The sequence below is a fragment of the Puma concolor genome, chromosome A2 (assembly GCF_028749965.1).
Source record: "Puma concolor isolate L17-30 chromosome A2, mPumCon1.1.hap2, whole genome shotgun sequence".
Classification (NCBI taxonomy): domain Eukaryota; kingdom Metazoa; phylum Chordata; class Mammalia; order Carnivora; family Felidae; genus Puma; species Puma concolor.
Window position 1 is genome coordinate 111,500,399 of NC_141668.1, and position 70,378 is coordinate 111,570,776.

At 51.1% G+C, this 70,378-nt stretch overlaps 2 protein-coding genes across 3 annotated transcripts in view; one reads left to right on the forward strand and one right to left on the reverse strand.

Moving 5' to 3' along the window:
* Positions 1–253: 253 nt before the first annotated feature.
* Positions 254–40,561, reverse strand: UROC1 (urocanate hydratase 1). Its single transcript, XM_025921887.2, has 20 exons — positions 40,372–40,561; positions 30,438–30,568; positions 29,263–29,356; positions 28,212–28,271; positions 27,760–27,888; positions 27,541–27,602; positions 23,934–24,000; positions 23,703–23,846; positions 21,727–21,815; positions 20,493–20,555; positions 20,020–20,199; positions 19,640–19,737; positions 18,807–18,879; positions 17,823–17,944; positions 15,853–15,923; positions 12,644–12,742; positions 9,920–10,019; positions 6,561–6,642; positions 2,114–2,213; positions 254–977 (listed from the first exon to the last, which is right to left on the reverse strand). The coding sequence occupies exons 1-20, from the start codon at positions 40,495–40,497 to the stop codon at positions 837–839; spliced, it is 2,031 nt and encodes a 676-aa protein (XP_025777672.1). The 5' UTR covers positions 40,498–40,561; the 3' UTR covers positions 254–836.
* Positions 40,562–47,716: 7,155 nt separating this feature from the next.
* Positions 47,717–70,378, forward strand: part of CHST13 (carbohydrate sulfotransferase 13) — a 27,112-nt gene continuing 4,450 nt past the window's right edge. Inside the window, exons 1-3 of one of the 2 annotated variants that reach the window (XM_086697266.1) lie at positions 47,934–48,054; positions 52,413–52,586; positions 67,804–67,883. In XM_086697266.1, coding sequence (XP_086553392.1) covers positions 67,863–67,883 — 21 coding nt within the window. In that variant the 5' untranslated portion in view covers positions 47,934–48,054; positions 52,413–52,586; positions 67,804–67,862. Of the gene's footprint in view, positions 48,055–52,412; positions 52,587–67,803; positions 67,884–70,378 lie in introns of both variants that reach the window. The other variant, XM_086697265.1, reaches the window with a different exon arrangement.

Genomic DNA, 70,378 nt, shown 5'->3' on the forward strand with positions numbered 1-70,378 from the left:
TAAGAACACAGCTTCAGGCCCAACAGGGCTCCTGCAGGACACATGGCCCCAAACGTGGCTCTCTGGAGCCACCAATTCCCCTCAGCAGTGACTGTGCTGCATTTTCCTGTGCCCCATGCTGTGTGAGACATCAGAAACACCCTCCTCTTTCCTTTTTTCCCCCCACAAAGTACCACTTACCTTTTAGGGCCAAGTCTTGCCTGCCCCTATCCCACTAACCCGTGTCCTCCTTGCCCATGACACCTTACACGGCTTCTAGTTAATCCTTTATTTCCCTGCTTTCCTTCCCGGACCCTCCAAGCCCCGGGCCTGGCCGTGCTCCTTGGGTCCCACAGCTGGGGGCACTGAGGTGCAGAACATACATCACAGACACCTGGATGGGCCAGCAGATGGAAGGACAGCTGTGTGGATGGGTGGACAGGAGGCAGCATGATTTGCAAAACAGGACAAAGGAAACGCTGCCCCCTTTGCAGGAGAAGGACCGGCAGGGGCTTTGAAGGGACTTGTTGGTGCCCAGTATCCATGGCATGCACGCCCTCCAAAAGCTCCTGGAGTCCAGGCTCCTCTGTGGTAGGCTAGGGGATTTGGCCCTGGACAAGGGTGATTGCCCCCCACCCAGGGTTCCCAGCAGTCAGGGACAAGTGGCCCCACCTCTCCTGGCTTGGCTGGCTCATCCGTAAAATGGGGGTGGTAGTGGCACATCCCCAGATGAGGGCTTGTGTGTGAAACTCCCACCCCAGGAGACAAAGGGGTGTGCTGAAAGGTGCAGTGTGGCTGTGAGGGTGAGGACAGGGACTAAGCGTGCGAGGGGACCGCAGCCGGCTCCTGGGCTCCCCTCACAGCCTCAGGGCCTGCTGGAGCAGGCGCTCATCTGCCACCTCCTGTGGGAGCGTCACCACCAAGCCCTTGTTGTCCTGCATCGTCTGGCAGATGATCTCGTGGGCCTTTCGGTTCCCAGACCAGCAGCGCCGAGCCACCTGCAGGGTGGGGACGGGGGGGGGGGGCTACTGGTGCCAGCACCGGGTCCCCGGCAAAGCATTCCGGACACACCGAGGCCGGGCTGCAGATCCTGACCGTCTCCCATTTGAGGGACCCTCTGTGCTATGTGTGATGCACCTGCCCTATCCGTACCTCTGGCTCAGCCACCTTCTCTCTTGGCTGGATGACTCACTTAGCTGCCTCTCCGATCTGAAACTGGCCATCCTTTGACCCAGCCTACTCCATGTCCAAAAAAGAGCTTGCCTCCACGCAGGGGCAGCAGGCCAGGTATCGGGGAATCACCCTCCACACCCTCCTCCCTCCACCCCATCCTCAGAGAATCTGCATACATCTCAGCTCTGCCTTAAAATCTCTCTCCAGTCTTCTTCCTTCTCTCCCCCCTCAGTCCTCAGGGCTCCCCCCGCCTCCCTGCTGTCATATTTGCCACCCCCCATCTTCATGCCCCCCTCACCTCCTCCGTCCCTCCCCTCACTGCCTCACGGCCCTCAGGAGAAGTCCGCCCCCTCCTCTGGGGGCTCCCTGGGAGTCAGCCCCTCCAGGGATCCCCCCACTCCCCCACTCTTACACTCACTCTCTCACCCGACATCCACCCACTCACTCAGCACCCCTCCCCATCATTGCCTGACCTCCCATTTGGGCCCATCACCCCTTCTCGCCACCTGTGACGTGGTCACAGAGAGGGAGGGAGTCCCCGCAGGGTCACACACACATGCACACACAGAGAAGACTGCATCTCCGCACACAGGTGATAGCAGGTGATCTCTGCCTTCAGAGATGTGGAAAGAAAACGCTTTGAAAGGAGGCCCTCAGCCCCAGAAGTTGGGGGTGCTCTCACTGGGAGGGAAGGGCCGGGGCCCCCTGTGCACACAGACGCTGAAGCTGGACTGGAGGAGTAAGGCCAGAGGCAGGGAGACACAAAGGGGACTCAGAAACAGCCCAGAAGGATGCACAGAGGGACCCCGGTCGCTGGAGAGGAGAGATGCTAATGTGCAGGTGTGGTGTGACTGTTTTCTGGGGAGGAAGGGAGCAGAACTCTCTCTCAGGTCTGCAGTCTGGGGAGGCAGAGCCCCCCATTGGAGACAAGGCCAGCGGAAAGGCCTGGGGTGTGACTTACCCCATTGGACACATCCCAGCTGAGCATCATCCTGGCCTTCTGCTCAGCCTCCTGGGTCCCGTCCAGCACGAGGCCAAATCCTCCATTGATCACTTCACCCCTGCAAGAGGCAAAGGGGTTTCCAGGTCACTCTCCAGGCCTGCCCCTGCTTGGAGCCAACAGAAGAACACGCACATTTGGGGACACTTTGGAAGCCTCGGCTCACGGAGGTAGTGTGACGAGCACCTACAGCCTGGAGCCTACGCCCTCTCCACAGCCTAGGGGACGCTGGGGTCGCTGGGCTCTGCGCTGCCCACCTGCACCTCCGGGCTTTACCCATCCACCACACCCCCCTTCAGGATCCTCTCCCGTGTCACCTCCTGGAGGTGACCTCTTCCTCTGCGGTTCTGAGTGTATCTTATAAAGACACGCTTCCTTGGGGGTCTCTTGTGTTGCTCAATTCAACTGTCATTCTTCCCGATTTCCCTTTATGCTCTTTATTTTCGTTGCCTCTTCTTTCTGCTTGCTTATGGTGTATTTTGGGGTCCTGATAACTTGATCTGAAGGCTGAGTTCCTTTATTTCCCATATATCTTGTTTTCCAACGAACAGATTTCTCTGAGCACTGTTTGGACCCCCTCCTGTCACAGATCTGATACGTTCATGTGCTCATTCGTGTCTTCCCAATGACGCGTGCCTCTTCTTGAAGTACGTTAATACTATCCAACTTTCCGCATGCTTGCCCTGAGGTTTTGTGCCATCGGCTGTGAGCACCCTCTCCTTCCTGGCACCCTGGATCTTCATCCTCACCCTCAGTGTCATTATCAAGGGCTGTGGCCTGTGCCGGACCTGACTGCCACTCCCGCTCAGCGAACATCACTACACCCCGCATTCCCCCATGAGTTACACACACAGGAAACGCCCTCCATCTCATCAGCACTTGCCAGGACTTTACTGCCAAACACGAACCCCTGGGACCACGGCATCCAGCCTTTCAGTCTCCACTTCCAGCCAATTCGCTCTTGCTCTTTCCTGCACCCAAAAGGTGCATCTAGCTTCTCTAGTCTCAGATCCTTCAGGCCTTACCTGCTTCTCTGCCCAGTTTGGGCTCTCCGGACAATCGCTGCCAGTTCCCACCAGGAAGGCGAGATGCCCTCTACCCCAGGAGCCAGCCGTGCTCCCCTCCCCAGGAGTGGGAGCTAAGCACCCCCACCAGCGGGCAGCCACCCCTGCCCTGCCCTCAGCCTGTGTCCCCGCAGCTAGACAGCCCCATGCCTGCTGGCGGGCTCCCTGCACATCTCCCACCAGCTCCTGCGCAGATTCAAGGTCATCATCATTCACCTGCTGATGTTGGGTAACAGGGGAAAGCCAGTGCCAGCCAGAGTCACCAAGCAAGGACCTCAGTGTGTCCTTCGACCAGAGAAGTCTTTGGACGATCAGAAGTACGTCTGTCCAGTGCACGTTTAAGTATGAGATGTGCTCTAAGACATTGTTTAGTGAGGAAAAGTGTTGGTATTAGGCTAAAGATGGTGGGTCAAAGGTATGCGTTTATTCCTCAAAGACGTGGACCCTCAGGGCTGAATCTTGCTGTGAGATCACAAGGTACATCTGAGGGTGACATGAAAACACGGATTGAGAAGTCTCAACACCCAACCGCGAAGCCCTGTCCCTTCCGCTCAGCTCCCAGAACTGGCCGCACCCTCCCTACAAGGACAGGTGACAAGAGCTGTGTTTACTGAGTAGACCAACCAGTCTAAAACCAGAGACTGAGCACTGACCTCTTCTGCTCTGCAGCCCATGGTCCAAAGGTCCATGAGCACACCCGGCCACGGGCGCCATCTCTAAACACAAGCAGACAGCAAGGACCACTGCACAGACAGCACAAGGACAGACTCCAAAGAAGCAACCAGAAAGAGGGGCTCTGAGGAGACAGAGGGAAAGAAAGACGACACACAGCTGATGTGGATGAGGCTTGTCTTGGAAACGTAAGAGATCCAAAGCAGGGAGCAAATAGAAAACATAAAAACTGAAAGCAAATAAAGAAATGGGGGGGGGGGGGGCGGCGGGGGGGGGGGGGCTTATCACTTAAAAATGGATTTGTGTAGAAAAAGAAAAAAATTAGCTGACAAGTTGGAAGTGATTTCCTCCTGGAGCAGGAAAGGTTGAGGTTCAAATTTTTTTCCCTGCTGATTTTTGCAGTAAGCCTTGAAGGAGTATCCGACAGATTAAATTATGTGCATGTGTGAGTATGATGAGAGTCCAAAGTGAATCTGAGGCACCTTCCCAAAAGAGCCCTCGAGGACTGCCAGGATGGGGGGGGGGGAGGTGTTGATGCCGGCCTCTGGCTAGCCTGCAGCCCTGTCTGCACAGCCTGGGGGCACAGCCAGAGGGTGGGAGCAACTTGGGAATTGGCAGGGAGCCTTTCCTCTCTTGGGAGCTCCCCACGAAGGGGGTCCTGCTCCGAGGCCCTCAAGTCATGGATGCTTTCTCCAGCCAGCTCTGCTCCGCCCCTTCTTGCCCTCTGTGGTTCAGTTGGCAAACAGCAGGTGGATTCTGGGAGGTGAAAGATCTGGGTTCGATCCTGGCTCCACCCCCAGCTCTGTGGCCTTGGGCACATTACTCAACTTCGTTCTCTTCACCTCCAGCACCGAGTCAGCAAACCCAGTGCCAAGACGCCAGGCACCCCACAACCAGGCACTCTTCGTCCTGGTTTTCTCTAGCTTGTGTATCGGAAAGAACACCTACTCCGGTCACATTTTCCATTAATTAGAGCCACCTGACGGCTCCGGCTCGGAATTCTGGCCTCGAAGCCAGCCCACCGGAATGCTCTGGGAAGCTCCAGTGCTGAAGGACTTGGCTCGGGAGGGCAAGGCCAAGCTTAATCCAGCCAGCACGGGCTCAGAGATCAGTTCAGAGATTGCCCTCCCGGGAGCCATCCTCTCCGAAGCAGCAGCGCCCCCTGCTGCCCGGGGGAGCCAGGAATCCAACTTGGCCTGATATCCCAGACCCAGCCAGGTGAGGCCAGGTGAGCTGGGACAGGTCCAGCTCATTAACCTCCTGGTGCCTCAGTTTCCTCATCTGTAAAATGTATTTTCCTTCTAAGATTAGGTAAGAGACTAGATTCAAAGAGTTTATTTAGCAAATGCTTGCCACATCATCCATGTGTAATAAATTTTAGTTATTCATTATTGTTTGTGAATGATTATTCCTTGTGATATTGTGATTCATAATAAGAAATATACATTTATTTGGTCTTCGCTCCATTTCTGGCACAAAGTTCCTAAAAACACTTGGAATTTTGTAAGAGACAGAGCAGTAAATGTGTCTTTTGCTATGTTAATGAGGTGACTTTTGGACCACCTCTAAGGATGGAGGGGGCAGGGAGTGCTAGTTTCCAGGGGAACCAACCATATCTTTAGGGGAATCAGAACTTTCAGTCCCACCTCCCCAGACCTCCAGTGAAGGGAGAGGGGCTGGAATTTGAATGCTCATCAGGGATCAATGATCTTGTCAATCATGCTTAAATAACGAAGCCTCCATTAATACCTGAAAGGATGGGTTTGGAGAGGTTCTAGGTTGGGGAACCAGACTTCCACGTGCCACCATATCAGGCCCCAAATTCCGCAAGGACAGACATTCCTTTATTCGGGACCTCTCCCTATGGCTCTTGATTTGCACCCTTTGATATCCTTTGTAATACATAGATAATCTAGTGAGTATACCGGTTTCCTGAGTTCTGTGAGCTGCTCTAGCAAATTAGTGGAATCCAGGGAGGCTACTGTGGGAACCTCGGCTTGGTGGCCAGTTAGTCAGAAGCACAGGCAACAACCTAGACCTGCACTTGGCAGTCTTGTGGGACTGAGCCCTAACCTGTGGGGTCTGCTGCTATCTCTGAGTAGATAATGTCAGAACTGAGTTGAATTGTGGGTGTTGGAGAATTGCCTGGTAGTGTGGGAAAAACCCCACATGTTGGAGTTGGGGGTGCAGAATTAGAGCATACCTACTCATGACGGAGCTACAACTGTCAGCCGTTATAGGACCCTCCCATGGACCCCAGTCAGACTGCAAACAGGCCTGGCAGGGCAGAGCCATGAGCTGGGGACCAAGGAGAGCTCAGGACCCAGGTCTTCAGCCTCCCAGCCCAGCTGCCCTGAGAATGTCAGTGGAGGAGGCCCGGGACCAGACAGCGCTGAACATTCCTGAGAAAAACTGTGAAAGCGAAGGGAAAACTGACATGAAAGGGGCAGGTGTGGTTCCTACGGCCTTTGTGTCCCGTGTGACAGGTGAGACCCCAAAAGGTAGAGTGGCTGGGGCATGCCCTCTGATTTCCAGCTCACGTGAAGAACAGCTCACAGCCAAACCGTTAGCAGAGAGAGCTCAGGGGAGGCAGGGCCCAGGACCCTCGAGGGAATTCCCAAGACCTCTATACCAGCCGGCACCAACAGCACCCAGTTCTCCAAGAACCTTACCAGCCAACACCCCCGCCGTTATGAAGAGCGACCCAGGTGGCACCTCGAAAGGCATCTCCCACGAAGTTCTGCACAGCCATGTCTGTGGAAACAGAGGCCACCACCCGTCATTCCCTGAATGAGCCGGGCCGGGAGAAGGCCAGGCCGGGCCAGGCTCTGGCCAGGGGGACAATGGGCTGAGTAGGGCCTGAAGGACAGACAGGAAAAGGGAACTAGAGACAGACTGTAGAAACAGCAATAATTTATGTTTGCAGAGCCGAGCAAAGCTGGAGTATTAACAAGTGCCCAAGTACCCACTGTTAGCCTTCTGGATAGTTATGCGTTCTAGCACTGAATGCCACATAAAGTGCCCCAGAAGCAGAAAGAACACAAAGATTAAAGGCATGGTGGTACTGATTTTAGCTCAGGCACACAGAGACCCAAAGAGAGTCACTTCCGTCCTTAAAACAACAACAGAAAAATAAGGGTAGGGGAGAAACTACAAATTAATGACTGTCTTTGACCGCATCAGAGAACTGAGGTCCCAGGGCAGCTAGCTCATTACAATCTGAGACAGGCCCTTGCACAGAGAAACAGCACCCAGACTGGTCACCTTACATGTGTGTCTAACAAACTGCTAAATGACAAGCATGAGCTTGCCCCAAACCTTGAGGCCCCTGGGACACAGACATAAGGGGGTGTGTGTGTCCTAGCAGGTCCTTCCTCCAAAAGTCCTGACTGGGCGCTCAAAGAGAAGATAAGGGAGGATCCCGAGAATGCTCTTCTCCTTGTGCCAGGCTGTGAGATGTGAGAAATGCAGCTCTAGAAGCTGGTAACGGCCCGGGAAACATTCTCCCCCAGGGCCTCCTGGGATGTCATGGCCCTGCCACGTCTTGGCTCTAGCCCACTGAATCTGATTTCAGACTTCTGACCTTCAGCACCGTGAGAGAACGCATCTGTGTTGTTTTAAGCCATTAAAGTTTGTGGTACTTTGTTACCGTGGCCATAAGATACTAACATCAACGATATTAATATCAGAGAATTGCAGAGCAAGGACTATTATTAGAGACACAGAGGAACATTACATGATGATAAAGAGGTCTGTTCTCCAAGAAGACATCATAAGCTGAAGTGAGTGTGCACCTAACAATGTAGGTTTACAATGCTTGAAGCAAAAATGGGTAAGACCTGAAAGGAGAAGTAGACAAATCCACAAACTCACTGCTTCCCTCTCAGTGATTTACAGAATAATTAGGAAGAATATCAGTAAGGATCCAGATGACCAGAACGGCATTAGCGACCAACTGAACCTAGCTGGCATCTGTAGAACCCACCAAATAACAGCAGAACACATGTTCTTCTCAAGTGCACTAAAATAGACCATGTTCTGGGCCACAAAACAGCACTTAACACATTTAAAAGAACAGAATGAATACAAACTAAGTTCTCAGACCATAATGGAATTAAACTAGTAACAGAGGCACCTGGGTGGCTCAGTGGGTTAAGCGTCTGACTCTTGACTTCAGCTTGGGTCGTAATCTCATAGTGGTTCATAAGATTGAGCCCTGCGTTGGGCTCCATGCTGAGAGCACGGAGCCTGCTTGGGATTCTCTCTCTCCCTCTCTCTCTCTCTACCCCTATTCTGTATGTGCACGTTCTCTCTCAAAAATAAATAAAATAAACTTAAAAAAAAAAAAGACGTCAGTAACAGAAAGGTATCTGAAAAATCTCCTAAAACTTGGGAACTTAAAAGCATACTTCTAGGTAACCCATGGATCCAAGAGGAAGTCTTATAGGAAATTAACAAATATTATGAACTGAATGAAAGTGAAAATATTTAAAAATTTGTAGGATGCAGTGGCTATTTATAGCATTAAATACTAGAATTTGAAAAGAAAAAAGGTTTTAAATCAGTAACCTCCTCATCTGCCTTATGAAGCTAGGGAACGAAGAGTGAGTTAAATCCAAAGCAAGCAGAAACAAGGACACACTAAAGATTGGAGCAGAAATCAGGAGTGCCTGGGTGGGTCAGTCAGTTGAGCATTGAACTCCTGATTTTGGCTCAGGTCACGATCACACTGTTGGGAGATCAGGTCATGAGATAGAGTCCTGCATCGGGCTCCACACTGTGGAGTCTGCTTGGGTTTCTCTCTCTCCCTCTTCCCCTGCTTGCACTCTCTCTCAAAATAAATAATAAATAAACATTAGCACAGAAATTAATGAATTGGGAATTAATTAATGAATTTGGAAGCAGAAAAACAATAGAAATGGGTGCCTGGGTAGCTCAATCAGTTGAGCATCCAACTTCGGCTCAGGTCATGATCCTGCGGTCTGTGAGTTTGAGTTCCATGTCAGGCTCTGTGCTGATAGCTCAGAGCCTGGAGCCTGCTTCAGATTCTGTCAGAGCCTGGAGCCTGCTTCAGATTCTGTGTCTCCCTCTCTCTCTGCCCCTTCCCTGCTTGTGCTCTGTCTCTCTGTCTCTCAAAAATAAACATGAAAGAAAAAATGAAAGAAAGAAAGAAAGAAAGAAAGAAAGAAAGAAAAGCAATAGAAAAAAATGAATGAAACTTAAAGCTTTTTATTGAGAAGATCAATAAAGTTGATAAATATCTTAATAGACTGATCAAGAAGAAAGAAAGAAAACACAGATCACCAACATCAGGAATGACAGAGGAGACATCACAACTGACCCCACAGACATTAAAAAGATAAGTAAAGGAATACAATTCTATACCTACAAATTTGATAACTTATATGAAACGTATCAATTCCTTGAAAAAAGTGATACAGATTGGGTTCCTGAATGTCCACCTCCTTTCCTTGGGATCCCATCCATAATGGAGGGAGCACTCCAGTGCTGGGAATGAGCAAGCTATACCAGGCCTAGAACCCACCAGCCTCTGTGATGATTATAATTGTAGTGGGTACGGAAGCAGAATGGTAACAGCAGCTGCGGCAGATAACCAGTGAACACTGGCTGTGGGACACCTACTTAATGCTGCACAAGTATTAATTCATTTCCTTCTTCATAACAACCCTCTGAAGTAGGCACAATTGTTATTTCCATTTTACAGATGAGAATATTGAGGTTCAGAGACTTTAAGTCTTACTGAAGTTTGCCCAGCAAGTGACAGGGTCGGGTGCACACCCAAGTCTAGGGCATCCAACTGTCCCGTTTTGCCTGGCACTTGCCCAATTTAAAAATGAAAAATCCCAGGTCCTAGAAACCTCGCTGTGCTGGGCTGGTGACCCTATGCCAATTCTCTCAGATGCCAGAACATTTTTTGCAACATTATAACTCGCTGAATGAATCAATTGATTTCTAAACAAAGTCAAATCCAACATTAAAAAATTTAAAAAAATTTTTTTGTCTTCCTCACCTGCACAGAAGGCAGAACCATCGTAAATATTGGAGGTCTCCCTAAAGGGACTGTCTGTGCCACTCACGTCATGGTGGTCCCGGCTCAGGACCACCGGTGCCTGCAGCAGGGAAAGATATGAGGTATCAGCTGACAGTGTTTACCACAGCTGCCTGGCAGAGGGCAGAAGTCAAAGGTCAGGCCACACCAGACACCCTTCAGATCCCTCCCCCTGGAAATAGACCTTCTTCAAGAAGAGGAAGCATAGGAGGCATTGTCTGTCTCCTACCTAACGTTCAGATTTCCTGGTCACTTCTTTGAGACATCCAGATGGCTAACAGACACATGAAAAGATGCTCAACATCACTCATCATCAGGGAAATACAAATAAAATCCATGATGAGATACCACCTCACACATGTCAGAATGGCTAAAATTAACAACTCAGGAAACAACAGATGTTGGCAAGGATGTGAAGATAGGGGAGCCCTCTTGCACTGTTGGTGGGAACGCAAACTGGTGCAGCCACTCTGGTGACAGTATGGAGGTTCCTCAAAAAATCAAAAATAGAACTACCCTACAATCCAGCAACTGCACTAGTAGGCATTTACCCAAAAGATACAAAAATACAGATTCAAAGAGGTCCATAGACCCTGATGTTCATAGCATTATCAACAATAGCCAAACTACAGAGAGCCTAAAGTCCATCAACTGATGAATGATGTACATACATACAAAGGAATATTGCTCAGCCATCAAAAAGAATGAAATCTTGCCATTTGCAATGAGGAGGATGGAGCTGGAATGTATTATGCTAAGAGAAATAAGTCAGTCAGGGGCGCCTGGGTGGCTCAGTTGATTGGGCAACCAACTTTGGCTCAGGCTATGATCTCACAGCTCGTGAATTCCAGCCCCGCATCAGGCTCTGTGCTGACAGCTCAGAGCCTGGAGCATGCTTCAGATTCTGTGTCTCCCTCTCTCTGTCCCTCCCCTGCTCACAAACTGTCTATCTCTGTCTCTCTCAAAAATAAACATTAAAAAAAATTTTTAAAAAGTCCGTGAAAGACAAATATCATATGATTTCACTCATATGTGGAATTTAAGAAACAAAGATGAATATATGGGAAAGTGGGGGGAAAGAAGAGAGGGAAACAAACCATAAGAGACTCTTAATGACAGACAACAAACTGAGGGTTGATGGAGGGAGGTGGGTGGGGGATGGGCTAGATGAGTGATGGGTACTAAGGAGGGCATTTGTGTTGAGCACTGCGTGTTGTATGCAAGTGATGAACTACTGAATTCTACTCCTGCAATCAATATTGCACTGTATGTTAACTAAAATTTAAATTTAAAATAAGTTAAAAAAAAAAGAAAAAGAGGAAAAGCATAGATGTTTCAGATGTACCTTGCTAAAAGGGGAGCTCCCATTTCTCTGAATTAAGAGGCCCTCTTCTTCCCTTGAACCAGCTAGGCTTGCTGTCGCCTCTTTGTATGTGCCCTGAACTGCCAACCCCCCGGTATTCTAGCACCTCCCAGATATCCAGGTTGCAGTTCTACATCAGCAACTCAGAAGGCCTGTTCTGACCACCCATCAGACAGACCACTGCCCCCGACCCCCTCACCCCTACCTCATGTAGAGTCACCACTCTCCCTACTCCGTAACCCCTACCCCATCTAGAGGCATCACACACACACACCCCCCATCACCCCCACCCCATCTAGAGTCACCACTCTCCCACCCCATCACCCCACCCCATCTAGAGTCACCACTCCCCCCCCACCCCATCACTCATAACCCATCACCCCCACCCCGTCACCCCCATTCATTTTCTTCTCATGTTCATCACCATCTGAAGTTCCCTCTGAATTTATGCTTTTATCCTGCGTTGTCAGTTTCCCTTCCCCAGTGAGTGGAGGAGGCCGGGACCTGTCTACTTTGTTCTCTGCCACATGGTCCCCAGTGCTTTAGAATAAGCCTGGGGTAGAGGAGGCCCTCAATCGAGCATGTGGAATGAATGAACGATTAAGACCTGGCTCTCTAGGCCAACCAGCCAACTGCAGCCTGGATGTGAGCGTTCCTGTGGAGCCCTCCTGGGACAGCTGCCACAGCCGTCCTCATCTCCGTAAGCACACTGAGCAGTGGCGCTGTGGCAGTGCTCCCAAGGTGGTCTGGGAGCTGTCCTTGCTGCCACGGGAGCCACCCACCGGGACAGCCTTCACATTCATCCAACTTGATTTCCCTTTCACATCTGATCATTAGCACTGGCACTCCCAAACACAGGGATGCCAGCAAGAACCCTGCGGCACGCGCTTAGAAAATGAGCCCCCCAGAGGAGTGTGCCCAGAGCTCCATGTCCCCCAGAGTAGGCTGGCTGATGGGGAGGAAAATGAGGGAACACCAGGGAAATCTGTCATGGTTTATAAAAGGAGAATTCAAGGAAGATGTGGGAAGTGCTTGCATGGAAACTGACTCGCCTAATCCTCCCACCCAGGCCTTGAGATTGACATAATTCTCCCCTCACAGAAGATGGCACCTGTGGCTCAGAGAGGGCATCTGACTCGCCAAGGTCACACAGCAGGGAACATGTCAGAGGCTGGGTTGCAGGACAGGCCTCATCACTGCAGGTCCCCAGTTATCTGCCTCCCACCTGACATAAACACAGAGCCGAGGGCCTCAGGGCAGTGCCAGCACCCAAGGGCAGGAGCCCAAGGGAAGCTTCCTGCCTGCAGCACAGAACGTGTCACCTTGATCTTCCCACGGGCGATGGCTTGGTTGAAGGCCACAGCAATGGCCACACGGCCTTTCTGGTCTGAGTACAGGATCCTCGCCTGGGAGCCCACCACCTGCAGAGAAAAGGGAGGGAAGAGGCACCTCAGGGACCTAGGGATATGCAGGGGATAGATGTGGGTGACAGGTCCCACCAGCAGCCAGATGGTCCCCTCTAGGGAGGTCACGGAGGACCCTGAGGTGTGTGGTACAAGGTAGACCCTCATGTCCAGCCCACCAGGCAGTCACGCCAAACCCCTGCCTGTCCACGTGCAGTCTGGGACCCCAGCTGTCCCTCCGTGATCCACTGCCTCGAGGGTCAACCCCAGGAGTGGGCTCTGAGACCCTGACCTGCCCATCTCAGGGATGCCACCTCTTATGAACATACCCTTGCTTGAGTCCTTCCAATGACAATAATACCACCACCCAATGCAATTGTGGCCTGTGCCCGGCACAACTACAAGCACTTTGCACACAGTCACTCATCGGTGAGTTTATGAGGAAGTTGCTATTGTTCTCACCCTAGGCTCCACGTTTCAGATGAGAAAACTGGGGCACAGGGGCCAAGAACCCTCCCATGACCACCCCGGGCAGTCAGTGACATGGCTGAGAGCCCGCGGACTCATCCATCAGGATGCCGCACCTCTGGAGGGTAAGACAGGTTACTCCCATGAAACGGAAACTTCAGCAAGTGAAAAGGAGTCACTGGCACAGTGGTCCTCAACCAGAATGACATTAGGGAATGACTGGAGACACGGTTGAGTGCTGTCGGCACGGACAGGGGTCCTGCTAAGCATCCTGAGATGGCCCCCCCATGACAAAGAGTTATCCAAGTCCCCAGGCACACAAGCAGATATTTGCACCCCCAAGTTCACAGCACTCACAATAGCTACAATGTGGAAGCAATCCAGGTGCCCACTGACAGACGAAGGGACAAGCAAGGTATATACATTCTAAGCAGACGATGGAATATCATCCAGCCTTGAAAAGGAAGGAAACTCTGACACAGGCTACAACATGGATGAACCCAGAGGACATCACGTTCAGCGAAAGAGGCCGGTCACGAAAGGACAAATACTGTAGGATCCCACTTATACGAGGCCCATAGAGTGGCCAAACACACAGAGACAGAAGTAGGTGGGGTCAGGGGCTGGGGGAGGGTGTTGGGGGAGCCGTTTTATTTGATGGGGACAGAGTTTCAGTTTGGGGAGATGGAAAAGGTCTGGAGAGAGATGGTGGTGATGGTTACACTCAATGGAAGTGTACTTGAAGCCACCGAGTTGTACCTTCAAAATGGTTAATACAGTAACCACATGGAACTAGCCACACAAAAGTCTGAGGGAACAGTATTCTAGGCAGAGGGAACAGCAAGTGCAAAGGCCCAGAGGTAGAAAGAAGCTGGGCCTATCCCAGTAAAACAGGCCAGTCAGCTAAAGTGTAGGGGGCATTTTATGTCAAGGTGTAGTTCGCCACAATTGAAAAAAATGATTTGGCCCCAAACATCAGTAGTTCTGAGGCTGAGAAGCCCCGGATTCTCCAGGTGTTTCCCTTGCAGCCTGGCCACGCATCCTGGAATGGGCTGGAACGTTCTGGAGCCAGTGATGGAGCTATGCCACCCCTGACCGCGAGCCTGAAGCCAGCGCTCCGTCTGGACGGCCCCGCCAGCAAACGTGGTCAGGTGAGCGGCCCTTCCTTCCTCGTGACTTGCTAACCAAGGCCATACTGCCCTCATGCCGGCTGCCTCAAAGCCTTGTGGGAAAGACTATAGTATAAACCAGCACTGGAGAGATTTTCGGATGGCTTGGATCCAGAAAAAGGAAATTGGAGACAAACCGACATAGGACTGCCAGGTCCGTCAAGAGTGAACCTTACGCGAAACTCAATTAAAATGTTTAAAAAGGATGGCCTTCTGCAATCATCATCTTTCATGAGACAAAGAGCAACGTGAACTAAGTAGGGAGAACACAACCTCCAAAAACTCCAACTCAAACACAGAAGAGACAGTCCCGGTTATTCACGGCCCTTGTAGTGGCCTCCAGAGGGCCACTCCCCATGCCCCTGACCTCCCAACCTCCCGCCAGCCCCTTCCCACTCTGTCGGTGCCCCTCCCTCAAGGCTGGGGTCCTCCTCTTCTCCAGGCCCGCCTCTGGACTGGCCCTGCACAATTCCACTCCCGCCCATCCTCCCCGAGGCCCCGACCCTCGAGTTCAACAACCGTCCGGTGGGTGTCTCAGACCCTGTGTGGTCACAGAGACCGCTGTTGGCACGGGGGTCTCTGTGGCTGAAACACGTGTGCAAGCCACTGGGCAAGGAGGAGGTGGCGCTTTGGGTGGGGGGTGTTGGGCCACAGAAGCCCAGGACATGGGGGCGGTGCTCAAGGGAGTCCCCCTTCTGGCCTGGGGACCCCCAGGCCAAGGACACGCCAGTGCGGATGCGGCAGCTGCGTCTGGCTATCGGGGTCTGTGGACAAAGCCATGTGAGTCAAAGGCTCGTTTCTTGCTCGTCTTCCGTACACCAAGGCCACTGCTGCCTCAGGGCCTGTGCATTGGCTGGTCCTCTGCCTCCCCCCACTGTCATATGGCTGCTCCCCTGCCCCCTAGTCCTCCAGCATTTAGAGCTGAACTCACAACTCAGCTCCTCAGAGACACCTCTCTGACCCATCAGTATAAAGTGATGTCCCCACCGGGCATCACCTTGAGTCACGTTCGCATGCCCGGGAGCATGCGCATACACCCTCTGCCCAACCCGGGCCGGAAGTGCCTCCTGCAGACTGCCACCAGAGGCCCCCGTGTGCAGACAGTCAGCAGCGGCTCCACTGCCCAGCCCAGCCGGGACAGGAAGCTCAGAGAGGCTGAGCCACTCGTCCCAGGTCACACAGCTGAGAAGCCAGGAGGCCTGACCTGAGAGAGCGGTTTGGGAATCAGCTGGGTGAGCAACGACCCGACCGGCCCTGGCCATTGCCCCCAGGCCCCAGGCCACCCTTTCAAGGTCCTGCAGCCCGCCGGGTGAGGTGGCTGCTGCTGCCTCCTCTGAGGCCAAGGAGGCTGCCACCTAGGGAGTCCCACGGGGTGTGTTTGGCACCGTCCCGGGGCTCACGTCTGCCAGCCCGGGCATGGCCAGCGGTACTCCGCCTTGGTCAGGGCAGTCCAGTGGCCCACCCCTGCCTCCCACCAGGCAGAGCCCTCACCAGCCGGTGCCTGGCGGCCTCCCGGATCCAGCGGATGTTGTCCACATACTGCAGCTTCACAGCCGGGTTCACTGCAGGGAGAAAGAGTGGTGTCGCAGGCACCAGGAGCCCCCGTCCCGTGGGGCTCAGGCACAGGCCCTCCCTCCGGCAGCCACTCATCGCCATCCATCCATTCCCTCAACAAACATCTATTGAGTCCTCACTGTATGCCAGGCACTGGGCCAGGCACTGGGAACAGAGGAGGCTGTGGGCCATGGAGGAAAGAAGTATGGTGAAGTGGTCACTAGGGTGACGGGTCAGGGGGGCCCCAGGCCTTTCTGTGGAGGTAGCTGTCAAGTGGCAATCGAAATGCTAAGAAGGAACCCGCCACACAAAAGGCTGAGGGAACAGTATTTGAGTCAGAGGGAACAGCAAAGGCAAAGGCGCAGAGGTAGGAAGAAGTTGAGTTCCTATCCCAGGAAAGCAGGCCGGTCAGCTAAAGTGTGGGGGGCATGCAGAGTTGGGTGGTAGCTGTGTTGCTCAGGAACCTGCTTCCACTAGCTCATGAGAGCAGACGGTTAAATCCTCAGGGATGGTGTGACCCAGTGGTTGACACAGATACCATTAAAATTTCAATTAAATAAACTTACACTTTTTCAGAGAGAGTGCGTGCACACGCACGCATAAGCAGGGGAGGGGCAGAGGGAAGGAGAGAGACTCTTTTTTGTTTATTTACTTATTGTGAAAGAGAGAGAATGCACGCATGAGTGGGGAAGGGGCAGAAAGAGAGGGAGAGGATCCCACGTGGGCTCCGAGCTGTCAGCGTGGGGCCCGATACAGGGCTTGAACTCACAAACCGTGAGATCGTGACCTGAGCCGAAATCAAGAGGTGGTCACTTAACCAACTGAGCCACTCTGGCATCCCAGGAGAGAGAGAGAGAACCTTAAGCAGGCTTCACGCTCAGCCCGGAGCCTAACACGGGGCCGGATCCCATGACCCTGGGATCATGACATGAGCAGAAACCAAGAATCAGACGCTTGGGGCACCTGGGTGGCTCAGTCGGTTGGGCGACTGACTTCAGCTCAGGTCATGATCTCACGGTTCGTGAGTACGAGCCCCACGTCAGGCTCTGTACTGACAGCTCAGAGCCTGGAGCCTGCTTCGGATCTGTCTGTCTCTCTCTTGGTCTCTACCCCTTCCCTGTTCACGTTCTTGCCTGCCTGCTGCAAACGCTGCCACTGCTGTGCATGGAGCTTCGATGGGAATCAGCCACTCTGAGAGTATTTACGCGGGGGCCACCTGCAGATGCCGCAGCTCAGGGCTTCTTCCCTGAGGACAGGTTCCTAAGAGAGGATCCCTTCCTTCCCAGGAGGCCTCCGCCTGCCCAGTTCCTCCCGCCCTCCCCTTGTTCTCCAGCCCTGCACCCGTGTATCCTGGACCCGTCCCAGCCCGCCCAGCCTGGATGTGGGCAGCAGGGGCGAATGGCCCTGGGGATCAAAAACAAGCAGCCAAAGGTTGAAGGACCTACGCAGCAAACCAGAGAGAAGGTGGCCCGGACCTGCAGAAAAGCTGCAGAGAAGTGCGGGTAGGAGTCCTGACAGCTGAGGAAGCTTCACAAAACCCCTGCCTTCTCTTCTCCACGTGAGAAGCAACATCACATGCACTACACAGGAAACGACTGTGGTTAAACCAGGGGCAGGGGCAGGGACGTGGGGACGACCACCACCATCCACGTAGGAAGGCAGTGCAAGTTCTCTGTCGCAGAGACCACAGACCCACGGACATGGGGAGAGCAGAGTGGGCACAGAGGACAGCTACGAAGAATCAGAAGCACCGCCGACAGGCACAAACCCCAAGTCCATGTGCTCTCGTGTCCCGGGGGCCAGGCCGAGCACGAGCAGGGAAGGGAGGGCTGCGTCAAGGGGGTGGGCTGCCCTGGAGCCTGTGGTGGGCCACCTGCCTGTGAATGTGTCCCATCCTGCAGCCTCACCTCCGTCAGCAATTGCTTCCTCCAGCACAGACGTGGCCAGCTCATCCGTGACCGCCAGGTCCTGGGGGTCCCCTGACGTGCATACCCAGCGGAAAGGCCCGAATCCCTGGGAGAATATGTCTCTGCGAGGACAAAATGCAGCCTGGCTGCATCCTCCATGGGCCAAAGAGGGGGGTCTATCTACAGTGCTCCAGAACTGAGAGGGGTGTGTTGGGGACGTGGTATGTGGGCCCGTGAAGTCAGGGCTTCAGCATCCAGAACTGTTGCTGGACGCCCCTAAGCCGCTAACTGCACAGCAAGTTTCAGAGGCCAGCCCCCCAGGTCCCCTCCCCCGCTCAACCCCACCTTCTCCCCTCAGTGCCCACCCCCACCCCGGTTCTCTGTCCCTCCTCTTAGACCGGCACCATCTCTTGCTGCAGAAGCCGGGACACAGGCAGAAATTCCTTTCTAGTGCAACTACTCTACAAAGACAACCTGAAAATCAGTGAACTAAAAGCAAGTAGTTGGGAGAAAGAGTTTAACTGCGGGACTTTGGCCAAGTTTGCCTTGGGTGAACTGACCTTCCTAGGTGGCCTCCAGGCAGAGGGATGGAGAGGCCTGGGCCCCGCCTGGCTCCTGCACTCACCCAGCCCCCTGGGCCCACCGTCCTCTCTGGACAGCCCCCCTCCCCGACCCCGCTGCCCCCTGCTGCAGCCTGGCAGTGCAGCCCCCTGGGTCTCTGCCTCCTCACCCACGATGAATCCAAGAAGGAGACCATGGCCTTCCTCCTCTCCCTTCCTCTCTGGTCCCATCTTGTGCACAAATGGGCTGACAAGCTTCCCATCCCTGTCCCTCTGTTGCTTAAGCCCAAATTCCTTCATGTGGCCTGGTGGCCTCCACCGTCAGCCCGATCTCTCTCTGGTTACCTCCTCCTTCTCCCTACTTGGGGACTTTTCCAACCTGAATGTCTAGGACCCAGATGCCGCAGGTGACCCCATCACTCACCCCATGATGTGCTGGACGTACGAAGGGTAGCGGAATTCTGTCTTGTTGGCGCCTTTCTTCTCCACGTCAGCTCCTGCGGGCACAGAACCCGCCCAGAATCACTTGGAGGGTCTGAGGGTTGGCGGGCCCTGCGCCGAGGTGAGGACTTATACCACTACCCGGATAGGTAAGCCTCCCTGGGTCTCATTTTACAACGAAGAAGGGAGACAGCAAGTGCTGCCATTGGTGTGGGGCCGGGTGGGGGCATACACATGTTTGTGCCCACATTCCCGACATGACACGCCAGAACCTTCGAACTCCAGGAGGGGAGCTGGCACCAGAAAAAGGGCTGGGGGTGGGGGGGGTGACTTTCCACTGTGTCTCTCTCTCTCTCTTTTTTTTTTACATTTATTTATTATCAAGAGACAGAGAGACAGGGCATGAGCAGGGGAGGGGCAGAGAGAGAGGGAGACACAGAATCCGAAGGAGGCTCCAGGCTCTGAGCTGTCAGCACAGAGCCCGACGCGGGGCTCGAACTCATGGGCTGTGAGATCATGATGTGAGCTGAAGTCGGACGCTTAACCAACTGGGCCACCCAGACGCCCTGGTACTTTGTGTTCTTAAGGCACATGGATAAACTGAAGCCCAGAGAGGCCAAGGACCTGGCAAGACCAGCTTCCAGAAGGTCCAGGCAGGGGCACAGTGAAACCTGCAGGCTGTGGCCCCCACCTCTCCAGGGCACCTGCCAGGCTACTCCTGGCTGGTGAGAAGGGAGTATTCCCGAGGGCCAAAATCTTGGCCCCTCCAAGCTTGGGAGGCTGGGGGCCCCTCATGTGACATTCATTTTCTCTCACCTGCTCTCTGGGCCTCCAACAGGAAGGCATTGCCATAGTCCCAAAAGAAGAAGTTCTCTTTGGCCAGTCGGTTGATGGCCGAGACTTGCCTCCTCAGGCTGCAATAGGCCAGCAGTTAGTGATCAGCCCTACCCACCAGCAAGGCCCTGAAAGCAGGCCCTCTGTGCCTCACCGCTGTCACCCCTGGCCCCATCCCGTGGAGCTCAGCCAGCTCTGCTTACTTCCATCTCATCTGACAGATGAGGAGACAGTTCAGACAGATTTAAGGTCTTGTCTAAGGCTGCACAGCTGGCCCCTGGGGGACCAGGCAGAGGCCAGAGTCCCCAGTCTAAAAGCTCCTGCTGGCTGTGTGTGCCCCCTGGGCCCTGGGAACTCATCACCTTTCCTGGACCAGGCTCTTGAATGCAGCTGGGTCGGAGGCCATGAGGCTCTGCGCCTCTGCAAAGCCCAGCTGCACAGGGTAGTAACCGCCATTGAACGGGTTGTGGCAGGACGTCTGGTCTGACCCCAGGTCCACCAAGAGCTCCCCCGTCGTGTCCAACTCATGGACCAGCCGCTCCCTGGGAGAGACATGAGGCGATCAATGCCTGGGGCAGGGGAAGGCACCGTCTGGGGCCTGACTTCAAGGCCCAGCCAGCAGGGGATTGCCCTTCTCTCTTGAAAGAACATCTGCTGGAAGGCAGCCTGCCATGAGCTCAGGCCAGGATCTGGGCCTCGGAAGCTGGAAGCAGAGACTCAGGCAGAGCACATTGGAAGCTTCGTGTCTGGGGAGCCTGGCCACCATCAGTACCTTATCTGGAAGGGGAAGTTCACCCAGGGTCCCCAAGGCTGCCAAATCCCATCCCCCACTTACCAAAGATCTACTACATTGCCATGGTAACCAAGGCTGAGTACCTCCTTCCTTTTCCTTGCTTCCCTAGAAGGGGACAAGAGCAGAGCAGATGGTCCATTGCACCTGCCCCACCAGTACCAAGCTGGTGAGAATGCAGAAGGTCACTGAAGGCACTGTGTGCCAGCATAGGGCCTGAGGCACAGGGACCTCTGAAGGGTGTCCACTGAGGACCCAGAACCGTAAGGGAAACAGAGACGTGAATGCCCCATCAGGGAAAACTGAGAACCGAGATGACAGCAGTGATGAGCCAACTCGAGGCAATTCACAGAATCAGGACCCTTGCCGTTAGGGCTCTGATTGGGATTGTTCTAGAAATCGGTCTGTGTCTTCCCTGGAAGTATGACCAGACGGGCTGCTTAGGGCACTTTGCTGAACTGACGGGAACTGATTTTGTGGTGAGTGTGTGTGTGTGCACGTGGATGAGTGCATGCACGTGTGTGCCAGCGTGTGCGTGCGTCCGGGATGCTAAGCAGCATTCACAGGCATAGGGGGCAGATCAGGCCAGACCCATCTGTGTCCCACCAGCAGTCTGGTATGTCTCCTGTATTTAATGGAAGCTCATCTGAGAGTTTTACACAGCGGTTGCCATGGGGCCAAACTAGGATTTTCAAGAGATCAGTGTCAAGCAGTATCCGATCCTAGTAATGGGAGTATTTCTCAATTTGGTATGTACTTGGACATTTTCCTCCAAGCCCCCTTTGAAGCCCCCTGGGTAACTGATCGTGGCGGGGCTGGAGAGCCGCTGTGTGGTGCATCCTCCCTGCACAGAGCTCAGGTCTCCAAAGTGTGTCGGTTGAGAGCAAGCTTCAAAAACGGCATCAGATCAGCAGCCCCCAGGGCAGTCCTTCCCCCATTCCCGCAGTTTAGCCATCAAACCGGAGGGCAGTGTTGCCGACACCCCCCTCAAACAACCAGACCACAAGTGGGGAGGGAGATCGGCTTACCCCGAACCTGGTGGAGTCACACCGAGGAACGGTTCTGTCTTTCAAAGTTTCATTTCCCCCCAACAGATGAGGCGAGCACCTAATATGTGCCAGGCTCCGGGCTGGGCACTCAGGCCACAACAGTAAGAAATACAAGGCACAGCCTTCGCTCAGCCTGTGGCTGAGTATCAGGCATTTAACAGGCCCACATACAGCAGCCCAGCCTCCGGATCCCTTCTGTGGCCTCCCCAGGTCCAGGTCAGGTGCCATACCTGAGTCTTTCAATGCAGTGGTCCAAGCTGTCGGTCACTTCCATCAGCCATCCTTGCTGGTGGCGTTTCATGAGGGCGGCTTTATCCACCTGGGACCACGAGACACAGGGCCACCCAGTCAGTCACTGGGCATGTCAGCCTCCACCAGGAGGAGGCCATCCCCCGCGTAGAGCGCCCATGGCAGCACAGGTGCCACGAGCTGTTTTCCCGTAGTTACTCCCCCTCCTGCATTCCTTGTCAACAGAACCTGGATTTTCAGGGCGACACCGTGGCCCCACTCCCAGCTAACTACAACTACTCTTTCCACTGTCTCCAGCGTCCCTTTTAGGGAAGAACTTCCCTTCGATCCAAAACTGACCAGTGAGGTAAAAGAACGAGTTTCTGAGGTATCATTTTCCTGCTAAAATCGAGTCAGTCACAGGTGGCACCTTCCCCCTTCCTCCTTTCTGCCTTCAATGTAGATGCGATGGCTGGGGTGGGGGCAGCCATTTTGAACGCACGAGGGAAACCCAAGAGAATCTAGCGATGTTGGCCCTGACATCGCGGAGCCGCTGAAACAATGCCAGCACTGCGGGCTGCGTGAGAGAAACAAAACCTTATTTGTGCAAGCGGCTGTAGTTTGATTTTACTATTGGCACCCAGGTGGGCTCCTAAGAAATATAAGAATGTATGACACAGGCTTAGTACTAACTGAGTATAAATCACAAAGGTGGGTGCCTCTCTCTTTTTAGGATTGCTTATTTGCCATCTGGGAATTTTATTACAAATATGTACTGCTCTCTCTGTGGCAAACAGTTTTAAAAAATACATGCTGTATTTAAAACAATTTTTTAATGTTTTTATTTATTTTTGAGAGAGAGAGACAGAGCACAAGCAGGGTAGGGGCAGAGAGAGAGGGGGAAACACAGAATCCAAAAGCAGGCTCCAGCCTCTAAGCTGTCAGTGATATGGGGCTCAAATCCACGAACTGTAAGATCATGACCTGAGCCAAAGTTGGACGCTTAACCGACTGAGCCACCCAGGTACCCCGTATTGTTTTTAAGTTTATTTATTTATTTTGAGAGAGAGAGTGTGCGTGCAGGAAGGACAGAGAGAGGGAAAGAGAGAGAGAGAATCCCAAGCAGGCTCCCTGTGGTCAGCACAGAACCCGATGCGGGGCTCAAATTCATGAAGTGTGAGATCATGACCTGAGCCGAAACCAAGGGTCAGATGGTTAACCGACTGAGCCACCCAGGCGCCCCTGTGGCAAACATGTTTTGAAGATACAGGGGGAAGTAGGTGAGGATGAGGGTTGAGGATGAGACGAGGGGAAGTCAAAGCTTTTTAAAAACATAGGCTATTTTTCTGCAGATTCCAGGGGATGAGCTAACGTTAGTTGCTCTAACTTATTTTCTATATAGGGGCCAAGGGCAGCCCCTCCCCACAAATGTGCCACGTTGGCATATTGATTATTTTAAATAAAAGTTGCTTAAGGGACCCCGTGTACAAGGACACTCAGGCCCTCCTCTGTCCCCTTGGAAGCAGGAAATATATCTCCCATGAGAAAGGTACCCCCGACCCAACCAAGGCTTGTCTTAAAGCTCCTCGCCTCCTCTCCCTGGCTCCCTTCCTCTCCTTGGCTCTACCAAAGAAAGCTGTAAGAACCAATGGCCAGAGGCTGCATGCACACACCTCTACTGACGTCTGTTGCCCTCAGCTGACTGACCTGTTCGAGCTGGGGGAGGCTATGTTCATCTCCAGGGATAAGGGGAGCGGTGCCCACAGAAGGTCAGTTTCCCGGGGCTGGGGGGGATCAGCAGGCATTGACCGTGGGGGAAGATGGGCACTTTGAAGGCAGGAGGCATAGGCTGCCATGGGAATCCACCCTGGGAGGCTTGGAGGGCTGGTGGGGGGGTGCAGGAGAAGAGAGGGCTGTGAGTGGGGGCGGCTCTAGACTGAGGGAGGACGCAAGTGGGCAGAGTGCCTGCTGGGCTCACCTCTGCTATCACGCCGATACAGCCCACGATGACCGCGGCTTTGGCCTGAGCGCCACTCATTCCGCCCAGCCCAGAGGTGACAAAGACCTTCCCAGCCAGGTCCTTGACCCCCAGGTACCGTCGCCCGGCATTCAACACGGTGAGCTGCGGGGAGAAGAGGAGGAGTTCACTCTCCACTCCAGCACGTCCGCCTCCCACCCCCGGCAGCCAGGCGTGGCCCCTGTTTCTCACCACTGTGCCATGGACGATGCCTTGGGGACCGATGTAGCAGTAGCTGCCTGCTGTCATCTGGCCGTACCTGACCACAGAGAAGGCACGCTCAGGGCTGAGCTCGGTGCCAGGCACAGCTTTAAAAGGCACATGCTTTAAAATTCATTTTCGATTACCCCAAAATGCATTCCTACGTTTTCCTTTAAAAAAAAGAAACCATTATAGAGAAAGCTACAGTCCCCCAATTCTGGTCCCCTCTGGCCTCTGGGACCTTTTATACACAGATTTTGATCTGTTAAACACTGTAATATAAGTGGCAAAATCACTGTGGGGGCCATTTGGCCGTAACGACGGAGGCGGAAGGTGATCTGGCACCTTCACTTTCTGCGTTCACGTCCATGTGAAGACAGGCCCGCCACTGTTCTCGGCAACTTTGTTTGCGGTGGCCAAGCCCTGGAAGAGCTGGAGCGCCCAGCACGGAGGAGCGAGAAACAAACGGCAGCGTAAGAACACAGCAGAATGCTTCGTGGCAAAGAAACAGACCAAAGTCTTCCTGTGCCACGTGGCTCAGTGAAGAAGCCAGATGTGAAAGAACCCATTCTGTGGGATTCTGTTGGCCTGACATTCAATGACCTCCAATGGGGGGGGGGCTACCTGCTGGAAGGAGGGCACGGAGCTGCGGGAGGCAGGGGTGACGCCTTCAGAAAAGGGCGCTCACAGAGCAGCACACTTCATTCAGGTTTGTGGGCTATGCCATCACCGAATGGCATTGGGGTCACTGTTTGCAGGTGGGGTTATTGTCGTCATTAGTATTCGTATTATTTACATCAACGGCCTCATCTTGTAGGTATTGGTATTGCTTGTGCAGCTGGGCCCCTCACCTGCGGGGGCTTTTCCACCTCAGCACACACGGGTCCTGCTGATGGCTACTCATGGTTCCACACTGTGTGTATCAGAAACCACAGAATGTTCCCCTGCCCCCTCTGATCTCGTTACGCGAATCACACTGCAGTGAGTGACCTCCTGTCTGCCTCGCTGGCCCGGAGAAGAAACCAGGAAGGGGTAGGCCTCAGTCATCAAGTGCAAGTATGTAAAATATTACTAGACATTGTCAAATTCCAAAGTGACTGTCACCAGCAATGCATGAGAGTGCCTGTGTCTATCCCTTGATAATTACCAAACACTTGAATATTTTTGGCAGTGCATTTTTCTGGGTTTTTTTTTCTGTTGCCTTAATTTTACTCTTCCCTGGGGACCCCTGAGGTAAGCGATGCTCCAAGGTTTACTGCCGCTTGCTTTTGTCCTTGGTCCATTTCAACTCCCTGTCTCTTTTCTATTGGGTTCCTGTCGCCCAGAAACTCTCCCCAGCCCCTCCTCTCTTCTAGATCCTATTCTTGCAGGTGTGAGTCTGAATGCCAAGTCTATCCTATAATTTAGATAAGGTACTGGACCACGTGGAACCTCTTCATCTTCTTCCAAAAAAGGGGGAGGCATTATCCTTACCGTGGAAGGTTGTAGGACTGTTATACAATATAAAAAATGGTTCTAATATAATAGACATCCACCCAGGGAGATGAGTGAAACCATCAGAACCCCCCACAAGGCCGCATGGACCCCCTAACCTCTGCCTTGGGGACCCATATCCACTTAAGCAGAGGGCCCACGGCTCCCTTTGTACCACATACTAAGGGTGTCCTCTTGATTGTTTTGTGAATTCTCATGGATCTCTTTGAGGCAGGAGCTATGAACAGACAGGACCCAAGTTCCAAGGTTATACAGGGATACACTGCCGAGCTGCGAGCTGACTTCAAATCCTTCTAATTCAGTCCTTTGTGCTCAAGTTACCCACTACATGCTGCTCCTAAAATAACTCTAGGAGGTAAAATTGTGGGATCAAGTTTCCTGCACTTGGAACTTTGACCCCAGTCGCTAGGTATAGTCCTCCCGGCCACCCCCAGCCTTGCTAGACCCGCCCACAACCTGCGACCACCTGTTTTCCCACATCCATCCTGGTACTGACTGTTATCTTGTAACCTCATTGTGTCAGCCTGACAGCTTGGCTAAGTTAAAGGTTTAAACCCCTTCCCGCCTGTGTGGGTGATTTGCAGCCATTTTAGTCAATTGCCCACAGCACCCGGGTCAATCCTCAGGTGCAGCAGACCAGGTCTGACTCTGCAGTTCTACTCTTTAAACCTCCGTCCTGAATCTATAAAACAGAAGCACGCCACCTTGTCCAATGTCACACTTAGGAGGCAGCAGGTCCAGGATGCAGACCCTGTCCCTCTGACCCTGAGGCTGCTTCCACTGGTAAAGAAGAGGCCATCAGGCCTCACAGTAAATAGTAGTAACAGTAGCTACTTAGGACCAACCAAAAAAGTAATAGGGTTTCTGAACCTCAGTTTCTTCCTCCACAAATTGGGCCAATAAGGGTGCCTAGGTCAGAAGTTTGTACAGAGAACCAAACACCATGGTATCTATAAAGCTCACCAGGACACGTGACACCTGGTAGTGACGATTATGATGATTAGGTTGTAAAATCTTAGCCTGAGGCTTAATTGGCTCCCAATACTACAGACCTGATCACCCCTTGTCCCTGGCAAGAGTCCTTGACCCCTTGAACTAAGGACTCACTCCTGAACTCAGGAAATGCCTAGACGATCCTGCCTGTCAATTTCTTTTAGAAACTAACTAAGGAAAGGCTGAAACAGGAAAAGGAACATTTGAGAACAATATAAGCCCTGCCACAGATGAATCAGAAAATGCCTGACAGTTACTTCATTATAATATTAAAACCACCTTCTGAATATTCATCCTGAGCCCTCATAAAAGAAGCCTGCTTAGCCTGTTGAGAGAGTGGCTTTGGACATGATTCCCCATGACCTCCTTATTCTGATGCTTAAAGTGACCTTGTGAGGCACCTCCACCTGGTGTGGTCTTTGTGTACAGCTCCCCGGTAGAGCAGACCCACTTTGGGCCAGGTAGCAAAGAGCAACACACCCAGAGATCCGTAAAAATGTACAGATCAGGACATTCACTGTAGCGTTCTTTGTAAGCCCAAAGAACCTGAAACAACCCAAATCAGGTGGCAAGGGGGCTAAATAAATCATGGTACAACTGCACACTGCAGGTAAAACAAGAGTGCATTAGACCCACGTTTCCTGAAATGGAACAGTCTCCAGCTATACCGTCCAGGGTGGAAAGGCTGGTGCAGATGGCATCCATAATGGTCTACCTGACTCTGTATGTGCATGAGAAATGTCTGGAAAGACACAATGTGAAATGAGGAGTCTAGGGTGGGAGAGGGGTTTCCTTTTCGCCATACCTCTTTTTAAAATAATGTTCCGGGGGTGGGGGGAATGTTTGCAATTCAGAGCACGCATTGCATTAATTTTATGACAAATGAAACGGTTGTGCTCTGTATTTTGGGGTTTGGGTTGCACAGGTGCACATATTTGTTACACTCATCAAATGGTGCACTGGGATATGCGCCTTTCATGTAAATTTCACTTCCGAAGAAAAAAGCCCTGTAAACAAATACTGAATTCCTGGCGGTTGTATCTGCTGCTTACTTTGAGGCTGTCAAAAACCAAGTTGGACAGATGCATGCATGGAGAGAAACAAGACTTACATTGTAACTCCCATAGCAAAGAGCTTCTCATACTCTGTCCGGGAGGAGTAGTTGGGAATGACCTGGAAAAGAGGAATGGGAGCCAAAGGCTGGGGATGGGGGGGGGGGGGGGGGGGGAGGGACAGAGCCCTCTGAAACAATGGGGAGGCAGGTGTTGGGGGCACCTGGCTCTCCTGCTGCCCCCAGGCAGGCACTGTGCCCGGCTGCCCCAGGACCCACCATCCCGTTGGTGATGACCAGCCTGGGGGCCCCGGGGCTGCTTGGGAAGAGGCCCAGAGGGTGTCCGCTATACATGACCAGGGTCTGCTCCTCTGTCATCTGTGACAGGTAGGACATCGTCAGCCAGAACTGCAGGGGAGAGCAAAGCATGGAAGGCTCTGTAAGTGGGGGGCCAACACTGAGCCCCAAGTCACCACCCAGGCCCAGAGAGCTCCCACAGCCCCAGCAGTCCTGTCAGTGCCCTGTCCCTTCAGGCCCTCATTAGTCTCCAGCGGCTCCTGGTGCCTCGAATAATGCCACACATGTCCTGAGGGCCTTTAGTACCCCCAGAATGCCCAGTGTCAGCATCTCAGGCATCAGGGAGGCAGAGACCTGAGTCCCGAGCCTTAGATTGTTAGATCCTACCAGGCCAGAAGATGTGGGGAGGGGAAAGGCCATACAGTCCAGCGTACCTGAGCCCAGTTGCTGAACACCTGCCCATTTCCTCCATAGGTCACGAGCTCCTGGGGAAACTGGAGAAGACATGGTGTCATCTGAGATGGGGGTCTGGGAAGGGAGGGCCCCCACCTCTGTGCTGTGCCCAATGGCTGATGGCCCTTGAAGAAGGAGTGTTAAGGGCAGGGGGAGAAGGCAGAAAGGGCGAGGCCCAGACACAGTGACCTCTGCAGGAACACTGGCCCCCACCATGACCTTGTAAGAGCTCAGCGTGAGGTGAGAGTCAGAGCTGGATCTGGGATTGCTTTGGGAAGTTAGCCCAGGGTCAGTGTCAGGGGTCTGTCTTGACCAGGTTCTGGGGTCAAGGCCAGGGCTGAGGAAGCTCTCACCTCTGGGTAGAATATTCAAATTCTAGGATCATATTGCCCTCAAGTATAATACTTAGAGACTCACCCCTGAAAAGGTTATCCTTTATCAGATATGAGTATCTGATGTACAGACTGGCTCTCAAGGACCCCCATGACAGATGCATGTGGCCAGACTTGCATCATCCACACAATAGTGTGGCTATTGAGCACTGGAACCATGGCTTATTTGACATGCCCTACGTGTAAGATTCACCCCCAATTTCAAAGACTTAGTAGGGAAAAAGGTTGTAAAATGTCTCAGTGATTTTTATGTTCCATGTTAAAATGATAACATTTCTGATACATTGGCATGGACAAAATACAGGAGTAAATCTGTTCATTATTATTTGTTTGCTTTTTCATGTGACTTTTAGAAGTTTTGTGTTTTTTTTGTTTTTTTTTAAGAAAGTTTAAAATGCCATGTGTGTCCATCATACCAACGTTGATATCTGGAGGTTCATGCTGTACTCTAGTTACAGACGATATAGCCACCGGGGGGAGCCGGGAGAAGGGTCTATGGTCCCCTCTGTACTATCTTTACAACTTCCTACAAATCGATCGTTATTTCTAAATAAAAAGCTTAAAAGCATTACATGTATGTCTTGAGTTACATTTCTATTGGGCGGTGCTGGCCCCTGCCTCAGTTTCCCCCGGCTGTTACCTGGGCTACGGCAGGGTCCAGGTTGTTCATGATCATGTGCATGATGGCTGCAGCGGCCCTCGTCCGGCAGGGGTACTGCTCGATTGGGTAGGCCCTGCAAGGGGAGTCCAGCCACCAGGTGTGACGAGGGGAGGGCACGAGGCTTCCGGCCTGCTGAAGCCTAGGCCCTCCCTGGCCATGGCACAGCATCCGGCCACAGAGGTGTGCACAGCAAGACCTGGTATCCTGCAGAAGCCGCCTGGGAGCTGCCGGCAGAAGGCGGTTCCAGACCACCTAGGCCGGCCCACTCTGGTGCTCACGTTGTGTTTTACACCCCTGCCCTTCCAAGGATGGCAAGTTAGGCCCCTACCGCACCCGGGCCACCCCTCCCTCCCCCTTGGCGGGCTCCATCTGGGAGAAGATGGACTTCAAAATAAAGCTGAAGTCTGCTTTCCAGAAGCATCTCCTCTGGGTGGAGTTTATTATCCATCCCTTCTTTCCTTCATGTCACCAGTGCTCCTGGCATCAATTCTAGAGCAGATGCCAGGCCAACAGGCCCCAACAGGAATGAGGGGACATGGTGCCTACTTGATGGGGAGAATGACATCCCCTGGGGGTGGTTCCAGACAGGTCTGGACCTCTGGCACATTCAGGAATAAAGGTGCTTGGAGCGTGAGCCCTGGGCGGGGGCAGCAGCATCTGGGAACTGTGAGAAGGGCAGATCCTTCTGGCCCCCTGCTCCCAAACTGCTGAATCCACAGTGTGGGGTGAGGCCCAGCCATCTACATTTTCACAAGGCCTCCAGTGCCATGCACAGCTCAGCCTGAACCGAAGCTATCTCCTTACTTCCTGGCAGGACAAGACATGAGGTTTAGAAAGGGATTTTGTACACAATTTGGCTCCAGAATTGCACAGGATTGACTACCCAGGATGGTAGGCCAAAGCGACCTCTCTGGAAAGGATTCCCTTATCGTCTGGCCAGGCTGGGGGGCCTGCAGCCAGTGCCAGGCTACAGACCCCCACAGGTGACAACACAGCCATCATGCCCTCTCCGTGTGAGGGGCATTGACTCAGCACGCCACAACTCAGCACGCCTCCTGGTGTGGACAGCCTGCACTTCCCCCTGCTGACCCCTGAATCGGCCCCTCCCTGGGAGCTTCTGGGCCCCCTTTGGAGCTGCACCTACCAGTGCTCACCTCATTTTAATGTCGGGGCAGAACCGGTACATGTAGATATGCCCGTACAGTCGCAGCTCCTGGGCAAACTCAGGGGCCAGCAGCTCCTGGGCGTCCGGGGGGAAGTAGCGCAGGGCATTCTTCAGTGCGAGCTGGGGAGTGGGGGGAAGAGGGGTGAGGGGCAGCAGGGGGGCAGAGGATCTCCAGGCCAAGGATCACGAGGCTTCCATGATGGGACATCCTCCTTCCCTACTCAGAAATCCACGGCCCCATCCAGAGACCACCTAGTTCTCACTCCAGGCCCATCTACAAGGTCGCCTCTTGCAAGAAGCCTTCCCAGATTGCTCTCCCCCTTCACATAGGCAAACGTCTAGGCCCTTCCTCGTCTTGCTCATGGGAAACCAGACTGCTTGATCCCAGTCAAGGACCAGAGGGTGGCCTTCCCTGAGGCTTGCAGCTACACTGGGAGATGCAGACTCAAGGGCAGGAAAGAGATGTCCCAGGAGCTCACAGGCACCTTGTGCAAATGCAGAGAAGCAACCCTGCACCAGCGCCCACCTTGGCAAGCCGCGTCAGACAGCGCACACTGCACATTTTCCTCCAAATTCAGGCAGGCCTGGGGCAGGCCAGGAGAAAGAAGAAACCTTCATAGGGCTTCTCAGGCAGCCCACCTCCCAAGCCCCCAACACTCCTCCACACATCCCTGATGTTCCTGGTCCTGCCGCAGGGCCTCGGCACTTACCTCTCTGCCACCCTGCCTTCTCTTGGAGGGTCTCTCTCTTTACTCAGGCCTCAATCCAAATGCCCCCCTCCACAGAGGCCTGCCTTGACCCCCCCCCCTTGACTCCTAGCCTCTCTCCCCACCTCCGTTTCCTTCCCAAGCTTTTCACTGCTGGGTATTCTACTGGTTGGTTGTTTCACTGCTTACAATCTGTCTTACTAAGCCCAAGGAGGGCCAGAGTTCTAGCAGACCCCTTCATAGCTCCCTTCCTTCCAACACCCGGACTGGAGCCTGGAGGCAGGCAAAGCTGGGGAGGCGACCAAGGGTATCTGGGTGGAGGTTGAGGCCATTTATGCAACCAGCTGACCCTGGGGAGCAAACTGTTTTGGGGGTGGGGAGCTGAGGAGCTGAGAATGGTGGATTTATTGCCTACTGAGGGGGAGAGGTGGTCTGATAACCTGAAGACAGGTAGGCTTTGGACACAGGGAGGCAGGAGGTGACGGGAGAAGGCCAAGGCCCAGGACTGGGGACACCAGCTTTGGGCAGGGGTAGAAGTTCCCCCAGGGAGATGGTGCTGGAAGTCCAGCCAGGAGCACGGGTTCCTGCCGGCCAAGGGCAGAGGGCTAGGAGGAGGGCGGCCTGTCCGAGGCACCGAGTGGTCCGACACTGTGTGGGCTAAGACACACCCCAGGACTGAGTGACAAGGATGTCACTGGGGCCTTAGCAGCGGGGCAGGGTGGGAGGAGAGAAAGGAGAGGGGTAATCCGGGAAGGAGCAGATGGCAAGAGAGGCAATGAAGAAAACCCCAGCTCAGGGTGTTACAGAAACTTGGGAAGGTCTGCAGACCCACTCCCTCATTTAATTTTCATGTGGAACAAAAGCCCGTCATCCCTTCTCCCTTAGAAAAAAGCTGATGAGAAATGTGAGTTTCTCCCTCAAGAACAGTGGCCAGGAATACCCTGCAGCAGGAGGGTGTCGAAGACCAGCTGACGTGGGGGTCACCCACAGGATCTGGTGTGGCCTCTGCTCTGCGTTCCTCACCAGTTCCCAGGTGCCACGCTGCTGGCCTGGGGACCCCACTTTGGGAGCCGCTACAGGACAGCCAGGAGGATAAATGATCCCAGCAACATGCAGCAGCCGGGTTGGCTCTCCCGACCCGCTGTTGAGTGAAAGAAGCCCACACCTAAGGGACATACTGCCAGCTCTGTTGAGAGGCTGTTCAGGGGCAGGTGTGGCTGAGCCACGTGTTAGAGGTCAGGCCAGCAGTTCTCCTTCAAGGCTGGGGTCTGTTCCCCGCTCCCCGCACCTGTGACAGACACATCTGTGCACACGTGGTTTCCGTGGCTTTCTGTGCATGTTGTACCTCAACACAAAGACCGTTGTTGTTTTCTAGCTGGTGTATAGCTTCTAACAAGAGCTTGCAAGTGAAACTGAACATTTAAAGAGAAGTTTTGAAAGCAATATATCACACACACACAATCCACACAATATATATTACACGCACACACACACAATCTACACAAGACTTGACCTTACTACCCAACTCCTAATATATTCTATCCTGTTCTAGCTTGTTTTATTTTGCTTTCTGATGAATGCTACTTGCAACCCCCTAACCAGATTTCACAACCTGCTAAGAGGTGGCAAGCAGTGGTCGGAAAAAAAACTGTCTTCACTGTTTCCCCAGCAGGGCTGGCTTCACTACTGGGCCTAAACCTGGTGTTCTTACTAAGGACCTGGATTCGACCTTGTCGAATGCTTTTGCAACCTTGTTCAGCTAATCACATAACTCAAAACATACAACAGAGGTTCCTGTCAAAATCAATGGTTCTTAAATTGTGTCAGTTGATAGAAATGACTAGGCCATTTTGCTTGCTTTTCTTGCTTGCTTTTCTCTTTCTTTCTTCCTTCCTTCCTTCCTTCCTTCCTTCCTTCCTTCCTTCCTTCCTTCCTTCCTTCCTTCCTTCCTTTTTCTTTCTTCTGTTCTCTCTTTTTTCTTGAAGTTTTTATTTACTTAAGTAATCTCTCTACCCAACATGGGGCTCCAACTCACCACCTGGAGATCAAGAGTCACACACTCCTCTGACTGAGCCAGCCAGGTGCCCTTTGGCCATTTTTCAAAATGTCTTTAAAGGCTGTAAGAAATTCAGTCTGTTCTGAAGGAAGAATGCATGTGTGCCATAAACATAACGGGGATTCTGGCAAAGTCCGTAGCCTAAATGCAGCACAGAAGCTCTGTGTGCTGTATTTCCCCTTGTATAAGATTTCCATTTTGTGACCATTGAATTTTTCTTTATCCCTGAAATTCACTAATTTAGTCTAGACCTGTCTTTTTTTAATTATTTTTTTATTTTTTAATTTATTTTATTTATTTTATTTATTTTTTTTTTATTTACTCTATCCCAGAGTGCAAGTGGGAGACGGGGCAGAGGGGGGAAAGGGAGGGAATCTTTTTTTTTTTTAATGATTATTTATTTTGAGAAAGAGTACATGTGCATGAGAGCAGGAGAGGAGCAGAGGGGGCAGAGAGAGAGAATCTCAAGCAGGCTCCATGCTGTCAGCACAGAGCCCCACACAGGGCTTGATCCCATGAGCCCTGAGATCATAACCTGAGCTAAAATCAAAAGTTAGACACTTAACCAACTGAGCCACCCAGGCACCCCAGTCTAGACATGTCTTAATGTCAACTATTCTATATCAAGTTTTCATTTTTTTTCTGGGATAAACGATATCCTTTTATCTACAATTTCATGTTTTTACTTAGTTCAGGAACATTGTCTTCTATTATATTTTTGCTCAATAACTTTATCCCCTGTGTCTAGAGTTACCTAACAGTCAGGCAGTAAATGCTTCTTCAGTGAAAAAATCTACAAAGTAGCAGCTCTGTTTGCTGACCTGGGTCACTCTTCTGAGTCTCTGGTTGGGAGTTCTCAGAAACTTCATGTCTGCCCAAGGTCCGCCAGAGGTCTGAGGCAGGCCTATGGGGGGCCTGGGGGCCCCCACGGAACCTCGGAACCTCAGCAGAGGAGGCTCAGCGAGGAATGGGTGGGTGCAGTGACGAGGTTGGGAGCCCCCATGATAAGCATGGGGACAGCAGCCAGAGTTGAGTCTACCCTTGGCCCTGCCTCCCACTACCCGTGTGAACTTGGGCCGGTCACCCCTGCCTCAGTTTCCTCATCTCTTGGCATGGCCTACTCAGCTGGGTGGTTGGAAGGATTCGATGAGCAAACGTACATTGTGTAGCATACAGCGCTTCTACTCACCCACTCTTTTGAAGATCCCTAAACCAGAACCTAAGGAGTATTTCTTACTTCCTTCCCTGCCCTGGCTTTGTAGCTTCCTTGTTTGCAGGGCTTCAGTTTATTGTAAGATGCCACAGCACCCACAGGGAGCACGAGTAGGCACCCTACTTGGCAACTCACACCCTGGGTGGTCAGCTGGCATGCTAATCACAGGATGCTCCCACAAACACTTCACCTCTCCATATCTCAATCTACACCAGAGGGTCTGCTATTCCATATCTCAATCTACACCAGAGGGACTGCTATGCAGCATATAGAATGTCAGACATGGATTTTCACTGGTCAAATTATGGCCCATTAATCATATAATGCATGTTCCAAGTGGGCTCTTTTTGGTGAAATCAGATGTATTCAAGACACATAAATTGGAAAGAATATTCCAGACCACCCCCGTTGCCTTAATAGGCCTAAAAATCTAACAAGCTCAGTTAGGGCCAAAGGATTGATTCATAAAATGTTCCAGGGTCAGTCAGCAGGTTGGAGAAGTCTGGGTGCTTGACAGTGTGGTGGGCAGAATAACGACCCCCAAACACATCTGCCTCCTATTCCCCAGAACCTGTGAATTTGTTTAATGACAAGGCAAGAGAGACTGCAGATGTGATTAAGGTAAGGGTCTGGTGTGGAAGATTATCCTGCATCATCCAGGTCAGCCCTATGTATCCGCCAGAGTCCTCGTAAGAGGGAGGCAGGAGGGTCTGAGTCAGAGAGAGAGAGAGAGACCTGAATTTGCTATGCATCTGGCTTTGAAGACAGAGGACGAGGCCACAAACCAAAAACTGCAGGCAGCCTCTAGAAGCTAGAAAAGGCAAGGAAAGAGATCCACACCTCCTCAACCCCCAGAGCCTCCAGAGGGAATGCAGCCTCACTGCATATATTTTTTAACTTGACCCTTGTACAATGCATTTATTGCTGCTGAAAATATATTACACGTATGCATAAACTAGGCTGATCTGATATGTAATATTTGCGTCCAAAGAAATGAGAATCACGAGACTCAGTAAGACAGCAACCGAGCAAGCCTGATTTCCATATCCTTGCATTTGCGCTAATGTTTCTTGCTCGTTGCCCAAGGAAACCCATTTCAGCTTTCTGACACCCACCGTTGTAAGACAATAAATTTGTGCTGTTTTAAAGCTGCTCTGTGTGTGGAGATTTATTACAGCAGCCCTGGGGAAATAATGGACAGGGACAGGATCCTGTCTTGGGGACAGTGTTACTTCTGCCCTGAGCAAACCTTTTCTGCGTTGGTGGCTGATCAGCTAAAAGGATGCCAGCCTGCGACTTTGTTTATAGCTCACGGAATGGGTGTGTGTGTGTGTGTGTGTGTGTGTGTGTGTGAGAGAGAGAGAGAGAGAGAGAGAGAGAGAGAGAGAGAGAGAGTGTTTGGCTCAGGCCTTACTTCCATTCTAACCTGGCAGTGTGCTGGTGGGGCAAAACCCACCTACCTGAAAGTCGTTGGCTGTCACTACGTCTACCAAAAATGATGGCCATGACTGATTTGGTGCAGCCTTGTTTGAATCACCCCTGTCCTTGCACTCACTCTTGCTCAGGCTTCATTAGGTCTGCTCTGGCCTGAACTGGAGCCAACCAGACCAACTAGGAGGGTCCAAACTGAGGCTCAGACTGTTCCTAGCTGGGGATGGGGTGGCCTCTGCATAGGCTGCTGCTACGGTGACCCAGCTCTTCCTACCTCAGTCTACACCAGAAGGTTGGCTACATCACACGTGCACGCTTCACCTCTCTGACCTTCGGTCTCTTCTTCTGTAAAAAGAGCACACTGATAGCACAGGGCTGTCTTGGGGACTCACTGAATCAACACGCTCGGCACAAGGTCTGGCACACAGAGGTGCCGTGTGAGTGACGACTGTCAAAACGATCATGTCCCACACTCATGGCCCTCCATGCTGCCAGCTCTTTCTTCTACTTGGGTCTCTGCCCACCCTGCCCTTCTAGACAATCTGTCGAAAGCTTTTATACTCTCTTTATAACTATATATATGTATATATAGTTAATGAGCAGGTTTATGCTCCTACTCAGACACCCTCAGGGTCTCCCCATGACTCAATCAATAAAGTCAACACTGTTTTTGGCTTTCAGGGTCCTCTATAACTTGGCTGGGCCTGACTCTTCAAGCTCCACAGCCAGCTCGAGCCTACACAGGGCTTCCTCCACCCCTGGTATACTTTGGCCAGGCCCATCTCTGCATTGTCACTCACTGCCTCCCTTTGTCTACAAATGGCCTTCCTTCTTGGACTGAGTCCAAGAACCTTGCCTATGTTGCCAAGACTGCCTCCTCCAAGAAGCCCTCCTAGGTTTCTCCTGCCTACTGAACTCTTGTAGGATTTGGTGGAGGCACTTAACAACATACCAGTTCATTCAGCAACCCAGTACCGGTGTCACTGAAGATCCAGAAATGAACCCAACAGAGCCCCACTCTTAAGGAGTTCAAGATAGTGTGTTATTAGTGATGGGGACACAGACACACTGGGGTGGTCTCCAGGTCTGGTATCTGATGTCCGGAACAGTCCTTGTGGGTGGGGCAGGGTTTGGGGAACAGGTCACTGAGAGTAACTGCGTACAGGGTCAGGGGGTAGCTGAAGACATTTCGGGTACAGCAACCGCTCCTGTTAGATGATGAAAATTCCTGCACTGTAGAAGTCGTCTTGTGTTTGTGCTGAAAACGCATTGCCTAAAATGTGACAGCCAGACTGCCTATGTTTAAACAGAGAAATCTACTGAAAGAAGAGCAGAGAGTGAAGCACACCAAATAATGGAATACTACCCACCAGTTAAAAGGACGGGTAACTCTAAACTCGCCAGGAATGAACGTCCAAAAAACTGATGTGTATAGATTGCAACCACTTACATGCTTAAGAAGGACACACACGCATATCGTATGTACATAAAACACATGTGGAAGGATATGCAAAAAAAAAAAAAAAAAAAAAATGGCCGGGGCGCCTGGGTGGCTCAGTCGGTTAAGTGTCCGACTTCGGCTCAGGTCATGATCTTACCCTTCGTGAGTTCGAGCCCCGCGTCAGGCTCTGTGCTGACAGCTCGGAGCCCAGAGCCTGCTTCGGATTCTGTGTCTCCCTCTCTCTCTCTCTCTCTCTCTCTCTCTCTCTCTCTCTCTGCCCCTCCCCCACTCACGCTCTGTCTCTCAAAAATAAACATAATTTTTTGTCAATGGCCTATCAGGAGAAGTAGGGAACTTACACTTTTATAAGACTTGAGCTCCTCATCTTATACAATTATCTGGAAAGTTTATGTCAAAAATCAAAGAGACACATTTAAATCTAAACAAAAAGAATAGAAAGCAAGCTGAAGGAAAAGCAGAAAGCGAGCTGCTGGCGGATTTGGAGGTTGCTGGGTTCGGACTGCCTGGGAGAAACCGCTTGTGTTTCTCCTCTGAGGCGAGTGTTCGCACACAGGACGCTTCTGTGACTGGTTTGGGGGGTCCCCCCCCGACCAATTCTCCACACCAGCTGGGTGGCCCGAGCGTCATTCTGTTCCGACATCATCTGCCTGAGTCAGCTGAGACCCCGAAGGTTAAGGGCTCAGTCCCACAAGACTGCCCCTCCCACCTCAGATGCCATCACACACCCCCAGGCTTTCACCTGTACTGGGGACCAACCCGCTAAGTACCGGGGTTCCCACCGCTTCCCTCCTTGGGTTCAGTAATTTGCTGAGCAGCTCGCAGAACTCAGAGAAACGTGTCTACTGGTTTATTATACAATAAAGCATATGATCAAGGGTCCGGATGAACAACCAGATGAAGGTACACAAGGCAAGATGTGGGGTGGGCCCAGCACCTCAATGTGCCCCGCAACCAGCTCTCGGAACCCTGAGTTATGGGATTTTTATAGAGGTTTCAGCATGTAAGCATGATGGATGATTAACTCAATTTCCAGCCGTTCTCCCCTCTCTAGGGAATGGGGGGGGGGGGGAGGGGAGAAAGTTCGAAGCTTCTTATCTTGGAACAGTCTTTCTGGACACCAGCCCCTATCTAGAGTGGCTTCCTTAGAACAAAAGAATTTCCCTATCACCCAGGAAATTCCAAGGAATTTAAGAGCTCTTTGTCAGGAGCTGGGGTCGAAGGAAGGGAGGGTCAGGGTAGAGGTCAACATCCGTCCTTCTTACTATCTCACCAACCTAAGGCTGGCTGACCCTGGCACCCTGAGGGAAGATATAGCGGCTTTCAACAGCCCCAACTCCCGGACCTGCAAGCAAACGGCGACCTACACAGGGCAAGGCTGAGGTGGCCCAGCTCCTCAGCTCCCGAGTGCCCCCCTCCCAGCACAGGACACCATCACGCAGCTATAAAGGTGTCACCTGAGATGGGCAGGTGACAGGGCCCTCCATGCCCTCACGGTCAAAGATTGAGCCCTTGGCGCCCAGCAGGGAGGTGACCCAAGGGGAGGAAGCTTGAATGACTATTTTGACGTAGTTAAGCTGGGCGAGATAAGCACCATGGAAGAGGAGGCGGAGCCAGGCCCCCAGGGCCCAGGCCCCCCACTGCCCCTGCACCGGAGCTGTCCAGTCCCACCCCAGCGCTCTCCAGCGCCCTCCAGCGGCCTGGCCCCACACTTCCCCTGTGCCTGCACTGTCCAGTGGTGCCCCAGCTCCGCCCAGCGTCCCCCAGGGCCCCCCTCGCAACACCCCTTACCCCCAGCACCCTTCCCCCACCCTTCTCCTGCCCTAGCTCTGCCGGGTCCGCCCCAGCGCCCCCCAGCGCCCCATCCGTGCTTTGTGAGCTGCCTCCGCAGAAAGTTTAGGGGGCAGCCACTGAAGGGCGGCAGTCTTCACTTAGGGTGGGGTTGTGTGATTCCTTTTTTAATGTTGGTGCCTATTTGTATTTTTTTTACTTTCCCCTGCACTGTTCCTGAATTTCTCAAGTAATTCTGAGTAAAGAAAAAGGAGGATACTTTATATCATTGTGCCACCTTCTTTATTTCCTCTGGTCTCCTCCACTGCTCCGTGGTGTCATTTTCATCCCCAGTTTACGAGGGAGACAAGTGCGCTCCTGGACGGTCGGAGCTGCCTGGGGTGCAGGCTCGAGCGCCCCCAGTCCTGGGCTGGCTCCAGATTCTCCAGGCTGTGGGTTATGGTCAGGGACACCTCGGCAATGCTTTCAGCAGCACCATCCCGCCCCCGCTAGGGTTCTAGCCTTGCTGGCTGCACACTCACTACAAGACTGGGGGGAGGGACACAGAAGCGAAAACAAGAGCTGACCTGCTACGTTGTAGAACTTCAAAGTCATGTGCGTGTCAGGGGTGGAAGGGTACACTTTGGGGGCGCTTGGATGGCCCAGTTGGGTGAGCAACCAACCTGTGCTTAGGTCATGATCTCACAGTTTGGTGAGTTCAAGCCCGGCGTCCGGCTCTGTGCTGACAGCTCTGAGCCTGGAGCCTGCTTGGGATTCTGTGTCTTCCTCTCTCTCTGCTCCCCTCTCCACGCACCCTCTGTCTCTCACTCTCTCAAAAATACATTAAGAACATTTTAAGAAGTAAAAAAGAAAGAAGGCTACACTTTGTTTACACCAGCTTCACTCCTCTGACTGGAAGCAGCCACAACTCCACTGCCTCCTGGCTGGGGGACCTTGAGCCTCAGGATCCCCATCTGCAAATGGGTACCCTAATCTTGCACCCAAGGATGAACGTTGGGGAGAGAACGAACTACAGTAGGCGTGAAGAGTGCAGAGCAAACACATTGGACCCCCCTGTCCCACCGACACCCCCTCTGGGTGCTCTTGGACACCCCCTCTGGGCTCTCCTGGACACCCGCTCGGGGAGGCTTGGCGGTGAGGGGTGGGAGGCTGAGTTGAGAAGCTGCAGCTCCTGCGGAGAAGCAGGAACAGAAAATGCCCACCCGGACCATCTCAAGGACACCCAGAGGGCAAAGGGCCCAGCAGGAATGGCGCCCAACTTCTTACCTGCTCCTCCGCAGGGCTAAGGCCGGGGGTCCTGACGGGTGCGTGGGGCACCCCAGCCCAGCGTCCCCGGTTTTCCGGGAGGGGCCGCAGTGGCAGGCCAGAGCATAGCGCCTGGAGGCTGGACATGTTTGGCTGAGACTGAGACGGAGGCCAGCTCTGTGGGGAGGCCAGGGAGAGACTGGGCAGTCATGGCCCAACTGGGCGGGGACCTCCTGCTCCAGGCCACCTCCTCCAGCCCCTCATTGGGCCCAGGGCCTGCAGAGGGAGCCATGTGTGGGTCATTGGGTCATTGGCCCCTCGCCTGGCTGCCTGCAGTGTTGACCCGAGGTGGGGCTGGTGTTCTGGGTAGAGGCAGGCTTCACGCAGGTGAGATTGCTACGTATTGGTTTGTTTGTCCTGTTAGCGAAGTGTTGGCCTTGAGGGGTTGTGTTTCCCAGGACGCGGCTTTGGAGGGCTGCTGGGGCTCTAATGCGGGGGTTCGCTTCGGCAGCCTTACACCAGGCAGGCGATGCTGGGATTTGTGTCTTGGTGATGGGGAGCATGTGATACTGAGGCTGGCACAGAACGCGGGGTCTGTGCAGAAAGCAGGCAGCGCGCCTTGTACCCCTCCTCCCTGCCACTCGTGCAGGGGGCACGGCAGAAGCCCACCCAGCAGCAGCTGTACCCTCCTCAATTCTCACATGCTGCTTCATCCCCTTCCCAGAGCTCTCTGTAAAGGGCCCACATGGAGATGCTTCTCATCCTCGATTCCATTAACAACTTACCAAAGAAGTGCTCCTTATTAGCCTTATGCTACAGATGGGGAAACTGAGGCCCAGGTGGCACTCACACAGCCAGGAGGCGACGGCAATAGAATCCTGGTGGTCCTAGGAAAGCAACCCATCTGGGCGTGAACCCAGCTCAGCTCCTGACCAGCCCTGTGGCCTTGGGCCCTGTCCCAATCTACGCAAGTGGGTGGTAATTAATCACTGGGCTGTAGGAGGCACGAATGGGTTGTGTAAGCACCCAGTGCAGTACCTGCGCGGGGCAAGGTGAAAGGAACAACAAACATCTTCCTAGTGCTTACGCTTCTGAACACATCACATGACCCAGTTCCCTTTGTCCCCTCATCGGTCCTGTGGAGTTCACTGTCCCATTTTACAGGTGTGAAAACTGAGGTCGAGAGAGGTGGTGGGAACTGGGTTAGTCACACGGTGAGTCACCGGAGGTGCTAGGATCTGAGCCCTCAGAACCCAGAGCTCTGGCTCTAGCCTCCCTCCCAGTCACTCTTGCAGGCCCCCTACCACAGTGACGGTGCTGTTCCTGGGGTCTACGGCATCTCGCTCCTCCGAAAGAAGAGCGAGAAGAAAGTCGCTCAGCTTTGCTTTTTGTCATTTATCCATTCACTTGATCTTTCAAACATGATTGAGCACCTTCCTAGTCAGGCACTATTCTAGGCCCTGGGAACGAACATCCTCGCTACAGACACTGCCCCCTACCCAGCTGTGCCTGCAGTGTGTCTAGGCATGTCTGGCCTTGACTGCCAATGGCCGGCACCTGCATCTCTCTGTTCCAGGGCTGCTGCTGGTGAACCAGCACCTGCTCTCCCCCTTCAGAGGCAGGCTTGGAGGGCTGGGGAGCTGACAGCCCTGTCACCACCTGTCCCAGGAGCAGCCCTCAGCCAGCAACAGATGGAGGGAGGTTGGTGGATAAATGCCCCAGGTCCCTTGCACCTCAGCAGGGTGGAGGAGGGAGGCAGGTGGTAACTCAGGGGAGTGCTCTATACGATCTGCAGAGTCTGTGCACAGTCCCAGCAGGGCTGTGCTGAGTTGCCCCCATGGGGTATGGTGCCCCGGCTGGTTGCTTTCCTTGCCCGTCCCCCTCCCCGCCCCCCTCCCTGCCCCCTGAACAAGACAGTACCTCAACAAAGTAGCTGTGCACAAGCCTCCTCTTAGGTTTTGTTTCCCTGGGAGACCTCATCTTCTGGTGGGTTAAGATAAGCCAGAACTCAGTTTTTGTAGAATCCTCTGATTTTTAAATGTTTACAATCAATTAAGAAATGGTTTTAGGGGCTCTTGGGCATCTCAGTCAGTTAAGCGTCCAACTTCGGCTCAGGTCATGATCTCGAGGTTCGTGAGTTTGAGCCCCGTGTTGGGCTCTGTGCTGACAGCTCAGAACCTGGAGTCTCCTTCAGATTCTGTGTCTCCCTCTCTCTCTCTGCCTCTCCCCTGCTAGCACTCTAGCTCTCTCTCTCTCTCTCTCTCAAAAATAAATAAACATTAAAAAAAAATTTTTAATGGTTTTAAACATTGTACTGGACAAGATGGATGCATTGTATCAATGTCAATATCCTGGTTGTGATATTGCAGTGTTGCAAGATGTTACCAGTGGGAGAACCTGGCACATGGGATCTATTGTTTCTTACAGTAGAGAAACCTACAAGAATCCCCAAATACAGAGCTTAATTTTTTTAAAAAAATCATGCAAGCTGGTTAAAAGAATGAGGATCTCAGCAGATGTTACACATGGCCAACTGGTAGGTTCGAACCCTGGCTACACTACTCACTCACTAGCTGTGCGTCCTTGGATAAGTTACTTAGGCTTTCTGTGCTGCAGTTTCCTCATTTGTAAAATGAAAGCACTAATAGTACCTACCTCATGGGATGTGTCTGAGGATGATTAGATGAGAACATACGTGAAGGTTTTAGTGCTTGTTACAGAATAAGCATGGATAAGATATTGTTATTTTTCTAACTGTTGCCTGTATCTTTTGATACAAGGAACGGGGCAACGAACCTAGTACAGAAAGTATATAGTACTCTGTAGTACAAAGAGTATATGCGCACATGTGCACGAACTGTCTCTGAAAGAAATACAAAGAACTGCGGAGGGAAGGAGACTTTTCACTATAAAACTCTTCCGCACTTTCAAATTGTCAGTGTACCAAATGCCACTGAATCGTACACTTTAAAATGATTAATTTTAGAGGTGCCTGGGTGGCACAGTTGGTTGAGTGTCCGACTCTTGATCTTGGCCCAGGTCATGATCTCACAGTCCGTGAATTGGAGCCCCGCATCGGGCTCTGCGCTAATGGCTTGGAGCCTGCTTGGGATTCTGTCTCTCCTTCTCCCTGCCCGTCCCCCACTTGTGTGCACTCTCTCTCTCTCTCTAAATGAATAGACTGAAACACTTTTATAAATGATTAATTTTATGTTACATAAATTTCACCTCAGTTAAAACAAAACTCTGGTGTTTTTGGTTTTTGTTCAGGGGGGGATGGGGCAGAGGGAGAGGAGAGAGAGAATCTTAAGCAGGTTCCACGCCCAGCTCGGAGTCCGATGTGGGACTTGATCTCATGACCTGAGCCAATATCAAGAGTTAGATGTTTAAGTGACTGAGCCACCCAGGCACCCCACTCTGGTGTCTTTGAATTTTGTTCCATGGGTAAACCAAAAAAATAAAAAAATTAAACTAATAAGGAGTAAAGAAAGGCAGGCAGGCGCTGTAAGCCAAACCCAGTTTTGCTCAGTATGTGCCGGTCCCTGGCCCTCAGCCCTTGGGCTCATGGTGCTTGATGTGGTGGTCTCTCTCCAGCCATCAAGTGCCTGTCTCCGTTTCCCCTCCACTTGCCCCCACTGGCTGCTTCTGTCCTAGCCAGCCTCTCTTCCCAGCAACTCTTGGCGACCAGCACCACACAGCTCAGCCCTGCCTGCCTGGCACCCCCAATCCAGACCACACTGGGCCTCAATCTCTGCCGTATCACCAGCATATCCAGATGGCCTTCCCGAGCCAGGCAGGACTTCTGTCTCTTGGACCACAAGCCTGGTCCCAGCTTCCCCTCCTTCTCCATCCATTCTGCCACCCTGGACATCTTCTGCTGAACCATCCTGACCCCTGAGCCCTCCACCATGAAAATATATCTGGACCCTGAGACCACCCTAGCCTGGGTCATGCCCACCCTCTCCCCCCAAGATAGCACCAGCCTCTCTCCTGGTCCCCCACCTCCTCCCAGCCACCTGCAGTCGGCTAGCAACATGGCTGCAGACTATGCCTAGAATAACCCAAATGTGGGCCAGTTTGTTCTGGGCATGTGGATCCTCTGTCTGCCTCTGATTTCTCCATCCACTCTTGTCTACCCCAGAGCCTCCTGGCTGCTCCTTGCTCACACATGCCCACGGTGGTTTAAAAAATAGTTTTTTTTTTAATGTTTATTTATTATTAAGAGACAGAGCAAGACAGAGCAGGAGCATGGGAGGGGCAGAGAGAGGAAGAGACACAGAATCTGAAGGAGGCTTCAGGCTCTGAGATGTCAGCACAGAGCCTGACATGGGGCTTGAACCCACCAGCTGCGAGACCATGACCTGAGCCGAAGTCGGATGCTCAACTGACTGAGCCATCCAGGCGCCCCATGGTGGTTTTAAAACATGCCAGCAAATCCTTGCTTGGGTGCTTCTTCCAGTGATGCCGGGGTGTGGCCCTGCTCTTGAGTCTGGGCCAAACTTAGTGCTTATGCGGTAACTAACAGAAGGTAGCCTGAGACTCTGTGGAGCAGCCCAAGTACCCGGGACCCCAGGCTGGGGCGTGCCATGTGGAGGTGCTGAGGTCAACCAATCAGCTGAGCTCTGGTGTGTGAGGGAGCCATCGGGGATGGCCGACCCCAGCCAGCCTCCATCTGATGCAGTAGCATGAGACGAATCACCCAACTGAGCCCCTTCCCCAAATTTTGACCCACAAAACTGTGAGCAAAAATTTAAATGATTGTTTTAAGCTGCTAAATTTTAGTGCAATTTGTTAGTTAATAGCTACCTAGGAACATTACATCAGGGCCTCAGCAAAGTCTGGTCCTCTGCCCGGGAATCTCCTCCAGGCTCCTCACCTGACTCACATCTCTGCTGAAGTGTCACACCCTCCCTGAGGCCTGTCCCTACCATCCTCATTACGTGCAATATACATACTTCCCATCCTTTATCCTGGTGTATTTTCTTTTCTTTTTAAATTTTTTTAATCTTTATTTATTTTTGAGAGAGAGAGAGAGCGTGTGAGCAGGGGAGGAGCAGAGAGAGAGGGAGGCACAGAATCCGAAGCAGGTTCCAGGCCCTGAGCTGTCAGCACAGAGCCTGATGTGGGGCTCAAACCCATGGACTGTGAGATCATGACCTGAGCCGAAATCGGACGCCCAACCGACTGAGCCACCCAGGCGCCCCATATCCTGGTGTATTTTCTCTGTTGTACCATTTGCCACCTGACGTGATCTTATATATTTATTCCTGCTTTCTATGATGTAAATTCTATGAGGGCAAAGAGCTTATCTGCCATGTTCTCTCCACTGGAGCCCCCGCACAGTGGGCAATTCAGTATCTGTTGAATGAATGAATGAATGTGAGCCCCTTTGAGGAAACAGAGGCTGCAGAAGCCGTCTTCTTGGGGAAGATACTGAAGCCCCGGGCCTCTGGCAGGGCATACTCAACCCTCCATCCCAAGACCCAACACTGAGATCCCACCATGGGCCTGGAGGAATCCGGTCTCCAAGAATTTTCTAACAGGGATGGGCTGAGATGTTGTTCTCAACTTTGGCCACCAGGTGGCAACACAGGAGACAGAGACTCTTGCCCTAAGGACGCAGAGGCTGGGGCCTGGGGGAGGGTCAGGAATGCATGTGTAGGTGAGATTTGGGACCCCCTGGCTTGTGGATGACTGTTAATCCCTGGGTCCTGGACCCAGAGCAGCAGCAGCCCTGCCTGAGGGCCAGATTGGGGCTGAGCTGGATGCTTCTCAAGGCTCTCGGTCCACGTCACCTGGTAAGCCATAATAAGGAGTTTCTGGTTTTATCTGTGAGCTGGGTTTCCCACTTCTCTGCCATTTGAGACCTATCATCACCATTTGGAGCCATATCTTCAAGCAAGCAGAACTATTATTTGCTTAATATTTTTCCTTAAATAGGCCTTTGAAACTTGGATAAATGTAATTAGAGGGAATTTTTATATTACCACTGGTACAGAAACCAGTCACTTGCCAGAAACAGGCAGGAACTGTAAAAATAATCACTAACATCTAGGACTTAGCACTCCCTGATCCATTGCACAGGGAACTGGGGCACAGAGAGAGGTCAGGAAAATTTCCTGATCTCACACAGGGGCAAGTGGAACCTGCTGGGTTTGGAATCAGCTTTTTCTTTTTTTTTTTTTTTTTTCTTTATTTTTGGGACAGAGAGAGACAGAGCATGAACGGGGGAGGGGCAGAGAGAGAGGGAGACACAGAATCGGAAACAGGCTCCAGGCTCCGAGCCATCAGCCCAGAGCCTGACGCGGGGCTCGAACTCACGGACCGTGAGATGGTGACCTGGCTGAAGTCGGACGCTTAACCCACTGTGCCAGCCAGGCGCCCCTGGAATCAGCTTTTTCAAGAGCAGCTATAAAACTGTGGTTGAGGGGCGTCTGGGTGGCTCAGTCGGTTAAGCGGCCGACTTCGGCTCAGGTCATGATTTCTCCCTCCGTGAGTTCGAGCCCCGTGTCGGGCTCTGTGCTGACAGCCTGGAGCCTGTTTCAGATTTTGTGTCTCCCTCTCTCTGACCCTCCCCTGGTCATGCTTTGTCTCTCTCTGTCTCAAAAATAAATAAACGTTAAAAAAAAAATTAAAACTGTGGTTGACCACAGCACCCTTTCCCACACACTCACACCACCAAGTGTCATCTCAGGTGCACACCCGCACACAGCATCAGCTGCTCCCTGGGTTCCCTTCTAGCCTGACTTGTGGGCAGCAGGGAGCGGGGGGTCAGGCCTGGACTAGCTGGATGTTTATCTTCTATCTTTCGATGGCCTGACTTTACTCTCCTCCCCTCACACACAGGAGGCCTCAGCAAGTTGAGCGCTCACCTGGAGTGTGGATCAGTGGCCGGTGACCAGGTGAGGCAAAGAGCCCCGCTGGCCAGCAGGGCATGAACTGAGAACCCCCACCTCTCCTCCCAGAGTCTGGCCAGGAACGACCTACAATGAGGCAGAGTTCGGGCAGGACCTGGAGACACCTGTGGAAACAAGGCTACAGGGTGACCTTGGGGGGATTAGGGGGCAGTCTTAGGCTTGACTCTCGGGGATGGAAGATCCTGGGGTAGTCGTCTGTAGAGGTCTGCTTCCCCACACCAGGTCCCCTCCCTCACGTAAGGCAGCAAAAACCCCTCAAGAGGGCACAGTGCTCCCCCGACCCCCGCCGACACGCCACTTTGCTGACGCTTCTTGGCCTTGGGTGGAGGATGGTACCCCGGGGCCAACCGAAGGCTCCGCCCCACCGGCGATCCGGCTCTTTCCACCCAGGCTCCGTCCTTCCAGCCCCGGACTGCTGCCGGGCTAGATCGGGTGCGGGGCGTGGAGGCTGGACGAGGCCCGCCGCCCGCCGTCGCCCACCTCCCCAGTCCCCAGCAGTCTACCACCGCACCACCCTACCCCCCACACCCGCGAGCAGAGCGCTCGCACCCCCGCGCCGTGCCTTGGTACGCGCCGCCGGGCGGGGCGGGGCGGGTCCCGGGGCGGGTCCCGGGCCGGGCGCTGCCGCCCCCGCCGGACCAGGGGGACAGCAGCCCCGCGCGCCCCGCAGCCCCGTGCGCCCCGCACAGCATGGGGAGGCGCTGCTGGCGGCGGCGCGCTCTGGCGGCCGCGTGTCTGGGTGCCGCGCTCTTACTTCTGGGCGCCGCGCCCCGCGCCCTGCGCCCGGGTGAGTGCCCACCGGGCCCCTCCACGGGGGGCACCTGCTGTCCCCTCCCGCGCTGGGGGGTAGGGGTGGGTGGGCCCAGGGAGGCTCTAGGCGTCCCCGCCCAAGCCCCGGCTCCCTGAAAGGGTCTTGCCGTCCTTGGGAGTTGGTCTCCCAACGCCCGCGAGGGGTGATCGTTCGGGGCTCGCAGCCCGGGGCCCCGGGTCGGTTGTGGGTGGCAGAGGGCATCGGGCCCACCCAGGAAGGCAGCCTCGTTTACGTCGCCGGCACCCCTTGGCGCCCGGAGGCCCCTTGACCGAAGCGGTGCAGCGTGGGTTGGGGAAGCCTGACGCTGCCCGGTCCTTCAGGTGGTCCCCCTCAGCCGCAGGCGCTGCTGCCTGGAGCGCCCCGCTCCGCCCCGAAGTTCACACCCAGGAGGACCTGGGGCTCCTTTGCACGCCCTGCACGGTCTGGTTGGGGAAACTGAGGCAGCAAGTCAGGACCCTGCAGCGCGTGGTAGCTGCCCTGGGCCAGGCTTGTGCGTAGTCTTAACTCACTTCATCTCCTCCCCATTTCACAAAGGGGGAAACTAAGGCAGAGAGATTGAGGGGCAGGTGTGGGTGACTTGCCTGCTGGCTAGCCGCCTGCCTGGGGCTTGAGATGCCCAGTCAGCAGCCTGTTCCCACCTCGGGCTCTGTTTGCCTTTCCCTGGTGTGAGTGTGTTGGGGGACTTTGGGGGCTCAGGGGGTAGGTCTCCCCTGGGCTCTGTGACAATCCTTGGAGTGTCACCTTTGGAGCCTCACGGACAGGGTCTCAGGGAGTAAGTGACCACGCCCCAGGGTGGACAGGGACTGTGGGCACTGAGGGTGGCCCAAGAGATCGAGCTGAGGAGTCTGTGTTTTGGGGGGCACTCACCCACCTGGCTGGGTCTAGGTTAGTGGATAAGGGTCATTCCACAGTCTTACCTGCTGGATGACCTATTCCCCCCCCCCCCCCTCAGGTCCTCAGTACTCCCATCTTTCAAATGGAGTGCTCAGGTTCTTCCTTATGGGTCTTTCGGGGAAGTGAAATTAAATGAGATAGTGGAAGAAATTCAGTCCTGAGTCTCTTCATCATGCCGGCTGTCATGATTTAGGGGTGACACTGTGCTCCCTTCATCTTGGGGGGCGGGGCTTCCTTCTCCTGCTTTCCCTCCAACCTCCATGACTGCCTCTGGGCTGGAGGCCAGGGTTTGGCTGGGGTCCAGGTGAGCAGGGCTTAGGGAGGACTCCCTAGTGTGTTCACCAGAGTTCTACCCAGTCACCCTGCCGATCACACTGTTCCCTGCATGCCTGGACCCAGCCTCCCAGACCTGGACACCTCTCCAAGCTCACGGGAGGGAGCTGTGGTCAGTCTTGTCAGTCTTTCCATCACCACCCCGTTCCATGAGCAGGTGGGCTATCTGGGGGTGGTGCTCCTGGTTCAGGGTGCTCTTGATTCATGGCAGGTGCTCCTACTCCTATGTCTTAGCAGGGCAGAGTGACCCTAGCAGTGTGGGCTGTGGTCCTAGGGTCTGTGGCCATGACAGTCTTTGTCTACCCAGTCATTCATAGACAAATGTTTACTCAGGACCTGGACTCCCAGGGCTCAGCCGCTGGTGTGGGGTGTGAGAGAGACAGAAGGCTAGAGCATTTGGGCCCCGGTGTGTGGGGGGTGTGTCTGGGGGTATCTATAGAGGAGTAGGCACGTTGGGGTAGGCATATTTATGTCTCTGTGTCTCCCCTGCCTGGACACTTCTCTCCTGCCGCCTCCTCTACCCAGGTTTGAGAGAGAAGAAATGAGCCCAGGTACTGGTTACCTTCTGCGTTTTCTTCCTTTTGACTCTCTTCCGCAAAATCCGGGAGAGCAGGAGCTAGAGAGGGTGACGCGTGGTCCCTCTCCTAGTTTTTGCCCATGCTGTGTCCCCGCCTGAGATTCTCTGCTGCGTGAATACCCTTGGCCATGACCTTCTCACCCACCACGCTGGCCTCACCCTACCCAGTCTGACAGACCCTACTTGACGCCTGCTTCCACTGCCCCGAGACTGGGATGGGCCTCTTCTCCGGGCTCCCATAGTGCAGCCCCGCCTGCCTCCCAGAGGCCCTCTTGCTCCTGCTAGGTGCTCAGACCTTTCCCCATAGTCTGTCTTCACTCATCATAGCTTTGAGGGTGACCCTGGACAAAAGAGGGTTAATCAGACCAACCTACCCAACCTACTCTGCTGGCTCTTTTTCCTCCTGAGCCATGAGCTAAAGCCCCTGACCTCAGAAGCCAGTGAGGAGGGTGTGCTAATGTTGGATCTGCAGGCACCTGGCAGAGCCGGAGAGGAGACAGCTGGGTGGAAAGGCCTTCTCCTGCCAACCGTCCAGCTAGAGGCAGATCCTGCTGTCTGGGGACTCTGAAAGTGGCCTCATAGGGCCTCCAGCAGCTCTGAGGTTGTTCCCGAAGCTGTGCTCTGAGTTGGAAGGGGGTGAAGGGTGTGGTGGGCCTCTGGGCTAAGAAGAGGGCTCCAGAGCACAGGAGGAACTTTAGCATCTTCCTCCAGGCACGCACACAGGTCTGGCACTGTCCCCTCCTTCTCCAGAGTAGTTGGGCAGGGGACACCTAAAGGACTGCCACTAGAGGCCTGGGGCCCCTAATGTGCATTTACTAGTGGGGAAGTCTGGAGTAGCCCACCGTGGCATCCCTGAGCCCCCAGGACGCCATCAGTGCTGACCTAGTGCTCAAGGTCCTGGGGACGAGGAAGATGCTGGGGCAAGGTGGGACAGTTGCCCAGGATACTGCTGCCCTCGACACCCCAGCCTCACCCCAGCGTCCCAGTGGCGCTTCCACTGTCACCCCTCATCCCTTTCTGCCTTTTGCTTCTTCTGTGTCCAAACCTGGGCTTGAAGGCTGTCCTTTTGTGCAACCCTGTTGAGCATGGATTTGCTGGGCACGTGCTCATGCGAGGTGCCTTTCTAGGGCTGGGAACAAAACTTACTAATATACCTGCCCTTGCAGACCTTACATTTTTAATATTAAAAATCCAGGGGTGCCTGGGTGGCTCAGTCGGTTAACCATCTGACTTCATCTAACCATCAGCTCAGGTCATGATCTCACGTTTGTGGGTTCAAGCCCCGTGTCAGGCTCTGTGCTGATAGCTCGGAGCCTGGAGCCTGCTTCACGTTCTGTGTCTCCCTCTCTCTCTGTGCCTCCCCCACTCACACTCTTTCTCAAAAATACATAAAACATTAAAAAAAATTTTAAACATCCAAATTGCTGGTCTGCATCCTCTGCCCCCAGAGACACACTGAGGGAGAGTCTCAATTTAAATCCCCCACCTGCTGCTTCACAGGGGCCTCATTGGGCAGTGCCGGATTCCACCCTCACCTCCCTCCCTCCTCAGTCCTTTCCTAGGTTTGCAGGGTTGAGCATCTTTCCTGGAGTTGGAAGTCTCCGTCCACTTTCAGGGGACCTGGGGTTGGGGGCAGGGAAGGGAGAGTGTGGAAGAAGGTTGGATGGAGGGGATTCCCAGGGGAGGCCACCTGTCCCTTCCAGGCTGGATTGCTGTCTCCTTTCCTCCAGGCCACCTCCCTTCTCCTGGGGTCCAATGCTTCCTGTCTGAGATCTGGGATGATGTGTGCTAACAGAGATCTTCTCCCCCACTGTCCTTCTTGGAGGGTTTCCAGATGGGGAACGGCCCAGGGCTTCTCTCCCTTTCCCTCTCTGTCCCCTTCCTTCTCTGGCACCACAGCACCTGGGGACTCAGGCCACAGAGACAACTGTTCAGAGCGCAGGGGTCTATGATGGTCGGGGCACCTCTCAGGCAGCGTAGTGGCCCTGGAGGCAGCCATTGCTTTTAATGAAAAACCAGTATTTTGGTCCTATGCAGAATAAATGCAGAAATGCCCGATGACTCCTGGGGAGCCAGGGTGCCAGGGTTGAGGTGGGTCTATGACATGGGCCTGGCCTTGGATCTGAACAGGGCCTCTCAGCGCAGAAGCCAGGGACCTTCGCAGGGGCAGCTAGAGCCAGGAGCAGACAGCTTGCCCCCTGGGTGCCCTGTGTCCACTGCCTCCCACTGAGCCCCCTGCAGGACCCCGTCCCATAGGCTCTCCCTCATCATCCTTGCACAGTGGGGTCCCAGTGCCCAACTCTGCATGCTCTGACTCCTTCCCCAGTCCTGGCCCTGGGCCGTCACAGGTCACAGTGTCTCAGTGAGGACATCTCAACTCAGGCCCACTTAAGCCAGATGAGGCTGCCTTCAGGAATGAGTGGATCCAGGGGTGGAACCCTTGTCTCCAACTCTAGGTTTGGCTTTTCTCTGCAATGGCTTCACTTTTAGCTGCCTCAGTCCAAAAGAAGGGCTCTTGACTGATTTCTAGGCAGAGTCCCAAAGATGTGTCTCATTGGCCTGAATTGGATCCCGTGGTGTCCACCTCTGAGGGACAGTTGCTGTGGCAGAAAGGGATGGAATGCTCCGATTGGCTAGGCCTGGTCACCTGCCTATCCCAGCAGCTACTGGAGGAGGGAGCCTATCAGAACCACGTGGACGGAGTGTAAGCAGGTTTGCTTCCGGAGGGACACCCAGCAGGCTAGCAAAAGAAGTGGGAGTGGCTGCTGGCAGCCAAATCGATAGATGCTCCCACACTGCGGTCCATTCTCAGGTACTGTCAGTGTTCCCAGGGCTCAGAGGCACCATCCGGGCCTCCAGAAAGTACCATGAGAAAAGGTTAACTGGCAAGATGGATGGCTCACTAGAGTACGGATTGGTAATTGCATTTTGCAGAGAAGGAGACTAAGATCAGGAGAAGGAAAGTGACTTGCTCACCCAACTAGGAAGTGTGAGGGCCAGGATTTAATCCTAGTCTAAAGCCCTAACCCTTATGCTTTCTACTCTATAGGCTGGGGTATTTGGGTTGGGCTTTGCAGGCTGCATAGGACTTCACCAGGTGGGAAAATGAGGAGAGGGAATTTGGGGCAGCGGGAATGGCACAGACAAAAGAATGGAGGAGTGAAAAGGCCTGCTGTGCTAAGGGATGTGCTGTGGGCAGAGCTCAGGGTTCATGAGATGAGGTGGTAGGGTGGAAGCCAGAAGTATACTCTTAAGTTGGGGCCCGGTCATGGGTGGCCTTGAATGGCAGGCTAAGAGTTGGGGCACTCTCCTTATGGCCATGAGGGGCTATCAGTCTTTAAATAAATTATTCATTGGCACTAGGTGAGTTACAGGGGTAAAAAGAAAACAAGACAGTCCCTTTTTACAGAGTCAACTTTCTGGAAAGGCAGCCAGACATCAACCCATACACAAACCCCATTGTTTCAGCGGTAATAAATGTCACGCATAAATTAAAAGGAGAGACCTGGGAAAGGTCCTGACGTGGAGTGCTGCTCTTTGGAGAGACCCTCTTTCTAGAGGGGACATCCGAGTTGAAATCTGAACAAGAAGGGTTACTCTAAAGAATAGGGGTTCCTGGAGGAGCATCCCAGCCAGAAAGAACAGTTAGTGCAAAGGCTCTGAGGTGGGAACGCCCCTAATGTGTTCACTGATTGGCAGAAGGACCAGTGTGGCTGGAGCTGGGCGGGGGCGGGGGGGGGGGGTGGTGGGGGGGGGTGGTGGGGAGAGGAGAGAGGTGGACCAGGAGGGTTCTGGGGAGAAGCAGGAATTTGTTGTTAGCCAGTGGGAAGCCATGAAGGTTTTAAGATCACCAAGGTGGAGGGAAGAGAAATAGCCTCCTATTTCTGAGTCTCCTGAGTGAGGAGATTTCTGTGACTGTCCTGGACGGAGGAGGCAAAGGGGCAGGGGGGTGGGATAGGGGCAGTTCTTAACCATCCTGGAGGCAGAGGTGATGAGAATATACCCAAGAATGAGCTGGCCAGATGAGGGGTTCCATTCCAGGTGGAGTTCAGCAAATAGAGTTTGAGTTTTAAGTACAAGTGGAGAGATCTCTAGTTCTCTTCAGGGAAAAAAAAAAAAGTGGGATTGTTTTTTTATTTGTGAAGGGCTTGTCAACGTGTTCCTCCCTGAGCCTGATTGCCGGAGGGAATGTCCCTGACCCTGGGGCATGCAGGTCACCCTGGAAGTCCCAGGTCACCTGGGGGACCGAATGGGCTGGGGTAACCTGCCCTCCACCCTCCCCCAGCAAGGTCCCCGGGGGCCTGTCAGCGCTGTTTGGGCCTGGCTGCCCCTGCCTGTCTGATCTTGCAACACTGTGCCCAGCTAGAACTTATTAACCAGAAACCATGTGTCGTAATCTTCACTCACTGGACTGGGAATCACCAAACAGTGTTTCTCTCCCAAATGGTGAAGTTTCAAATGGCCCACAGAATGCCTTGCACCCCCCACCCCCGCACCCTGCCCAGCTGCAAGGGGCAGCCAAAGCCTTTCCTTAGGGGTGGGTGTGCCAGGGACCATCTCACCGGTTTCTGCCTGCAGTTTCCCTGTGTGGCAGTTCACCCACCTGCCTGCAGTTCTGGTGAGCTTGGGCGGGGCTGTGTGCTGGGCAGGATGGGTGCCCAAGAGATGTGCCCTCAGAGGCATACGTGCACTATGGCCCGGAGTCAAATCGTTTTTCTGGCCTTTGCTTGCTGTGAGGCCTCAGGCCTGTTTCTTTCCCTCTCTGAGCCTCAGTTTCCCCATCTGTCAAATGCAGATAAGAATGGTTTCTACCTGATACCAGTGTCAATGTGTGCCGAGCTCAGTGCCAGGCGCTGGCCGACCCTAGGGCTGTGCCCCAGGTGCTTCTTCCCTGGTTCCCCTGACCCTGCCCAAACCCTGCCTCCTTTGCCGACTGCCATGCCCTCCTGGGGGCTTCCTGCCTTCATGCAGCAGGCACCGCAGGGTGTTGGGCTGTCTTTGCACCGACCTACTGGATCAGGACTGTGGTCTGCTCTTGAGGCCAGGGCTGCATGGTTTTCAGGGCCAGGATCCCTTTGGGCATGGGTGCTGGACTCTCCCAGACTGTGGTCAGCTCACACCACATCGCTTCCTCCCTTTCAACCCCAGCTGGTTTGCTTTGAGCAATTTCAAAACTCCAGCTGTTTTACTGCTGTGATCTGTTTCTCCTTCTCCCAGCCTCTGTCCCTGTCATTGTGTGTAGCTCTGTCTCTTTCTCTGTGTCTTTGGCACCACCTCGTCCCTCCCACCTCCCTTCCACCACCCTCCCCCGCCTCCCCATACAATCTTCTGCTATTTTTGTCTCCTTTTTCAAAGCAGAACCCCATGGTGGTTTTGCCTGTGACTGCCCTGGGCTGGCCCAGGCCCCTCCCTGGCTGTGAGACTGGGCCTGCCGCCTGGCTCTCCCTGGCTTGTCTGTTCCGTGGTGCCCTTGGCAGGGAGCCTGGGACCTGAAGCCTAGTGGAGGGGCTGCACATTGGAGGACACAGGCCAAGAGAGGCTTGGGGAAACCAGAGTGGAGGTTGGGGGATGCCTCACTGTGGCCCTGTTTGGGCCACCCTGCCCTCAGAGCCAAGCCCCCAGCTTTCCAGAGTTGGGGGCCAGATCGAGGGATCTTCAAGGCAATCCCCTTCTGGCCCTCCTAGTCCTATCTGTCCTCTTCCCTGGCCAGCCTGCCCATCCCACTGGACTATAAGTTCTTCTGATCTGTGTGGTGGGAAGAGGTGGGGCTGGGCGGAGGTGGCCCAGCCCTGTAATCATTGGCCACAGCTACTCTATAAATAGGACCTCACTCTGGTGCCTGCTCCCTGTGACCCTCCACCCACTGGCCCCTGAGGTCTGGTATAGGACGCACTTTCCTGCAGGCTGTGGCCTGAGCAGGAAATGAGAGGCCCCATGCAAGGGTTGGTGTTTTTGAAGGCTGGGTGCCTCCAAGTTGTGGGGCCTTGGGGTAGAAATGGACCTAGGTTTGCTTCACAGTCCCTGGGGGCACCTCCTACCCCCCCCCCCCCACCGCCGCCGTGGGTACCAGCCCTTCCTCAAACCCAGCTGTGGCCCTCAGAGGAGCTCATCACTGGGTGACCTCGGGCTACAGGTAACACATCTGCAGATTGGTGAGAAGGGTCCCCTGCCTCCCCGGGTTGTGAGTGGTGCTGTGCTAATGTGACATAGCATCTCCTGGTGGCTGCTGCTATACTTAGGCCAACCTGCCAGCCCCAAGCCTGGGGCCTCCCTGCGCAGCCAACATGGCTGCCCCCTGGTCAGCTCATTTTCGATGACAGTGGTGTTCCTGGGACACGTCCAGCTGCTGGGAGACAGAAGTTCCAGTCCTAGGGCCATTGGTGAATCACAGGACACAATTAGGCCCTCCCCTCACCTTGGCTACAGAAGAGCCCAGACCTTGTTCCAAGGACACTGGAGTGGGGAAGGAGCCTGAGGCTGCCAGAGGCCCTGGACAGTGGGCTTCTGGTGCACACAGAAGGTTCTGGAGGCCAAGGCAAGGTCAATCTGTCATTTATGCATTCATTCAGCCAGCCTCCACCAGGCTTTGCTGTAGTACAGGGGTTCTCCAGGTGTGCTCCTGGGCCAGCAGCATCAGCATGACCTGGGGGGCTGTTACACATGTGGATTCCTGGGTCCCCCTCCAGACCGCCCGGACTAGAACAAGTGTTTTCTGTGTTTTCGTTGGCCCCCATGCATGCTAGACAACCACTACTCATGGTCAGTTTGCCAACAGATAATCAAATTTTCAGTTAATCAAATTTTCCAAGTTTATTTGTTCATCAAAAACATGTCTTAAATCTTTTCAGTGAATGTGTTCTTCTTGGCAGCATTTTTTCGATTCTTCATTTTATTGAAAGCCAAGTGTCATGGAAACGTCCATTCTTCTTATGGATATATTCTTTTCTCTTATGACCCTGAATTCTTGAAGGTATTCTTGTTATGAACATGCAATGTTCTTGTGAGTTCAAGAATATCTTATGATAGCCATCCAATATATTTACATTTGTAAGCTAGATTTGCATAAAATGGTCTTGCATATATCCTTTTTGGTGATCAGTAATTTTATTTTCATTGAGCTTTAATTCTCACTCCATAAAATCACTTTTTCAAAGGACACAGTGGTTTCTTAGCATATTTAACAGTTGTGCGGTATGTCCATTCTATAATTCCAGAATATTAGCAGTAGCAGTGACTCCCCTCTTTCCCAGTGATTTCCCCCACCACCCCCAACCCCTAGCACCCACTCATCTATGTGCCAAGTTGAAGCCAGCGTCAGTACTCTTTCCTTTGTATGGATGAATAATATTCTTTTGTATGGATGGACCACAGTGTTCATCCATTCATCAGTTAATGGAACCTGAGGTTTTGGTTATTAAAAATAATGCCATGGGAACATTTGTGTGTAAGTTTTTGTGTGAACATTGTTTTCAGTTCTCCTGGGCATGTACCTAGGAGTGGAATTGCTAGGTCATAGGGTAATTCAATGCTTAACGCGTAACTTGCTTTCGCTCACCTTTTGTTATTGTGGTAAAATACACATGACATAAATTTTACTGTCTTAATAGTTTGTAGGTGTACCGTTCAGTGATATCAATGCATTCATAGTGTCGTGTGACCATCATTCCAGACCTCTTTTCATCTTGTAACACTGAAAGTCTGCACCTATTAAATACTCCACATTCTCCCCTCCGCCACCCCGGCAACCGTCATCTGCTTTTTGCTCGATGGTTTTTACTACTCTAGGTACTAAGTGGAATCCTTCATGATTTGTCCTTTTGTGACTGGCTTCTTTCACTCAGCATAATCTCCCCAGGGCTCATCCAAGTTGTAGCCTGTGTCAGAGTTTCCTTTCTTTTCAAGGCTGAATAATATTCGTTGTGTGAATAGACCCCATTTTGATTATCCGTTCATCTCTTGATGGACACTTGGGTTGCTTCCATGTTTTAGCTTTTGTGAATAATGCTGCTAAAAACATGGGTGTGCAAATACCTCTTAGACACCCTGATTTTTCAACTCTTTTGAGTATGTACACAGAAGTGGAATTGCTGTGTTCTGTTAATTCCATTTTTGATTTTTTGTGGAGCCTCCATGCTGTTTTCATAGCAGCTGCCCCATGTTACATCCCCACCAATAGTGCACAGGGTTCTAATTTCTCCACATTGACAACACTTGTTTTTTTTCTCTCTCTCTCTCTCTCTCTCTTTGATAGTAGCCATAATAATGGGTGTGAGGTGGCATATCATTATTGTTTTGATTTGCATTTCCCTAATGATGAGTGATGTTGAGCATCTGTTCATATGCTCATTGGTCACTTGTACATCTTGCCCATTATTGAGTTGAATTTTTTGTTGTTCAATTTTAGGAGTACTCTATATATCCCCTATCAGATACATAATTTACAAAAGTTTTCTCCCATTCTGTGTTATCTCCCATAATGCACAGAATTTAAAATTTTTCAAGTCCAATTTATCTATTTTTTCTTTTGTTACCTGTGCCTTTGGTTATATCCAAGAAACTACTGCCGGGGTGCCTGGGTGGCTCAGTCGGTTGAGCGGCTGACTTCGGCTCGGGTCATGATCTCGCGGACCGTGAGTTCGAGCCCCGCATCGGGCCCTGTGCTGACAGCTCGGAGCCTGGAGCCTGTTTCAGATTCTGTGTCTCCCTCTCTCTGACCCTCCCCCGTTCATGCTCTGTCTCTCTCTGTCTCAAAAATAAATTAAAACATTAAAAAAAATTAAAAAAAAAAAAAAAAGAAACCACTGACAAATCCAAGGTCATGAAGCTTTTGTCTTATGTTTTCTTCTAAGAGTATTATTGTTTAGGTCTTACATTTAGGCCTTTAATCTATTTTGAGTTAGATTTTCTATATGATGTGAGGTAAGGGTCCAGCTTCATTCTTTTTCATGTGAACATCCAGTTTTCCCAATGCCATTTGTTGAAAGGAGTGTCCTTTCCCCCTTTGAATGGTCTTGGCACCCTTATCAAAAAGCATTTGACCATATATGTAAGAGTTTATTTCTGGACACATCTCTTCTCTTCTCTTCTCTTCTCTTCTCTTCTCTTCTCTTCTCTTCTCTTCTCTTCTCTTCTCTTCTTTATATGTCTGTCCTTCCACCAGCACCCACTGTTTTGTTACTATAGCTTTGTAGTTAGTTTTGAAATGAGGAAGTGTGAATCTTCCAGTTTTGGTCTTTTTCAAGATTTTTTTTTTGATATTTGGGGTCCTATTGAATTTTGGGATGGGTTTTTCTATCTGTGCAAAAAATGTCATTGGAATTTTGACAGGGACTGCATTGAATCTACAGATCATTTGGGGCAGTATTGACATTTTAACAATACTAAGTTTTCCAATCCATGAACATGGGATGTGTTTCCATTTCTTTGTGTCTTCTTTAATTTATTTCAGCAGTGTTATGTAATTTTCATTGTACAAGTCTTTTACCTCCTTGGCTAAGTTAATTCCTAAGTATTTTCTTCTTTTTTAGACTATTACAAATGGAATTTTTTTTGTACTTTCCTTTTCATATTTTTTATTGTGTATGGAAATGCAATGATTTTTGTGTGTTGACTTTGTATCCTGCTACTTTGGTGAACTCATTTATCAGTTCTAGCAGTTTTTGTGTGTGGAATCTTTAGGGTTTTCTGCATATAAGATCATATCATCTGCAAACAGAAACAATTTTATTACTTCCTTCCAGTTTGGATGTCTTTTATTTCTTTTTCTTGTCTAATTGCTCTGACTAGAACTTCCAATATTGTGTTGAATGGAAGTGGCCAAAATGGGCATCCTTGCTTTGTTCCTGATTAGAGGAAAAGCTTTTAGTTTTTCACTATTGAGTCTGATGTTTGCCATGGGTTTTTCATATATGGTTTATATTGTGCTGTGGTACTTTCCTTCTGTTGTTTGTTTGTTTGTTTTGAGTGTTTTCTTTTTTATCATGAAAGTATGCTGAATTGTGTCAAATGGTTTTTCTGCATCAATTGAGATGATTGTGTGTTTTTTTTTTTCCCTCCTTCATTCTCTTAATATGGTGTAGTACAGTGATTGATGTTTATATGTTGAACTATCCTTGCATTCTGGGACTAAAGCTCACTTGGTGATGATATATAACCTTTTAATTTGCTGTTTAACTTGTATTTCTAGTATTTTGTGGAGGATTTTTGCATCAATGTTAATAAGAGATACTGTTTTCATTTCTTTTTTTTTATTTTTTTTATTTAAAAAAAATTTTTTTTTAATGTTTATTTATTTTTGAGACAGGGAGAGACAGCATGAACGGGGGAGGGTCAGAGAGAGAGGGAGACACAGAATCAGAAACAGGTTCCAGGCTCTGAGCTGTCAGCACACAGCCCGATGCGGGGCTCGAACTCACGGACTGTGAGATCATGACCCGAGCCAAAGTCAGATGCTTAACCGACTGAGCCACCCAGGCGCCCGTTTTCATTTCTTGTAGTGCCTTTGTCTGGCTCCCTTCCCCCCTCCCCCCCCCCCCCCCCCCCCGCCCAGAGTTATTAGTAGCCATACAAATTGAATTAGGAAGTGTTCCCTCCTCTATAATTTTTGCAAAAGTTTGAGAAGGATTTGCATTAGTTCTTCTATAAATGTTTGATAAACTTCACCAGTGAAGCCATCAGGTCCATGGCTTTTATTTGTCAGGAAAATTTTTATTACTGATTCAGTCTCCTTACTAGTTATAGATGTATTCAGATTTTCTACTACTTCATGAATTCATCTTAGTACATTTTGTACTTAGTACATTTTAGAAATTTGTCTATTTCATCTAGGTTATCCAATTGTTTTGGCATACAATTGTTCATAGTAGTCTCTTATAGTTCTTTTTACTTCTGTAGGGTCAGTAGTAATGTCCCACTTTCATTTATGATTTTAGTAAGCTGAATATTGTTTTTCTTGGTCCATCTAGCTAAAGGGTAGTCAGTTTGTGGATCTTTCCAAATAACCAAATTTTGGTTTTATTGACTTTCTCTATTTTTCTATTCTCTATTTCATTTGTCTCTGCTCTAATCTTTATTATTTCCTTCTTTCTGCCAGCTTTGGGTTTATTTTTTCTTCTTTTTATAGTTCCTTAAGTTACGAACTTAGGTTGCTGATTTGAGATATTTCTTGTTTGTTTGCTTGTTCATTCATTCATTCATTCATTCATTTGTTTATTTTTAATTTATTTTAGAGAGAGAGGAAGGGCAGAGGGGGAGAGAGCATTTTAAGCAGGCTTCATGCTCAGTGTGAAACTAAAGTGGGGCTTGGTCCCACAACCCTGGCATCATGACCTGAGCTGAAATCAAGAATTGGACCCTCAAACGACTGAGCCACCCAGGCACCCCTGTTATTATTATTTTTTTTGATGTAAGAATTTATAGCTCTAAATTTCCCCTAAGCACTTTCACTGCATCCTATAAGTTTATGTTGTTTTCATTTTTGTTTCCAAGTATTTTCTTTTTATTTTTTAAGTTTATTCATTTTTGAGAAACAGAGAGAGACAGAACATGAGTGGGGGAGGGGCAGAGAGAGAGGGAGATACAGAATCTGAAGCAGGCTCCAGGCTCTGAGCTGTCAGCACAGAGCCCACTGTGGGGCTCGAACCCATGAACTGTAAGATCATGACCTGAGCCAAAGTCGGACGCTCAACTGACTGAGCCACCCAGGTGCCCTTGACTCCAAGTATTTTCTAATTTCCCTTGTGATTTCTTCTTTGATCCACTGGTTGTTTAGAAGTGTGTTCTTTGATTACTACAGCTTTGTGTATTTTCCAGTTTTCCTTCTGTTATTGATTTCTGACTTCATCCTGCTGTGGTCAGAGAATATACTCTGTATGATATAATGTCTTTTATTTTTTTAACTTTTTTTTTTAACATTTATTCATTTTTGAGAGATGGAAAGATAGAGCATGAGTGGGGGAGGGGCAGAGAGAAAGGGAGACACAGAGCCCGAAGCAGGCTCCAGGCTCTGAGCTGTCAGCACAGAGCCCGATGCGGGGTTCAAACTCACGGACCGTGAGATCATGACCTGAGCTGAAGTTGGACACCCAACTGGCTGAGCCACCCAGGCGCCCCTTTTAAGATCTATCCTGACTTATTTTGTGGCCCAACATATAGACTATTCTGGAAAACATTCCACATGTGTTAGAGAAGAATGTGTGTGCTATTGTTGTTGGATAGTGTTTTGTATGTGTCTATTAGATCTAATTGGTTTATTGTGATGTGTAAGTCCTTTGTTTCCCTCCTCATCTTCTATCTCATTGTTTAATTCATTACTGAGTGGTATACTGAAATCTCCAACTATTATTGTAGAGCTGTCTATTTCTCCTTCCTATTCTGCCAATTCTTGTTTCATTTACTCTGATAGCCTGCCATTAGGTAAGTAAATGTTCATAATTGTTCTAGCTTCTTGCTGTATTAAAACTTTTATTCATATATAAAGTACTTGTCTCTTATAAATTTCTTTGATTCAGAGTCTATTTTGTCTGATATTAATATAGCCACCTTTGCTCTATTTTGGTTACTATTTGCTTGGAGTTTTTTTCCATCCAGTTTGTATCACTGGATCTCAAATGAGTCTCTTGTAGAACACAGATAGAGTTGGGTCAGGTATTTTTATCCATTCTGCCCATGTCTGTATTTTGGTGAGTTTAATCCATTGACATTTAAAGTAATTACTGATAAGGAGGAACATCTGTCATTTTGCTATTTGTCCTCTCTATGCCTTATATATTTTTTTTATCCCTCATTTCCTGTATTACTGTCTTCTTTTGTGTTTAGTCAGTTTATCTTTTTGTAAATTCCTTTCTGACTTCCTTTGTGGCTACCATGGGGATTACATTTAATCCTAAAATTATATGTTGTATTTTGGATTTATACAACTTTAACCTTGCTAAGTACAGAAATTTTGCTCTTTTACAGCTCTGTCCCCATCCCTTTCAGTTGTTATATAATTACATCTTTATACACTATATGCCCACACACATAAACTAGTAATTCTTTTAAATGCATTATTCTCTTAAATTACATAGAAAACAAAAATTTGGAGTTAATAATACTGGCTTTTAGACTGATAATTGTTTTTCTTTTTTTTGCTTTAGATATAGTCTCTTTTAAATCCTATAGAAAACAAAAAGTACAGTTACAAACTATTGTTACAATAATATTATCTTTTATAATTGCCTGTGTATCTACCATTATTGATATTTACTTCTCCATACAACTTCGAGTTACTGTCTAGTTTCCTTTCATTTCATCTTGCAGGACTCCCCTGAGCATTTCTGGCGGGACAGATCACGAACTCCCTCAGCTTTTGTGTATCTGTGAATGTCTTAAGCTCTCCCTCACTTTTGAAGGAGAGTTTTTCCAGATACAGGTTTGTTGATTGACAGTGCTTTTTTTTTCTTTTGAGCACTTTGAATATATCATCTCATTGTCTTCTGGCCTCCAAACTTTCTGATGAGAAATCTACTCATAATCTTATTGAGGCTCCCTTGTATGAGTGATGAGTTGTCTCTCTCTTGCTGCTTTCAAGATTGTCTGTCTTTTGAAAGTTTGATTTGCGAGTCTCTTTGAATTCATCTTACTTGGAGTTCGTGATGTTTTTGGATGTTTATATTCTTGTCTTTCATGAAATTTGAGAAGTTTTCAGCCATTATGTCTTCAGATATTCTTTCTGTCACTGTCTTTCTCTTCGCCTTCTGGGACTCCCACAGGAGTATGTTGATTTTGATGTTGTCCCACAGGTCCCTTAGGTTCTGTTTATTCTTCTTTAATCTTTTTTCTTTCTGTTCCTTATACTCAGTAATTTCCATTGTCCTGTCTTCAAGTTCACTGATTCTTTTTTCTGCGTACTTAAAATCTGTCTTTTAATACCGCCAGTGAATTTTTCATTTCAGTTATTGTACATTTTAGCTCTAGAATTTCTTCTTAGTTTCTTTTAACATCTTTACTGATATTCCATTTTTTTCATAGATCATTTTCTTGATTTTCTGCACATCTTCCTTTAGTTCTTTAAGCATCTTCAAGACCGTTGTCTTATAGTCTTTGTCTCATATATCTGCCATCAGATTTTTTTCAGGGTGTTTCTGTTGATTTATTTTCTTCATCTGAATGGACCATACTTTTCTCTTTCTTTGTATGACTTCTAATTTTTCTGTTGTTGTTGAACACTGGACATTTGAATCTAATAATGTAGTAACTGTGGAAATCAGATTCTCTTACTCGGTGATTGCTATTTTTAGCTTGTTTTTGTTTTTCTGATTGTTGTAGGCTGTCTGTGCTGAGGTTCAGCCCACGTTATAAATTTAAGGTCTTCTTAGGTCTTTTTCTGAGCCTCTCCCTGGGCATTCACAGTCAGTTTCTAATTTTCCCCATTTTTGCCATTGCTTTGAATGTTTTAGTGTTTAATACCTGGCTCCCCAAAAAGGGGAAAAGAGAAAAATGGAAGGTGGAGAAAAGGGAACCAGCCTTTTAAGTCCCTCGGAAGTCACTTTATGTGGAGGGAGAGGGTCTTGGAACAATGTGGGGAAGCACACCTGATCAAAGCATGGATCTCTGATATTTGGAGGATGGCATCCTTTTTGCCCACCCCGCTTCCTGCATGCTGTATGTAAGCTACTCCAGGAACACATGCACAGCTGTCTGCCATGTGCTACGAGCTGTAATCGGGGAATACTGCCACCTTAATGACATTAAATCTCCCAATCCACAAACATGGGATATTTTTCCATTCATTCAGGTCTTCAATTTCTTCCAGTGGTGTCTTAGTTTTCAGCGATGAGTTCTGCACTTATTTTGTTAAATTTAATCCTTAATATTTTTCTTTTTATGCTATTGTAAATGGAGATGTTTTTGTAATTTCAATTTTGGGTTATTCATTGCTAGTATTTAGAAATACAATTTACTATTGTATATTGGTCTTTTATTCTACAATCTTGCTGAACTAATTTATTAGCTCGAGTAGTTTGTGGATTACACAAATACACACACACACATTCTCTATATATTCGTGTTATCTATGAATACACATAATTTTACTTTTTCCTGTCCAATCTGGATGCCTTTTTTCTTTCTTTTTCTTGCCCAATACCCTGGCTAGAATTTCTAGTACATTGTGGAATAGAAATAGTGAAGGTGGGCATCCTTTGTTTTGTTCCTGATCTTAGAGGTAAAGCATCCAATTTTCGCTATTAAATATGTTAGCTATGGCTTCTAGATGGCTTTTATCCGCTTGAAGAGGTTCCCTTCAATTTCTAGTTTATTTAGTGTTTTTATTATGAAAGGGTATTGGATATTGTGCAACACTTTTTCTGCTTGTACTGATGATGATTGTGTGGGGTTTTTTTCTTTATTCTATTAATATGGTGTATTACCGTGATTGATTTTTTTTTTTATGTTGTACCACCTTTGCACTCCTGAGATAAGCCTTACTTGGTCATAAATAAACCTTTTTATATGTTGATGGATTCAGTTTGATGTGTTGTTTTGTTTTGTTTGTGAGGATTTTGCATCTATGTTCATAAGAGATATTGCTCTGTAGCTTTCTTGTGATGTCTCTGTCTGGTTTTGGTATCGGGGTAATACTGGGCTCATATATGAGTTGGGAGGTATTTTCCCTCCCCCATTGTTTTGTTTTTTGGGAGTTTTTTTGAGGGGCATAAATAGTTTAGAAGATACTGGTGTTAATTCTTCTTTAAATATTTGATAAGATTCAGGAGTGAGTTATCTGATTCTGGGCTCCTCTTTGTGGGAATTTCTTTCCATTACTATTTCAATGTATTGTTATATGTCATTGAGATTTTCTGTTTCTTTTGAGTGAGGAATTTGCATCTTTTTAGGACTCTTTCCATTTCATGTAGGTTATCTAATTTGCTTTTGTATAATCGTTCATACCTTTCTCATTTCTGTAAGATTCAGTACTAATAGCTTTTCTTTCATTCCTGTTTTTACTAATTTCAGACTTCATTCTTTCCCCCACTCCCAGAGATGCCTTTATTTAAAAACAAAACAAAACAAAACAGCATTTAACCATGTGCACATGTGCTAGGGTCACTGTGATGGTACCAGCCTTTCATTTTTATTTATTTTTATTTTTATTATATTTATTTACTTTTTAAATTTATTTTTTTTTAATGTTTATTTTACTTTTGAGAGAGAGAGAGAGAGAGAGACAGAGTGTGAGTGGGGGAGGGGCAGAGAGCAACGGAGATGTAGAATCGGAAGCAGGCTCCAGGCTCTGAGCTGTCAGCACAGAGCCCAACTTGAGGCTCGAATCCACAGACCGTGAGATCATGACCTGAGCCGAAATTAGACGCTTAACTGACTGACCCACCCAGTGCTCATTTTTTAATTTATATCGAAGTTAGTTAGCCTGTAGTGCAACAATGATTTCAGGAGTAGATTCCACTGATTCATCCCCTATGTATAACACCCAGTGCCCATCTCAACAAGCGTCTTCCTTAATACCCCTTACCCATTTAGCCCATCCCCCCTCCCACCACCCCTCCAGCAACCCTCAGTTTGTTCTCCGTAATTAAGAGTCTCTTATGTTATGTCCCCCTCCCTGCTTTTATATCATTTTTGCTTCCCTTCCCTTATGTTCATCTGTTTTCTATCTTAAGGTCCTCGTATGAGTGAAGTCCTATGATATTTGTCTTTCTCTGGCTAGTTTCACTTAGCATAATACCCTCTAGTTTCATCCACGTAGTTGCAAATGGCAAGATTTCACTCTTTTTGATTGCCGAGTAATACTCCATTGTGTGTGTGTGTGTGTGTGTGTGTGTGTGTGTGTGTATCTTCTTTATTCATTCATCTGTCGATGGACATACTTTGGCTATTGTCGATAGTGCTGCTATAGACATTGGGGTGCATGTGCCCCTTTGAAACAGCACACCTGTATCCCTTGGATAAATACCTAGTCGTGCAATTGCTGGGTTGTGGGGTAGTTTATTAATTTTTTGAGGAAACTCCATACTGTTTTCCAGAATGGCTGCCCCAGAGACGTCATTCTTTTCTTCTTGGTCAGTCTAGCTAAAGTTTTGCCGATTTTGGTGATCTTTTTTGAAGACTGCATATACTTTATTCATTTATTAACAAGTATAATCATATTTAATCATATTTAAGAAAAATATGATCAAGAAGCATAAGATCATAAACCTATGCTTACCTATGTCAACTATATAGTAAGAATATGTTCATATTAATTGAATATGTAGGAAGATATTCCTTAAGACACATTTAAAGTAAAAGAATAAATTTAGTAAGCAGACTTTGTGGTAGTTTTAAGATTGAAGAGTGCAGTACTGAGACAGATAGACAGTATCCCTGCCCACTGTCTTCCAGTCTGGGAGACCGTGAAACCTGCATTTACCAGGAAGTGGCATACACACTGGCCCGGGAAGTTCAGGCTCCTGTAGGAGCCCACGGCAGTCATGTGACCTGGCGGGCTGTCATTGGAGAAGCTGAGTTTGGCTGTGCCACCTCTCCTGCTACCCAGCCCTTTCTGGCTGCCTGGACAGCAGCTAGCTTGGTGATTCCCTTCGGGCTCCGTGGTCATGGGGCTGGCAGGGGTGGGGCATGAGATGAAGGCAGATGGAGACAGTGGGTGGTCAGGCCTTCACCAGAGGGCTGGATAACACCTTTCCTCTCATCCCTGCCTGCCTGGCATCCTCCAACTCTGAAGGGCAGGACATGGGGCAGGAGTGATACCAAGTACTCTGCCCTGGTGGGTCAGGAGACCTATCAGTGCCCCACACTCCACCAAGCCCCCTGGAGGCAGGTGAGACACAACAGGGAAACTGATTCCCAGAGGTAGATCAGATGTGTCCAAGCCCCCCGAGAGCCACAGCCAGTCCATTTGATGCCTCTTTCCTTGTGCCCCACAGCATTTGAAAACAGCCTGGGCTCTGGCTGGCTCAGTGGGAAGAGGAGGAGTCCCCTGCAGATGCTGTATGACATGGACCAGGTAGGTGGACAGACACCCACCCAGTGATGCCTCCCTCTGCCTCCAGCCCCGGGAACCTGACAGCCCACGTGTAGACCTGTCATGGGACTGGAGCCCGCAGGAGGGCATGATGAAGCTTCCTCAGTAGTCAAGGCTCTGTGCAGAGAGGAGAATGCCTGTGACAAGGGCAAATCTTGGGGCAAGCTGGGAGATCAGCCCACCCACCCTCCACCATTGACCCAACAACAGACTGAGGCCACACTGTGCCAGACACTCTTTTCTGCATTGTGAGTACAAAAGACTGAAGCAGACCCTTAGGAGGTCTAGTGGGGAGATGGTAATTAAGTGAACCCCCAGATTTTAGTACCTGCTGTGGTAGGGAAACAGGCAGTAGCCCCTGCCCTCGCAGTGTTCTCAGGCACACAGACCGGGAGGCTTGCTGGCCCGTGCACTCCACTTCTGCTCTGGGCCTGCCGGGAGCCCCCACAAACCCCAGCCCCCCTCCCCGCCATGGTTATACCCCACTGAGAGCCACAGGCCCCTGGCTCACACACACCCCAGCACGTACAAGGAGAGGCACCCATTCAGACAGCATGTGTGGACCACCTACTGTGTGCAGTCTGTGCTCGGGATGCTGCTGATCCAGCGGCAAGCAGGTCAGCTGGGTCCCTGACTTGGTGCAGCTGACATTCCCATGGGGGGAAAGACATCATCCCATTGCCACCTGCATTAACCTGTGACTCATTTGCATCAGGGCAGCCCTAGGTGCAATAAGAGATCGACCAGGAGGGTTCTCGTTTAGATTGGGGGCTGTGGGGGGGAGGGGAGCCTCTCTGAGAAAAGGACATCGGGGCTGAGAACTGCTGAAAAAATGTTGAGAAACAAACAGTAGGGGGCCGAGTGCCTAGAGGTGAGGGGGCAACGGAAGAGGGGGTGTGAGGTGAGCCAGGAGTAGGCAGCAGCGTGGTGGTGCCTGGCAGGTGGGGAAGGGTAAGAGGGAGCCATAGAGGGTTTTAAGCTGGGGAGAATGATCAGACAGGTTGGGTAGGGAGCTGTTCACTGAATCCCTAAGTGCTGAGCCAAAGGGGCCTGTGGAGCTTATCTGACCTTGGGTTGCAGGTGTAGAGGCCTTGGTTCAGAGAGGGTGACTGGCTTGCTCTGGACCACACAGCAAGCTGAGGGCAGGCCAAGCTCTCTGTAGGATCCTGGGCCCCGCTAGTTCCACAGGCCCCTGAGGGTCAGATGGAGTTGGCTCAGCCCCCTAATGGCCTGAGGTCGCACTGACTGTTGGGTGTAAGGCCCTGGGAGCTTATCACCTTGCAGCTGAGAAATAAAAGTAATAAAAATAATCCGGCCAGTGAGTGCTGTGTACCAGACACTTCAGTTCTGTGAACATATTTAGTCCTCATGGCAACCCTACAAGGTAGGGCTGTAGGGCTGTTGTTTTCCCTGTTTAAAGATGAGGAAACTGAGGCAAAGGGAGGCCAAGGACACAGAGAAGGTGAAGAGCTCATAAGGACTAGAGCCACGCTAAGGATCCAGCCAGCTGAGTCCAATCAGGCCGGGAGAGATGAGAGTTGTAGCTGCAGGACTCGGTCCTGGACCAGCAGGCGTAGTGGCAGCTTCTGAGTCCTAAGTGGCCTGAGTTGAGAGTTCCAGCTTCTGTACTCGAGAGCTGTAGGCAACTCATTTCTTCTGAGCCTCAGTTTTCTCACTTGTATGGAGATAACATTGCCTGTCTTGGTATTTACGGAGCTCCAAGCGACAGAAAAGCTGACTTTAAGCCATTAGGACAGTCGGTGTTTACTTCCCAAGACGCTCAGAGACCAGCCAGCCCTCTGGAACAGCATCAACATGTTGCGCATCATCGTCTGGATGTTGATTATCTGTTTCATGTCTTGTTGTCTCCTGACTGCAATCTGACTGCCAGGGCTCCGGACCTCTCCTCCTAGGACAGTAGCCCTGAACAGAGAGAGAGGGGGGCAGGCAAAGGTTTTTTTCTTCAAGGGCCCTCTCTTTTTGTGCTGAAGTCTTTCCTGGGACTCATCTAGCAGACTTTCCTGTAATCTCCTTGGTCAAATCCAAGCTACGTGTGCACCGCTGGCCCCAGAGCTTTCGTGAAGTTGTGTGAGATTGCTGTGACTGGTTCTTCCCCAAGGCTAGGCACACGACCTACCACAATTGAGGTCTGCTGGCAGGGAAGGTGGCCCAACAGGTGGGGGCGTGGCCAGTATTCCGTGCCATAGGAAATATGTTGGTTGTCTGGAAGCTAAAAAAGCAGACCTTGGCTGTGGGGCACCTGGATGCAGCCTCTCCTGGCACTCGTGTGCAGCCAGGCTTCTGAGGGCAACCCTGTGAGTCTGCCTTAGAGGGTAGGGGATCCTCCCAGGCCCCCCAGAGCCGTGGCTGAACTTCGCAGCCACCCTTCAGTGCGATTTTGAAAAGGTGACATAAGCACATGATAGGGCATTCAACCTCCCAAAAAGGTACATACAGTGAAGAGTACCTCTCCTTCC

What these genes read in the sequence shown, in the direction of transcription:
- UROC1 (XM_025921887.2), bottom strand. Translation starts at nt 40,497, where the DNA reads ATGTCCAGCCTCCAGGCGCTATGCTCTGGCCTGCCACTGCGGCCCCTC. An exon ending in GGCAATGTAGTAGATCTTTG is followed by an intron (nt 20,200 to 20,492) that starts GTAAGTGGGGGA and finishes TGTCTCTCCCAG; the next exon opens with GGAGCGGCTGGTCCATGAGT. An exon ending in AACGGCGGGGGTGTTGGCTG is followed by an intron (nt 2,214 to 6,560) that starts GTAAGGTTCTTG and finishes TGCCTCTTGCAG; the next exon opens with GGGTGAAGTGATCAATGGAG.